The 72089-nt window shown below is 46.1% G+C and overlaps 1 protein-coding gene across 1 annotated transcript; it reads left to right on the top strand.

Moving 5' to 3' along the window:
• The first annotated feature begins 22199 nt into the window (after positions 1 to 22199).
• CDH5 (cadherin 5) lies at positions 22200 to 59740 on the top strand. Its single transcript, XM_036275992.1, has 12 exons — positions 22200 to 22248; positions 37231 to 37450; positions 42454 to 42742; positions 43981 to 44097; positions 44978 to 45142; positions 45864 to 46051; positions 47341 to 47591; positions 51088 to 51230; positions 52749 to 52873; positions 53218 to 53326; positions 55516 to 55761; positions 57623 to 59740. Exons 2-12 carry the CDS (start codon positions 37250 to 37252, stop codon positions 58150 to 58152), a joined length of 2364 nt encoding a protein of 787 aa, XP_036131885.1. The 5' UTR covers positions 22200 to 22248; positions 37231 to 37249; the 3' UTR covers positions 58153 to 59740.
• Positions 59741 to 72089: the final 12349 nt, after the last annotated feature.

Here is a 72089-nt window from a genome sequence, read left to right as displayed (position 1 = left end):
GCACATGTGGGCTGGCACATACTCACACACATACACAGATGAGTGCATTCAAGGATACACCAGCTGGTTAACTCAAAGCATTTCAGGAGGACGGCCAGGAAAGTGTCCCCCACGTTCACGCAGCGCTGCGCCTCGGAATGCGGCGGCCATCCACTTTCACCTGTGATGAATCCCCAAGCCCCAAAGACAAGCACCCGTGACGGCTGCTGAGAACCAGCCTGACCGATGGGCTGAAAGTCAGTCAAGGCAGCGAGCATTGGTGAGGGGCAGGAACCCCCCCGCGGGGAGCCTCGGTGAAAGGGAAACTGACCACAAGCACCAATACAACTGCTGCCACCATTTCTGACTCCCACTGTGTGACCCCACGCAGTAGGGGTGCTCTGCCAACATCCTCTCATTTGAGCCCATCACAGGCTGGGCGGCAAGAAGCATCGGGCTGCATTCTGACATTCCTGGGCCCTCAGCACTTCCGCCTCTGTGAGCACCTCTCTCCAGAAAACAAAACTGAAAATTATATTTATGACGGCATTGGTATAAAGACAAATGTAATCCAGCCTGGATCATGTGCATTTTTTTCTTCTGATTTTTAGAAGCAATTACAACGTCTTGTGGGCCCGTATTCATTTCTTACTGTCGTTCTAACAAGCTACCATAAATGTAGTGCTGTAAACAACACAAATGTATTATTTTACAGTTCTGGAGGTCAGAAGTCCAGAATGGGTCTGACTGAGCTAAAATCAAGGTTTCAGCAGGGCTGCAAGCTTTTTCTGGAGGCTCCAGCAGATCATCTGTGTTTCTCCTCTTCCAGCAGCCCGAATTCCTTGGTTTGTGATCCCTTTCCTCCATCTTCAAAGCCAACACGGCCAATTGAGTCCTCCTCACATCACATCACTCTGACACTCACTCACTGTCTCTTCCTCTTCCACATTTAAGGACCCTTGTCATCACACTGGGCCCACCAGAAGACTCTCTATTGTAAAGTCAGCTGATTAGCACCCTAACTCATCAGCAACCTTAATTCCCCTTTGCCATGTAGTATAACATACTCACAATTTCCAGAGATTAAGATGTAGACATATTTGGGAGGCCATTAATTCTGCCTACAACAGCCTCTAAATTCGTATCTTAGGCCTGCTGTACCAAATGGATACATCAGCCCTGGACATTAGTGTTCCCACATTATAGTTGCGAAAACTGAGGTTCAGAGAGTGCAAACAGTTCGCTGGAGGTCACACAGCATGGTGCTGAGATGTCAGCTCAGTCTTGACTGCCTCTAACGTCGGGGATGGGGAAGGTGGCTGTTGTAAGGTTCCTGGGGAAAGTCTGGCTGGCACAGCAAAGCTACCTGCACCAACTGGTACAGCCCAGGGAAGGGCCTGGGTTTGGTGGGGTGGGCAGATGGCTAGATGGCAGGGGCTGGCCCAGCCCTTCAAAGCGCCCAGTATTCAAGCCAGAAGGCAATGCTGGCAGGCACTGACAATGAAGGGGAGCGGGGCCAGTTCCAGGGGCTCCATGACTGATGGCCCACCAGATGCCTTCCTGCACCAGTGTGCTGATTCTTAATAAAACAGATTCATTTATCTCTGACGTTTATGACCGGAGACAGAAATCATGTTGAGGGGAATGTATTACTTTTCAAATGCACATTTGTTTCCTCCTATCACTGACCAGTAAGCAATTGCAGGTAAGAGTTATTTATCTGAGGTTCCTATTAACTGGTAATTAAGTTGCTAACACACTATGAAAAACGCAATGAGAATGAGCCCATCCTTTTTGAAACAGGCAGGCAGGCTGCAGAATTGGCCAGAGACCTTGCTACACCCCTGCAACATGGGGAGTATGACCCAACGAGCCCAGAGAAGCCAACATTGGGGGGGGGGGTGCAGTATGTCTAGCAAAAGTCAGGGACCTTGAACTCTGAGACTAGGAATTTGGGAAGGTGACGATGGATCACGGCAGCAGTACCCAAGTGTGGCAAGGAAGGGGAAGTGTCCAGGACTTGAAGGTGGGGCTTGAAGGTAGTGCACCCCCAGAATAGTAACACCTGCCATTCCCACAGCGTCTATTGTGTGCTGGGCACTTGGCAGACAGCTCACAGTCTGAGCACCACAGCTGACATGTATTGGCATGCTGACTGTGGGCAGCAGTGTCTTTCTATCTCATAAAGTCCTGCTGGAAGTATCCCCAATTTCCAGGTGAGAAAACCAAGGCACAGAGAGGTTAATTCACCTGCCCCTTATCACACAGCTCTAGAGCTGAGATTCATACTTAGGTGGGTAGGCACCAAGAGAAAGAGGAGCAGACCTCCCCTTGCTCTACCAGGCTGATCTGAACAACCAAGAGTCCCAAGGGGCCCCAGCCACTCCCCCACTTCCCCAAATCTACCACCCACATCAGGCAGCCCTGCCTGGGCCTCTGCTGCTGCCACCCACCCTGCCACTGCCCAGGGTCTCAGGCTGGAAGCAGGGAGGCAGGTGAGGGAGCCAGGAATCACCCCCTCGTTAGCTGCCCACCCTGAACCCTCATAGATAATTCCCCCTGATGTTTACTGCCTTTCCGCTTATTTATTAGTCAGGCTGTCTCAAAATGTATGCCAAATCAATGTCGTAGCAACAGCTCAGCTGTGAAGATTGATTTCTTCTATTTAAGGTGAAACTAGTTTAGTTTGAAAGCCCAAGCAAAATCTCACATTTGCTGAAGTGACGCTGCTTAACCAAGGAAGAATCCAGAAAGCTGGAGCCCTTGGGGTGAGCTGCCAGCCTCAAGGCTCTTGGTTCCCAAGGCAGCGCCCTCAAGCCGAGGAGGTCCAAAGAGCAGAGCGAGTGTCGCTGAGGACAGGCACTCTGCACACACCACCTCCGAAGTGCCGGAAGGGCGTGTCTCCTCCCTCCCCTCCCTAAATGAGGAAACTGAGGCATGGAAATGTGGAGAAACTCATTCACGCCACGTTGCGAACTAGGTTTGTCTACTTCTACATCTATGGAACACTTCCTTGAATCTAGTGACAGTGGGAGTCTTTTTCCCCAAAGTAAATTCACTGAGTTTCTGAAACCACATCGTAAAACGAATTGTCATAAAGCAGGACATGCTCTCCCACAGGAACGATGTAAGATGTTCGGCTTGGGCTCCTGATCAATGACTGGGCATCCTACACTTCATAAAATGACTCACCCTGGGTCATAAATATAAATATACAACAACTATAAATGTCTTAATAATCAGCCAAAACATAAACTCTAAATGGTCATGTAAAATTTGTCATAAGTCCTAGCACTTGGGAATAAATACAGTTCACATATTTGTCACAGAAGAAACCCCAAAGTATTATAAATAATGCATACATTCAGTGCATAAAAAATAGAGTTCTCCCATATCATAAATCTTACTTTAAAGTAATAAGTTGCTACAGCAGAATTATAGAATTTCAGAGGATGGAGGAACCTTAAATATTATTTATCCTAGTCACTGTTTAATGTTGGGATCCTCACCACAACGGCATTTCCATGGTCTTTCAGCCTCCATTTGTACATTCCCAGGGGTGGGGAACTCACTACCTCCATGGCCCCCTGGTCTACTTTAGGTTAGAGTTCCCTGTAGCGGCTCCCCATGCATCCTAAGGTTATTTGAAAGGAATGAGCACAGCACTTACAGGGCAGAGCCAACAGGCCTTGAAAGAGATCCTGTCCTTGATTAGTGCTCTGTCACCTACTAGTTATGTGACCCTAGGCAAGTTCTTTCACCTCTAAAAGCCTCCATTCTCTCATCTGTTGAATGGGCATTCATAATAGTGCCTACCTACCTACAATAGTACATTGTTAGAAGAGCCAAGTAAGGTACCCCTTGTTAGCAAGCATTATTTTTATTAATATTATTATCCAAGCCACGGACCAAGTGTCCTATTTCTCTCATATGTGTCTCCCCTGTCTTTGGGCAGCTGCTACTGAATTTTATTTTTTAACCCCAAGTGAAAGGCCTTCAATTCATCCTTGTAATGCTACATATTGTTATTTTGAAACATTTCTTCCCATGTCAAGGCATCTTTGGATACCAATCCTGTCGCCCAGTGCATTCTCTATCCCATCAGGGTTTCAATAGCCCACTGATTTGATTAGTAGACAATCAATGTCTTCCTCTAAGTTATTGATGGAATTGAGATGGGCCTGGGATAGAGCCCAGTGGCTTACCACTGCAGACCTCCCTCTAAGTCCATGTTTCCCAAACTGTGTTCCATGGAACTTGTGTTTTCCAGGAGATACAAATATGTGTTTGGGAATAAAGGCTGACCTACAACAGGTGCTAAAACAGTATTTTCATGAAAAAGCAAAGACACAGCATGTAATGGTAAGCTTGCAGGCTAGATGGGCCTTCTGATAATTTAAGCCCTAAATCTGTTTTGTCCACTAAGATTTCATTTTTATCAAAGAATTCCAAGCTACATGAAAATATGCTCAACATCACTAATCATTACAGACACGCAACTCAAAACCGCAATGAACTACCACTTCACATCCATCAGGATGGCTACTATAAAAAAAATGTTGGGCCCTGGCTGGTGTGGCTCAATTGGTTGGAAGTTATCCCGTACACCAAAACGTTGCCAGTTCAATTCTCCGGCAGGGCACATGCCCGTGTTGCAGGTTCAATCCCCAGTAGGAGCCGTGTAGGAGGTAACAGATGGATGTTTCTTTTATCTCTACTTCTTTCTTTCTCTCTCTCTCTCCCCCCACACCTCCCTCTCTCTCTAAAATCAATAAACATATTCTTGGGTGAGGATTAAAAAAATATGTCAGTGAGTACACAAAGAAATTGGAAGCTTTGTGCTTCCAATTGTAAAATGGTGCAGCCACTATGAAAAACATTATGGTGGTTCTTCAGAAAATTAAAAATATAATTACTATATCATCCAGAAATTCCATTTCTGAGATACACCCAAAATAATTGAAAGCAGGGACTCAAATAGATATTTGTGCACCCATGTTTACAGCAGCATTATTTACAATAGCCAAAAAGTAGAAGCAATACAAGTGTCCGTGCACTGATGAATGGATAAGCAAATGCAGTATGTACACACAATGTGACATTATTCAGCCTTAAAAAGAAAGGAAATTCTAATGAATGCACAACATGGACGAACTGTGAGGACATTATGCTAAGTGAAATAAGCCAGTCACAAAAGGGTACATATTATAGGATTCCACTTATATGAGGTTCCTAGAGCATTCAAAATCATAGCAACAGAAAATAGAATGGTGGTTGCCAGGGGCTGGGTAAGAGAGAAATAGGGAATTGTTCAATAGATACAGTTTCCATTCTGCAAACTGAAAAAAGCTCTGGAGAGGGATGGTGGTGATGGTTGCACAACCAAGTGAATGCAATTTAATGCCACTGAACTGGACACTTACTACCAGGTTAAGATAATAAATTTTATGTTATGTGTACATCCTATGGGTGCCCTGCTCAGATGCTCTATTTCTTTCAATGCCTCTGGACCTAGTGAGAAGCCCAGCCACACCAGCACATGAGAGGTCCTGACTCACTTCCTAGGGGTTCAGCAGGGTAGGCAGTGACCATCAATCTTGACTCATCTCTGGGGGCTCCTATTCAGCCCCTGTGCACCACCTGCAAGAAGCCACCCCCTCCCACAACCACCTCAGATCTCCCAATTGGGTTACCACATCCTCCCAGCCCTACCTGCCTCCAATGTAGCCCCTCCCAGGGCCAAAAAAAGACCTGCTGGGACTACAGGGGATTGAGCACCGCAAATATTCTATGCTGCTCCCCCTGATGTCTGAGAGCCAGCACCCCCCTGAAGCCTGACTCTCAGTGGCTGTTTGTTGAATAAGTCAATGTCCAAACAGAGGTTTGACAGCCCTTGGGATAGGGTGGAGCTCTAATGCCCAGGTGGAGGGTAATCTCTCTCCATTTCAAATCCCTCTCTGCCTGGAACCAAGCCTCCCTAGGGTTAAGGAAAAAAAATATTTATGACACTTGATAAAGATGGTAAGGCAGACACTATTCAGGATCATCACAATAGGTACAGGGACACTGTAATGGGCTTTTGCAATCAGCGGTCAAGACTGGGTTCAACTCTGAACACTATAGCATGGGCAAGTGGGGATCCACAGCCAAGTAGCAACATGAGTGGGGTCAATTGATGGAAAATTACTAGGAGGAAACATCAGGGATATGGGAGACTCTGGCTCAATCAACCTAACAGGATTCTTGCTGATAAAACCTCACCTGGAGGTGGTGGGGGATGAGAGACCTGAGCAGATTCAAGGATGATCAGATATTGAGGGTGGAAAGTTCTGGTTAACCTGACTTGGCAGGGTTCTTGCTAAAACTGGATTTTACAAGGAAGTGTACAGATAGGCCTAGGAGAAGGTTCTGGAGCCTGACTAAAGCTTAAACTGAAACCCCCACCATTCCACTCTCCTCTTCTCAAAGGATACCTTTTGGGAAAATTGGCCCAAGTCTCCCAAAAACATCTGTCTGATCAACTGTAAACGGTCTTTTCTCTTCCCACAGGACCCCTGAGAACAGTCATTGGAAGTCCTGAAAAGGCTCGTCAGTTCTCCTCAACTGCCACTAGATGGCAACATTATGCATCATTTTCTTTCCAAAGAAAGCTGCTTGGGGGAAAACACAGGTTCTAAATTAATCAAAAAATAATAAAATGGAGGAAGGAAGGTTATGTGGAAGGCAGGGACTTTGAGTTCCAGCTACTCCTCCTTCTATGTGTAACCTCAGACACATCCTTTAATCTCCTAGGGCTTCTGCACCTACAACATGGGGCTAGTGGTGGGACCTCCTCCTAAGGCAGTGATTAATCCCTGGATGTATATTACGCTCTCCCTGGGAGTTTTTAAAAACGGTGTCCCCACTAAGACCAATGAAATCAGAAATCTCTAGGTGTACCTTCCCCCAATCTAGTAACAAACAAAAGCTACCCAGAGGATTGCAGAATGTCGCCTGGGGGGTGGGGGGGCACTGCCCCAAGGCAGTAGTCCTCAAACTTGAGCACCATCAGAATCCCTGGAAGCTCTTGAATAACACTGCTGGGCCCACCCCCAGAGCTTTTCCCTTAGCTGGTCTGGGGTGGGGCCCAAGAACTGGCAGCTGCTGCTGGTCAGGGCCAGTTTGCAAGCCACTGCCATAGAGTAAGAGGAAGTGAATGGCCGCATATAAAGCACTGAGCCCCACATCTGGGACCAAGGAAACCCTCAGTCAATGTCGGTTACTCTTTTCCTTAACCCACACTGTGTTTCCAGACCACATGGGATCATCCTGGCACCCACCTGGGCCCAGCTCTGAAGCTAGACACCCTGCTGTCTACTTGCTGTGTATCCAGGAATGAATCTGAGCCTCGACTTCACATCTATAAAATGGGAGTAAAAACCCCTACCTTGCCAGGATGTGATGAGGGAAGATGATATATGTAAAGTACTTGGTACAGGGTAAATCTCAAGAATTGGTAGCTAATCTTCATGACCTTGGATTAGACAATGATTTCTTAGGTTTGATACCATAAGCACAATAGACAAAAGAAAAACTATATATAAATTAGACTTCATTGAAACTAAATTGAACTTCATTATCTTTCTAAGGGCACCATCAGAAAGTGAAGACAACTCAGAGAATGAGAGAAAACATTTGCAAACCATATATTTGATAAGGGATTTATATCCAGAACATATAAAAACTCTTACAACAAAAGATAAATAACTCAATTAAAAACAGGCAATAATATGAAAAGACATTTTCCCAAAGAAGAGATACAAACAGCCAATAAGCATGGAAAGATACACAATAGCATTAGTCATATGGGAAATGAAAATCAAAACCACAATGAGATACCACTTCATATCCACTAGGATGGTTATAATTAAAAAAAAAAAAAGATATTAACAAGTGCTGGTGAGAATGTAAAGAAAATGGAGTGTTCACATGAAATCGCACAGCTGTTCTGGAAAACAGTTTGACAATTCCTTAAAGATTAAATTTAGAGTTACCATATGACCCAGCAATTCCACTCCTAGATTTATACCCCAGGAGAATTAAAACTAGGTTCACATATAAACTCATACACAAATATTCATAGCAGTCTTATTCATAATAACCCAAACAGAAACACAGATGTCCATCAACTGATGAATGGATAAACAAATGTGGTATATCACACACCAGAATATTATTCAGCCATAAAAAGGAATGAAGTTCTGATACATGCTACCACCTGTATGAACCTTGAAAACATTGTGCTAATTGAAAGAAATCTGTCACAAAAGACCATATATTATATAATTCCTTTTGTATGAAATGTTCAGAATAGGCAAATCCATAAAGATAGGGGGTCAAGGGGTGGAGGGAAGAAAATGGGGAATGACTGCTAATGGGTACTGGGTTTCTTTTGGGGGTGACGCAGATGTTCTGGGATTAATTATGACTGACGTATAACTCTGTGAATACACTTAGAAAAAGCATACTGACTGGTATGCTTTAAAAGGAAAAGCTTTATGATATATGAATTATATCTCTATAAAACTGTAATTTTTAAAAGGAGAATATCTATATTCTTTATTGTTTATCATGGAGAAGATATTTGGATTGGATTTCATGGATTTGGAGGGGCTAGAGGTTCTTGGGGAGGTGGAATTCCAGGCAGTGCAGGTGGCACATGCAAAGGCCCTGTGGCCCAACAGAGCACTGTGCTTTCAGGGATCCCCTAGCACACCGGAAGTGGAGTTACAGGGGGCAGCATGACCTTGAATGCCAGGCTAAAGAGCTTGCACCTTGTCCCAAGGAGTGAAAGGTGGTGGCTATACACAGGAACTGGCACCAAACAGCAGACTGGTGAGAACTGAGGTGGGATGGGATGAAGTTATACATGACCCTCCAAGGTGAGGGAGGACCAGAGTGGATCCCAGAGCTGAAGGCCCTGCAGGTCTGGCATATGGGTCAGAAGGGGAGGTGGCAAGCCATACCCCAGTGATCCTCCCCTCCACATGGCACACCCCGAACTCTGCTATCCTAACCCCAGGTCTCCTTCACTCCAGACAAAGCCCACCATGTGTTTCCTGTGAGTGGCCCCAGGTGGGACTCAGAATAGGGAGGAAACTTGTCCAGAAATACAAATAGGCTCAAGGAAGCTGTTCTAGAGAGGGTCCCTCAGTCTACGAAAAACCTGGGATGGAGACCCGATTCTCAGGCACAAGGGAGTGCAGAAACAACTCACACAGACAAAAGATCCCAGCTTCCTCCTCTTGGCTGGTCCCCACCCCCACCCCCACTGGCTCCCACAGAATTTGCCCCAGTACTGTCTTGCCCATCTTGCCACCAGACTTGTTAGAACTGTATGGAAACGGAGAGTTAACAGGCGCAGAAACACCCCTGTGAGTATGAGCTTTGGCACAGGGGCTGGAAGGACTTCTTTTGGCTGGTTAGAGTCTCTCTTGTTTCCCTCTTAGTTCTCAGTGGCATGGCAGGTGGGTAAGGCCGGAGCTTCCCCAAGTCCTTCGCCAGCCTAAGTGAGCGGTTCCATCCAATCCACCATGGGTTCTTGCTCAGGACCACCTCAGACTCCCTCTCTCTCCTAGCTGAACTGTGCCCAGAACACCTGCCTCAGGCTGCAGGGGCCAGGGCAGAGTGTACTGAGGTGTCTGGAGGTGTCCTAGAGAAGGGATGGACCAGGGCAGACAGGAGGCAAATGTCCCAGACTTGCCAAGTTCTGGTCCTCCTGCCACACTGCCATGCCTCGAGCCAGTGCCAGGGTCGTGTCTGCATGCCCCATGAAGAGGCAGGACCAACCAGCCCCTGACGCATCTTCCTGCCCCACAGATGGTGAAGCCTCTAATCCATTGTTCTCTGGGACACTTTGACAGAGGGCACAAGGAATGTGGGGCCTGGAGACAGGAAGTCCTGGCTTCCGTGGGGGCAGTTCTCTCTGCCAAACTCAGGCCTGTTTTCCAGACAGCCTTGGTCCCATGGTGCTCCTCCTAGTTCTCTGAGCCACTCTGCAGCAAGGCCTTGACCTTTTTGTGCTTCTGCAGGAGGCAAGGGTACAAAAGGCTTGGTCAGTGTAGTAACAGGCAGATGATTGCAGATGCTGGAGGAGGAAGGTGCTGCCCCAAGGCCCGGCCCTCCCTTAGCTGAGCTGTACTCCTCAGCCCACTAAAGCTCTCTAAACACACACACAGTCACATCTATGTGTGTGCCTGATAAGGTGCATGCATGTTTTTTCATGTACACATGTAGCTACATGGCTGCCAAACGAATGGTCATGTGGTACCTGGGTTCACACACTTTACATGTGTACATGTGTGACAATGATATTGCAAAATTGTCATGACTCATGTTTATTGAGCCCCTGTTATATGCCAGGACTGCTCTATGCACTTTTACTTGAATCTTCTCAATTCCTCCATCTAGCAACCCCATGAGAAAGACACGTAATCGCTCCCATTTTACAGAAAGGGAAACTAAGGCACAAAGGCTATGGGGCTTGTCCAGATCAGTAGGACTATAAGTGGAAAGGCAGATGTGCCCAGGACATGTCATGGGACACCCTCTGAAACCTCATGTCTGTCCGCTCCTTGCTACTCCCCTCCACCCCGCTCCCCTCAAGCTCAGTCTCCTAATAGCCTTCCCCGGATGTTGTGAGAGAAAAGTGAGAAACATCTGGGAAAGTGCTCTGCAGACAAGGCATTGTTCTCACTGTCGGGAATTCAGTCCCTGGTCAACCAGTCCTTTCCTGGTCGAGGAGAGGCCTCTGAGCTCCATCCTCCCACCCAGTTCCACTGGCTGCACACTCAATGGCCCTGACTTGTGGTTCGCCAGTCTGTGGCATCTCCCTGGCCTGACCTCAGGCCACCAGCCTGGATGGGGTGATTCTCCTAAAATTCAGAGTTCCTTGGGCCCCTGCTTAAGGTGAGGCACCAGGTGCCCCCTGCCTGAGCTCTCAGTGTGGCATGAGATGTCCTCAGCTACCTGGCTTCATCTTCAGCCAGTCCCTCCCTGGACCTCAGTGCTTCCCACCATGGAATGGCTTCTCCTCCCCAAATAGGCCTCTGCCTATGACTTTGCTCAGCCCAGCCAATCCTACTTTGTGCTTGGTGAGCTCCTGCCCATCCTTTCAGAACAACTTAGGGACTCCGTTATCCAGCAGCTACTCAGGCCACTTCCTATGCGCACACCCAACAAGGGGCACACACCTCAGCCACCAACCTGTCCCCACCCAGTACAGCACACATTAGGCCTCTGTCTCTCCCAACATAATGGGGACACATCAAGGACAAGGACCCAGACTGAATCACCTCTGTATCCTCTATGCCCAGCACAGAGCAATGAAAATTTTGGGCATCATTAAATGAAATTTTTTTCAATATTTATTTATTTATTTTTGTTACAGATGTTTCTCCTTTTTCCTCCCTAAACACCCTCCCCCTATCCCACCCCCCCAACCCCTACCCCCAGCTTTGTTGTCTATGTTCATTGGTTATGCATACATGCATATAAGTTCTTTGGTTCATCTCATCCATCTCCCCACCCCCCTCCCCTGAGGTTTGTCAGTCCAAACCATACTCCTTTATTAAATATAATTTTAAATAATAACTGAGCATAAAACATTGTTAAACAATGACAGGTTGTAGGGAGTAGAATGATATAGAATGAGCACTAAACTGGGAACCATAAGATGAAGGTTAGAATCCTGGCTCTGCTACTCAGGAACTGTGTGACTTTGGGTAAGTTACAGAGCCTCTCTGAGCCTCGGGTCCCTTATCAGGGAACATGAATAGTACTTACAACTGTCCAGGCTATAGTGAGGAATCATTCCATACATGAGAAAATAGGGGAGGGGCTTAATAGTCTATAAAACTAAACAAGTGGGGTGCAGAGTGGAGTCCCAGGGGTCAAAATGCTTTCCAGAATGGGATTTTAGGAAGGCTAGATGGAAGGGTGAGCTGGGCACTAAAGGATTATGAGGGTTTGGGCTTGCAGAGGTAGCCAGGTGGCAAGGGCAGCATGGGTACAGGCTTGGAGGCAGGAAGCTAGGGCACAGAGTGGATCTAGGGTATTATGCAAAGCTCAGCATACTCATTTGAGCCCTGGTTCAAGCTAGGCAGTGCCTCAGTGGACTGATTACTTTATGCTGTAAAAAGGGAAGATCCATAACCCGCCTCTCAAGGTCACAGAGCTCAGTTCATGGAAGTGACTCTAATTAACTCTACCCCAGTCTCAGAGTTTATCAAAGGACAGCCTTTTTCACTTTCCTGGGTCCTCACCTTCAGCCTGGCACAGAGCGGGCCACCCAGCATGGCTAAGAGATTGATTGATTGATTGATTGATTGATTGAGTGCCCCCATGAAGCCTTTGAGAATAGGATCCACTGTTCACTGGAATATACCACACCTTGTGTCTACCTCAACAAGCCAGTGGTTCATCAACTCATTCATTCACTCATTCATGCCTTCATTTATTCAATGACCCCTACTCTGTATCCACCCTAAGCTCAGCTCTGGGCAACCAAAGGTGAGCCCAACCCCATCCTTTCTCTGAGGGTCTCTCTCTGTTTCTGTGGAACCACAGCTGTTCCTCCTTGCTGCTCTTCCTCCCACCTGAGCCCCCATGGCCCACCACACACTGACCCCCATTCTCTTTCCCCTGAAGGTTGTATCCACACCCCTCAGCAAAGCCATGTAATGTCCCCAAATCCTGCTGGGCAATACTGCAGCAAGCCAGCCTCCAAGCCCTGCACACTCAGAGCTCACAGGGCATGCTGCCCTCTCTTCCTGCAGTCAGGAGCCCAGCGGGCAGCTTGTAAGCCCAACACATTCAACTGTTCCCCTCTGCAAGGGCTCTGCATAATGATCTCAGTGAAGGGAGAAGAGCCCCATACCCCCATGCTGTCCCTGCAGAAACCACAGATCTGGCCCACAGTGCACTGACTGCCATTCTAAGGAGCCCAGTTTCAAGTTAACTTTTATGGAGCACTCACCCTGTGCCTGGTGCCCACCAGAAACAGACATAAATATGAAACACAACCCAGGTGTATGGAGCAAAAATGAGTAAAGGGAGGAGGGAGTAGGCAGTAAAGAAGACCTTATAAAATGCATCAAGAACCAAGAAGAAGGTACAGAGCAGAGGGGATGAAATCTGGATAGAGAAGGCTGATGGGGCTCTGCAAACTGATGACAGGGCAGAGATCAAGCAGCCCACTAGGTGGAAGGTCACAGACAAAGGCCCAGAGGCAGTGGCTGTGTAGCTATATGGCATCTGCCTCTGCTGAAGCCAGTGGTATAGCTTCCCTGCCACATCCTTGGGCTTCCCATGCTCACCATGGGGAAGAAAGAACAGGAAATTCCTGTTTTATGAGCTCTATCTGTGTGCCAGACATGTAACCAGAACCTAAATTCAGCTGCCTGCCTCCACAAAAACCAAACCCATGAGACATATGTTGGTGAAAAAGGAAGGAGGTTTATTCAAGTGCCAGTAACCTGAAAAGATGGGGAACTCATCACAAAGCACATCTCAACATCTCAGTGCAGGCAGAGGTTTTTGTAAGGAGGGAGAGGAAAAGCATAACAAAGAAATCAAGAGAGGGGAGTTGAAAAGTTCTCTATTTGCAGGAGATTCCAAGATGGCTACAGAGTAGCTAGAGGCTCCATCTGCTTATTCCCAGGATCAGGCCAGACTAGCGGCTAAGCTGCAGAGCATTCAGCTTGAAAAACCAGCTGAAATGTAGCTGATCTGAAGTGTTATAGGCAGGAAACAAGGAGGAAGGAGGAGATGCAAAGACGGTGAACAATCTCATGCACCTGCACAGCAGGAGGCCAGAGGAAAAGTGTGGTGGGGGGCCCCCACCCCTGGAATCATGGGGTTTAAGTCCCATGCAGGGATCCCCAATCCAAAGCAACAGAGAAGGGAAGGGAAGCCAATGTAGCATCGAACAGTGGAAATCAGTGGGGATTCAGTACACCTGGGAGTCTCAGGTGGCACCAGCCCAGGCAAAGAGCAATTTCTTTGTTACAACACCAGCCTGGGAAGTTCAAAGCAATCTGTGTATGTGGGAGGAGCCATGCAGCAAAGATCAGGGCTGGGGCTGGGGAGTGGGGTGTGACCGGTATACCCAGCATTGAATCCCAAGAGCCCTTTATTCTCTGGAAGAACTTTGGACAGAGAGCCAGAAAGGGGATGGGCAGTGTGACTTGGGAAAGAGGACTGGTCTTGCCTGACTCAAGCATGCCATGCAGTGGCAACTCTCCCCCGGCCTACAGAACAGCTGATATCACTGGATAGATCTTTCAGACAAAAAAATCAACAAGGAAACAATGACCTTAAATAACACACTAGATCATATGAATTTAATTGATATTTACAGAGCATTTCACCCCAAAGCAGCAGAATATACATTCTTCTCATGTACATATAGAACATTTTCAAAAACAGAACACATATTGGGACACAAGGTAAGTCTTAACAAATTCAAGAAGATTGAAATTATATCAAGCATCTTCTTGGATCACAACAGCATAAAACTAGAAATCAACTACAATTAAAACATTCAAAAATATTCAAACACATGGAGGCTAAATAGCATGGTATTAAACAATGATTGTGTTACCAATGAGCTCAAGGAAGAAATCAAAAACTTTCTGGAAACAAATGAAAATGAATATACAACAACTCAAAATTTATGGGACACAGCAAAGGCAGTTCTGAGAGGAAAGTTCATAGCATTACAGGTCTACTTCAAAAAACAAAAATCTCAAATAAACAATCTAACCCTACAACTAAAATAATTAGAAAAAGAACAACAACAAGCCCAGAGTAAGTAGAAGGAAGGAAATAATAAAGATCAGAGCAGAAATAGATGACATAGAAATTTTTTTAAAAAGGGAAAAACAGCCCTGGCCGGTTTGGCTCAGCAGTTAGAGCGTCGGCCTGCAGTCCTGAGAGACCCGGGTTCGGTTCCCGCTAAGGGCGTGTACCTCGGCTGCAGTTTGTCCCCGGCCCTGGTCAGTTGTGCGGGTGGCAGCCACTCAATGTGTTCCTTTCACATCGATGTTTCTCTCTCTCTCTCTCTCTGTTCCTCTCTCTCTCCCTCCCACTCTACCTGAACAAAAAAATGGAAACATGTCCTCGGGTGAGGATTAAAAAAAAGATCAGTGAAACCAAGAGTTGGCTCTTTGCAAAGATCAACAAGGTCAATGAACTTTTAGTCAGACTCATTAAGAAACAAAGAGAAAGGACCCAAATAAATAAAATCAAAAATGAAAGACGCGAAGTAACAACTGGCATCACAGAAATACAAAGGATTATAAGAAAAATACTATGAATAACTATATGCCAGCAAATTGGACAACCTGGAGAAAAATGGACAAATTCCTAGAAACATACAATATTTCAAAACTTCAATCAGGAAGAATCAGAAACCTGGATAGACCAATAACAACTAATGAAATTGAACCAGTAATAAAAATAAAAAATAAAAACTTCCAGCAGACAAAAGTCCTGGACCTATGGCTTCACAGGCAAGTTTTACCAGTAAAAGAAGAATTAACACCAATCTTTCTCAAACTATTGCAAAAAATTCAAGAGGAAGGAAGACTTCCAAGCTCTTTTAATGAGGCTAGCATTAGCCTAATTCCAAAACCTGATAAAAACACTACAAAAAAAGAAAACTATAGGCCAATATCCCTGATGAACATAGATACTAAAATACTCAACAAAATATTAGCAAACTGTATCCAGCAATACATTAAAAAGATTATACACCATGACCAAGTGGGATTTGTTTTAGGGATGCAAGGCTGGTACAATATTTGCAAATCAATAAATGTGATACATCAAATAAACACAATGAAAGATAAAAATCACATGATCATATGAATCAATGCAGAAAAAAGCATTGGACAAAATCCAGCACCCATTTATGATAAAAAAAACTTTCAGCAAAGTGGGTAGAGGGATCATATCTCAACATAATAAAGGCCATATATAACAAACCTACAGCCAACATCATACTCAATGGGCAAAAACTAAAAGTGTTTCCCTTAAAATTGGGAACAAGACAGGGATTATCTGCTTTTACCACTTTTATTCAACATAGTACTGGAAGTCCTGGCCACAGCGATCAGACAAGAAGAAAAAATAAGAAGCATTCATATTGGAAAGGAGGAAGTGAAACTGTCATTATTCACAGATGACATGATATTGTACATAGAAAACTGTAAAGACTCCACCAAAAACTTACTAGATTTAATAACTGAATTTGGCAAAGTAGCAGGACACAAAATTAACATCCAGAAATGGATAGCATTTTTATACATAAAAAATAAACTCTCAGAAAAAGAAACTAAAAAAATCCCATTGCAACAAAAACAACAAAAAGATACCTAGGAATACACTTAACCAAGGAGGTAAAAGACCTGTACTCAGAAAACTATAGAACTTTGAAAAAAGAAAGAGAAGATACAAACAAGTAGAAGCATATACTGTGCTCATAGATAAGAAGAATTAACATCATTGAAATATCCATACTACCTAAAGCAATCTGTAGATTCAATGCAATCCCTATTAGAATACCAGTGGCATATTTCATAGATCTAGAACAAATATTCCAAAAATGTATATGAAACCAAAAAAGACCCCAAATAGTCTCAACAATATTGAGAAAGGAAAACAAAGTAGGAGGGATCACAATACCAGATATCGAGTTATACTACAAAGCCATTGTAATCAATACAGCCTTGTACTGTCACAAGAACAGGCATATAGATCAGTGGAACAGAACAGAGACTCCAGAAGTCAACCCACATCATTATTGTCTATTAATATTTGACAATGGAGGCAAGAGCATACAATGGAGTAAAGACAGTTTATTCAATAAATGGTGTTGGGAAAATTGGACAGCTATGTGCAAAAAAAATGAAACTAGACCATCAACTCACACCACACACAAAAATAAACTCAAAATGGATAAAAGACTTAAATGTAAGTCATGAAATCAAAAAATTCTAAAAAACAGGCAGTAAAATCTCAGACATTCACATAGCAGTATTTTTGAAGATACCTCTCCTAGCACAAGAGAAACAAAGAAAAAATAAACAAATGGGACTACATCAAACTAAAAAGCTTCTTTCTGCACAGCAAAAGAAACCACCAACATAATGAAAAGGAAACACTCTGTATGGAAGAACATATTCGCCAATGATACATCTGATAAGGGATTAATTTCCAAATTATATAAAGAACGTATACAAGTCAATACCAAGAAAACAAACAATCCAACTAAAAACTGGGCAAAGGATCTGAATAGCCACTTTTCCAAAGAGAATATACAGTTGGCCAATAAACATTTTTTAAAATGCTCAAACTCACTAATCATCAGAGAGATGAAAATTAAAACTACAGTGAGGTATCACCTCATAGCTGCCAGAATGGCAACCACCAATAAATCAACAAACAAGTGCTGGTGAGGATGTAGAGAAAAGGGGACCCTAATGTACTGTTGGTGGGAATGCAGACTGGTGCAGCCACTGTGGAAAACAGTATGGAGTTTCCTCAAAAAATTAAAACTGGAACTTCCATTTGACCCAGTGTTCCTACTTCTGGGAATAAATCTTATGAATTCTGAAACACCAATCAGAAAGAATATATGCACCCCCATGTTCATAGCAGCATTATTTACAATAGCTAATATCTAGATACAGCCCAAGTACCCATCAGTAGATGAGTGGATAAAAAAGCTGTGGTACATTTACACAGTGGAATACTATGCAGCTATAAAAAAAAGAAGGATCTCTTACCCTTTGCAAAAGCATGGAGGGACCTGGAGATTATTATGCCAAGGAAAATAAGCCAGTCAGAGAAAGACATACATCACATAGTCTCACTTATATGTGGAATCTAATTAACAAAATAAACTGACGATCAAAATAGGTCCAGAGACATGGATGCATGGAACAGACTGACAGATCTCAGAGGGGAGGGAGGTTGAGGAGATAGTAAGAGAGATTAACCAAAGGACATATATATGTGCATATATGCACAGCACATGGACACAGACAACAGTGTGATGAAGGCCTGGGGTAGGACAGGAGTTGAATTGAGGCGGGGAAGAGGGAGGAATGGGGGACATCTGTAATACTGTCAACAGTAACAAAATTGTTTTAATGCCACCTTTCAAAAAAAAAGAGGGTTCTCTATATCCAAGCTAGTACAGTTCATTCTAATAAGAATCTCAAAACTGTTCAAGTGATGGTCTGATTCTGCGTCATCTGGTTTTACATTTGAAGGTTAGCAGATCTCCTGGAACTGGGATGATGAAAGTCAGGGACTGCCTCTTCTGAAGTTAGTTCCTAGGATTCTTACACAAACATGCTGTTTATCTACAAGCTACATATTAGTCAAAGTCAGCACTTACAGAAACAATGTCAAAAGAATGGTGGGGTGGGTTACAATTCCCCACTGTTACATACACAGGGACAGGAGAGCTTGGTGGGTGAGAAGATGGCCTCTGGAATAGGAGGCCCGGTTCAGAATTTCCGTTCCATTACCTCGAGCTCTGATCGTACGTAGTGAGCACTGAATTTCCAGTCTCTGTTTCCTCATCTGTGCAGTGGGGATGACAATAGTGCCATCCCCCAGAGCTGTCTGGAGACTGAAGGAGGAGTCCTGGCGAGACCTCAGTGCACTGCCAGTACACACAGGCCGCGGTCCTCAACCATGAGTGTGCACACATTGCCTGGGAGCTACAAACACTAGGTCTCAGGGGTCTACTGCCAGCCATCCTGACTCCACAGGCCTGGGGAGGAGCCCAAGAATCTACATTTCAATACACACTCCCCAAGTGATTCTGAGGCAGGTGAAGAAACATCTACTCAATAAATGCTTATTGTGGCTCTGGCTAGGTAGCTCAGTTGGTTAGAGCACCATCCCAATATGCCAAGGTTACCCATTCAATCTTTAGTCAGGGCACATACAAGAAGCAACCAATGGCCCAGCCGGTGTAGCTCAGTGGATTGAGCATTGTCCCTGGACTGAGAAGTCTCAGTTTGATTCCCAGTCAGGGCACATACCCAAGTTATAGGCTCGATCCCCAGTTGGGGGCATGCCGGAAGCAGCCAACTGATGACCTGACCAGTGTTGCTCAGTGGTTAGAGCATCACCCCATGCACTGAAGGATTGCAGGTTCAATTTCTGGTGAAGGGCACATACCTGGGTTGTGGGTTTGATCTGTGGCCCTGGTCGGGGCACATGCAGGAAGCAACCAATCAATGCATCTCTCTCACATTGATGTTTCTCTTTCTCTCTCTCTCTATCTTTTTCTCTCTCCCTTCCCACCCTTAATTCCACTCTCTAAAAATCAATAGAAAAAACATCCTCAGATTAACAACAACAAAAAAGAAGCAACCAATGAATACATAAATAAATGGAACAACAAATCGATGTTTCTCTCTAAAATCAATCAATAAAATTGTAAATAAAATAAATAAATAAATGCTTGTTATTACCATCATTTATTTTTGTTGTCCCACTTGATACTCAGGGCAGTTCTATAAAGTCTGACCTGGTAACCCACTTCACAGGTGCAAAATGAGGCTCAGAGAAGCAGGTCAACGGCTCCAGATCACATAGCAAACAATGGGCCAGGGAGTATCTCAGCTGGGTCTGCCAACCCCCAAGTCCAGGCCTCTCCAAGCAGGATGTGCCAGGGCTCCCTCCCTGAGCAGCTTTTGTCCTGGAAGAGGCTGGGTGGGTATCCCCAGGCCTCCCCACCATCCCCATCGTTGCTTCCTCCTCTAGTGGCTAATCAGGTCTCGCACACCATCCCGTTTCCTTCCCGCCTACCAACTGCCTCCTTTGCTCCTGATGGCACTTCCTGGCCTTATGCCTTCCTATTATCTCCTCTGCCTCCAGAGGGATTGGAGCAGGGGATGGAAAGTAGCAGAAATAGGGCATGAGACCCTCAGGAACACAAGCCTCCCTCCTGAGGACTGGACTACCTCTGCATGAGGACCCTATCCCCACCCCAGGGGCATATGCCTGGACAGCCATCACTTGTTTACAACATGACAGGAGACAGGGGTTTCAGGGCAGAGTCAACTTCCCCACAGACTGGGAACACAAAGGGAATGGGCACATGGTGCCAGGACAGACCCATCACGGTCTGCCACCAGCACCAGGTCAAAGACTCTCAGGACATGATGTCACAATGATCCAATGTGCTGGATCCCATTCAGAGGCCGTCTCCAGACTGTCCCTTTCCAGCAGGTTGCCCTTCTCCCTCCAGCATCACCTGGCTTCCCCAACTGTTGGACATCCCCTCAGCACACAAACATAGCTTTTAAAAAAAAACAACACAGCCCTGGCCAGTTTGGTTCAGTGGTTAGAGCATCGGCCTGCAGTACAGAGAGACCAGGGTTGGGTTCCCGCTAAGAGCATGTACCTCAGTTGCAGTTTGTCCCGGCCCTGGTTGGGTCGTGCGGGTGGCAGCCACTCAATGTGTCCCTTTCACGTCGATGTCTCTCTCTCTCTCTCTCTCTTCCTCTCTCTCCCTCCTGCTTGGTCTGAACAAAAAATGGAAAAATGTCCTCGGGTGAGGATAAAACACACACACACACACACACACACACACACACACACACACACAGAAAACGTCCCATTTCTCTGCTCCCATTCACTGCAAGTCGGGGCACATGTGCCCCCACTCCCTCACCCCCACTGCACTGGCCCCTCTAACCTTCTTGTCTACTCCTTTCCATTTCCCCTGCCCTATCACAGTGATCGATGACCTCCCTCTTCCAAATCCACCCTCACTTTTCCAAAGCTGACCCGGCTGACACACCCTGCTCTTACCTCTGGCTTCCCTCCTTCTCGATGGGCCTCTTCACAAATCTCAGAGGTCCAAGGCCTCCCTCCCTGTAAGCCCGTCCATTCCCATGGCTTCAGGTGCCAGCCATCAGGAAGCTCCCAGCTTCCAAACCTCATCTCCAGGCTACCTGTATCCACACACCTCCAACTGCCAACTTGACATCACCACCTGGGTGTCCAAGGGCTATCCCAAACACAACACGCACAAAACAGAGAAATCTTTATCTCCCCATTTCCCTCAAATATCCCCCAATGCCATGCCCCATCTCCAAAACAGTGTCCACTGATGAACTGAGTGCCTGGGCAAGGCCTCTCCCTTTCTGGTCTCTGTCCAGCTGTGTAACAAAACCATCCACGGAAAAACAGGGGCAACTATTCAAAGGACAGACTCCCGCTGCACACCCTGGGAGATTCCAAACCAGTTGGCCTGGGGTGGGTCCCCGGCATCTGTAGTTTGTAAAAGCTCCTTATACGACTTTTATATGAATCTAAGACACCCAGCCCCTATCCAGCTTCTTGGTTCCAGGGAGCTCTGGTCCTGCCTCAACTTCCCTATCTCACAAGCTGCAGTTTGAATCTTGTTTATCCCAACAGCCCTGTGGGGTTAAGGCTCTGATTATCCCCATTTTACAGATGAGGAAACTGAAGCTCAGCGGGACATGACTGGCCCACGGTCACATCAGAAGTAGAACCAGGGCACTTAACTCTACCTTATATTCCTAAACCCAAACAGCCCCTCAAGCCCAGAATGGCACTCTGAGCTGGAACCCCCTGCCCACCCCTACCGTGGAGAAGCCAATGGGCCCTCCAGATCCAAGAGCTGCCGTCTGTTTCCCTTCTCCCACCCACCCCACCCCCAAGGCCCCTGAAGCCTTTCCAAATCCTGCAAAGTGTGCCTTCCCCCAGTGTGTCAGGAGGTCACCTGGGATTAATCTGGCTCTGGGCCCAGGCTGACCCAGGCTAGAGCTCCAACTCTGCTATGACACAGCTGTCCTGAGCTATAAAATGATACCTACTCTTGGAGTTACAAGAAGGATGATGAGTTTATGGCCCCACATTTGAGGCCTGGAGTTGGGGTGTGAATTGTGTGTCCCAGGCAGGTCCCGGGCTCGACCTCCATGGGGACAGCCTGGCTGGGCCGAGGCTGCCGCCCACTACGGGGCCTGCCTATCTGCAGCCAGCCAGGCCCTCACAAAGAAACAATAACAGGAAACCAGCCGGGGGGAAGTGGACCAGGGCCAGCTGGAAAACCTGAAGGGGCGGCGGCCTCCCAGGCTGCCGGGTGTGGCCTCTTCCATCAGCGGAGCTCCAGAGCCACACAGCACTGGGCCTGGACAGAGGGCTGACGGACACGGAGCCTCAGCCCACAGCACGGTGAGTGAGCGCTCCCCAACCCCAATCCACCCAGACCCATTGCCATGTGTCCAAGACAGGAGGGTTCTTGCCTCTACCCCTTCTGTAGAGTGTTTGCTGTTGGGGTCCAGAGGAAGATCCAGTCCTCGGGACAGACGGTCTTCTCCTGGCACAGAGCAGGGCTGGGAAGTACACAGACGGGTGTCCTCGGGGCTGAGGGAGAGGGTAAGAGCTAGGCTCTCCCACATGTAGACTCTCCCACTCATTTTACTTCCCATTGGTGCTGGGTTCAGAAGGGCAGAATGCTGCCTGAGTTGCCCAGCACACCACAGCCAGAGGACTGGCACCCAACCCTAAGCTCCCCCTTGGTGCCCCTTCCCCCATGGGAGACGATTAACTGGGGCCTGTCATGCCCTCCTTCGAAGACTCTGTGCTGGGACTGGGAGAGGAATGCCAGAAGGGGAGCTCTGAGCCTCAGCCCCTCTGTCAGCCTGCACCCCCATTTTCAGAATAGACAAGTTGAGGCTGAGGAAGCCCCTCCCCTACCTGCCCCACTCAGAGCTGTGGAAGCTAGGGTCAGGAAGGTGGCCCACCCTTTCTCCCTGACACCCAGATACCCATGACCTTCATATTTTAGGGGAGTCTCTCAAAAGGACTTGAAGGCAGTGGTCTAGGTTGAGAGCCCAGCCTGGGGACGGTGGTCCTGGGTGCAGATCCCAGCTCTACCACTCGCCTCCCCCTGTGACTTTGGAAAAATGATTCCACATTATCAAACCTCAGTTTGCTTATGGGAACAATGGAGGCAGAGTCTTTATACAATTCCCTGTGGGAGCTGGGGGCAATGCATAGAAGACTGTTAAACAATGGAGCTCATTATTTAACTACCAACAACCACCCCAGGAGTTACATACAGCCTTCTCTACTTCTCATGAAGGAAACTGAGATTTGGAGAAGTTAAGTAAGAGTTGGGGTGGAGCCCTAGCGGGTTTGATTCAGCAGTTAGAGCCATTGGCCTGTGGTCCAGAGAGACCCGGGTTTGGTTCCCACTAAGGGCATGTACCTCGGTTGCAGTTTGTGCCCGGCCCCGGTTGGGGGTCATGTGGGTGGCAACCACTCGATGTGTCTCTCTCACATGGATGTTTCTCTCTCCCTCTTCCTCTCTCTCTCCCTCCTGCTCTATCTGAAGATAAATGCAAAAATGTTCTCAGGTGAGAATAAAAAAAAAGAGCTGGGGTGGAGAGTTCAAACCAGGATCCTGTACCCAAAAGCCCAAAGCTCAGGCTCTTTCTTCTCCATGTCTCAACTTTCTCAACCATAAAATAAAGGATATGGTCTCTTCATGAGTCACTTTAATACGGAGAAGTACACACCTGCTCCCAGGAGAGCTCAGAGTGTGGCAGCTTCAAGAAATCACAGCTGTGTTTACCTGCTACCCCAGAGCTGACTGTGGTTGTGAATGTCATAAAGGTTTTGGCCCCTGAGTCTGTTGGTCCTCAGCTGGTGAGAGGGAGGAGGCGAAAGCGAGAGGATCTCAACTCAGCTCCAGAGGGCAGCAGGTAATCTCCAGGGGCGAGGAGTCGGGGAGGTATCCACTGGCCTTGAGAGGGTTAAACTACCCACTCTGCATTCAGGACCTGAGTAATTGTGCTGCTGAACAAGGGCCGGACATGGGGGCAGGAAGCTGTAGGGGACCGTGCTTATTTTCGCCCAAAGCTAGATGACTCACAGCTCTGCTGCTGCCTCAGGAACGCAAGGGGGACACAGTGGCCACCAGCTTGTGAAAATTCTTGGGCCCCTTACCCATGTGGACCCATGCCTGCTATATCCCTCAGCAGCACTGAAGCTACTAAAAGAATGCCCATTTCACAGATGGAAACACAGGCTGAGAGAGGCTGAGTTGTCAGTTCAAGGTTACAGTATGAGGTAAAAGCAGGATATGAGTGAGGCCAGCTCCTTCTGACCCCACAGCCCCTACCACACTCCACAGTCAAGCTTGGAGAGGGGAGAAGTCAGGGAGAAAAGCACCTGAGAGTTCAAGCCATAGAAGCAGGTACCAGGATGAGCCAGAAGCCAAATAACCCTAGGGAAGGAATGTTCTAGGAAACAAGTCTTGCCTTGAGGAGTTTGGCTTCTGGCTGGTGATACTGAAAAGCCCATCCTAGCCAGATCCAAGATGATGTTGGGTGGAGAAATCATAGAAGGCTTCCTGGAGGAAAAGCAGGAGCTCCATGGGATACTGGCAAGTCTTGGTCCACAATCTGATCATCAGTCTTATCTCTCTGTGGCAGGGAATGAACCCAAAGGTCCCTAAATTCATTCAGGGACCTCCCGACTGCCCGTGTGAGGCCACACTATAACAGTCAGATCCTGGCAGGTGTACATACTAGGAAGAGAAGGAATCAGGGCCTGTGGGACCAGGCCAGGCAGGCAGTGAATGAGATTTCCTTCTGGAGATGAACAGAGGGGAGTAGGAAGTGGACTCAGGGCAAAACCAGGAAATGAGGTCAGGTGTGAGTCGGTCAATCATGTCCATCACCTCTAGGCTGGAGGGAGTGAGTAGATGAGGGTCAAGATACGGAGCACGTACTGTATGTTGGGCTTCCAAACCATGATTTCATTTAATGCTCCTGACTAGGGAGGCAGTTATTATTGGTAAAGCAACTAGAGCTCAGAAAGGGTAAGGAATGGGCCTAAGGCCACACAGCTCATGAGCGACTGGGCAGGTTCAAACAAGCAAGTGGTGGGGCTCACTCATGCTGTCACCCCCACTGCCTGCCTCGAAGCCTCAAAGTCAAGAAACCCAGAGGAGGCTGGTAAAGTCTCTGTGGAGTGGGTGTTCTCTCCCTGAGGCTTGGAGATGCCCCATTAGGAGACAGGGGCATAGATTGAATGATCCTGGAGCCCAGAGACCCCAGCACAAATTTGTTTCAAATCACAAACGAGTTCTGGTGAATTGGTAGAATCCACTTCCAAGATTGTATTGAGGACTCAAGGGCTGAGTTCAAATTCAGTGGGAATGAACCCTGTGGTTGATTAGTGATGTCTATCAAGGGTATGGGAACCTATGAGTGGCAACCTATGAGCTCTGTTTGCCAGCCTTACTGTAAAAGGTTCCCTGCACAGTGGTAGGTGTGTGTTCATCGGGGACCCATAAGAAGGATAATGTTAACGTCCTCAAAAGATCAAAATCTTAAAGTTGGCATGTCTGACATCATGGGCCGTCAAAGAGGCTATTTGGGGACAGGGAGTAGCTTCTTTGAGTTATACCAATTATTTCACTGCTCTAACCAAACAAGTATTATCTAAAAATAAGCAGATCTGTTTTGAATCCTGTGAGCAAGGAAGGACACAGTAACAAGACCAGAACTGAAGACTGAGGCAGGATGGCAGGCAGCAGTGGGGACACTAACACAGCAAGGAAGGGCCTTCAGGAAGAAGGAATAGCCTATGCAAAAGCCTGCTGGAGAGAGGAAGAGTACTGTGCATTCCAGAAACACCTTGTTCTCCTCATGGAGCAGGGAGGTAGGGAAGAGGGGATCCGGAGGGGTGGGAAGGGGACAAGACATCCTGCTGGGCCTTGAACACTGGCTCAGGAGCTAGATTCATTCTGCAGGGGTTGGTGAGCAGGGAGAGGGGTCAGCAGGAAGAACAGTCAGCATGGGAGCAGTGTGGTCAGTGTGGTCAGCTCAAAGCAGAGTCCGCTCAAAGCAGTGTGGCCAGCAGGGGAGCAGTGTGGTCAGCGTGGTCAGCTCTAAGCAGAGTCAGCTCTAAGCAGTGTGATCAGTGTGGCCAGCAGGGGAGCAGTGTGGTCAGTGTGGTCAGCTCTAAGCAGAGTCAGCTCTAAGCAGAGTCAGCTCTAAGCAGTGTGGTCAGTGTGGCCAGCAGGGGAGCAGTGTGGTCAGCGTGGTCTGCTCTAAGCAGGGCAGAATCTCAAGGGGAGGGGATCAGGTCTGGGACCCACAGGAGCCGGTCTTGGGCTGAACTGAGCTGCAAACCAGGAGAAAGCCCTAGAGGCCAGCTCATAGCTGCCCAGTCCCACCCCCAACACACCCATTCCCGGGGCCTCACCTTTCATCCACCCAGAGTCTGTGGCTACCAACGCCCAATTAGAAATGCTGGGGCTTCAGCAGACAATCGCAGAGTCCCTAAAGGAGTTTGGGGATCCCTGACTCCAACCTCTGCCCTGAACTAAAGTGGTGGGGTGGGAGGGTGGTAGGAAGAGCTGCCCAGGCCACACAGGAAGCAGGGTCTCAGAGAGTCCCCTCCCAAAGATACTCCTCCTGCACACCCTGGGCCCAGCCCCTCATCCCTGATCCAGGGCCTCTGGGCTGGAGTCCAGACTCTACAGGAGGCTGTGCTAGGACGAAGTGTCCAGACCCTCCCCCCAGTCTGGGGCTTTGCCTGGGGCTGGGCTCAGCAGCCAGGCCTTGTCCCAGCTGACACTGAGTGTGCTGGCTGGAAACAGAATGGCTAGGCCCAAAGAGCAGAGACTCTTTAAGGAGTTAGCATGGGCATATTCTCAGGGACAGGGATGTGTACTTGCGTAGGCACATTTGAGGGTGTGGTGTATCCAAGACCGGAGAATGTCATGTGTGTATCCCTGACCTAAAGGCTTCCTCCATCCCACCCCCAAGGGCCCTCAGCCTAGTCAATACCTGCCCAAAACCCAGACTTGACCCCTGAAACCTCAGGCTTGAGCAGAGCCCTGGTCAGGTCAAGGAGCAGAGGTCTGCCGATGGTCAAGGGCCAACCCAGGGGTATCTACCAGGCTGCCCCACTGAGTGGCTCCCAGCTGGGTCCAGGCTTCCTGGAGTTGATTTAGCTACAAACCGAGGAGCTCCAGCCACTCCCCTCCCCTCCCTTTGTGCCCTGCAAACCCCTAGTCTCTCCTTTTAAAGAGCACAGAACTAAGCAGATCTTACAGCCCCTTCAAGGCCAAATGCCAGCAACACGTGGGGGCCACAAAGAGAAAAGGAGCAAAGGGGAGTTGCCTGATGCCCCACAGCAGGACAGAGAGCAGGACTCACTCCTGGACTGAGACCCTCAGACCAACCCAGGCCCTCCTCTCCTTACCCTCTCACAGCATCCTACACCCCTCCAGCAAAGCACACACCACAATCTGAAACTGCATTTTCATCAAATGGCAGCGTCCATCTCCCGCACAGGGATGCAGCCGGTGTTTGCTCCTCATGTGTGGTTCAGTGTCTGCCACATCGCTGGTGCTCAGTAAATGTTTGTTGAGTGACTGTAGCCCCCAGGCTCTAGAGACAGGCGACCTAAATCCAGGAAGAGGAGAGGGAAGGGTAAGTGCAAAGGCCAGAAGGATGTACCCAAGTCTGGTGGGTATGAACATCCTACGTGCTGGAACTACTCTTGGAGGCTCAGCCCCCTTGAGACCCAGGTAACTGGAGAGGAGCGGACAGAGGCACAGGACCCTCACTTGGCTTGGCCTTGAGAGCTGCCACTTAGCCCTCAGGCCCAGCCCAGGCATCTAGGTTTTAATCTCAGTGGTCCCACTCACTGTGGGCATAGAGCCGGACCCGGGGCTCTCCAAAGCCCCAACCTGCCATCCAGCCACTGCCTGGGTCCTCTGAAACTCCTCTCCCCTTCTCCCGGCCTCCATGCCTGTTCCCCAGGGGCCTTGGGCCACACTGTCCTCTCATTTGGGGCCCTCCAGACCTTCCCAGAGTGACAGAAGGCACAGAGGGCCTGCCCTCATCCACAAGTCCATTTGGAGCTGCCCTTGAAAGTCTCTAACAGGGTTCCGAGGATGGGCATTGTCCCACATCCTGAGTGACAGGGACATAGCCAAGGACCTGGCTTCTGCATGCCAAGCACGTACACCTGAGCTGCTGCTCAAACCCTTCCCCCAAGACAGTTGCTGGGCAAGTTCCCAGGGCTGCTCAGCTGGGAATTTCTTGGTGTGGAAATCACTCCCACTATCTGCAGACTCTCTACATCTCTGTCATAACCAATCCACTCAGCAGCAGCCCCTTCTCTCTGAAATGTCGTGAGAGCAACCAGGAGACATGTCTCCTGTTTGTGGCAAGGTAAAGGGCTGAGACAAATCTGACCTCAGCTGTGCTCGGCCGGTACCTCCAGAGGTGCAGCCATGGAAAATCCTGCTCCAGCTGTGGGAACCGTCAATCCTGCCACCTGACCTCCTCTCCCTCCACTGTAGGAGGCAGCACAATCATTGGGAAAACCCTTCCCCTGGGCATCCTTTTTGATAGCCAAATTTCTAACACAAAAGGCAAATGACACAAATAAGCATGGCTTTTCTGATGGAAAAGTCCCTCAGGTCCCATTGAGATTAGTGTAGAAGGAGTCCAGGGTTTAGAAAAAGATCTGGGTGAGGGCTCCAGATCCACTGCTTCCGAGTAATTTGTCTTAAGCCTCAGTTTCCTCCTCTGTGAAATGGGGCTGATAATTCCTACCTCCTGGGGATAGTGTGAAAACTTAATAAGATAGTATCTGTGAAAGCCCAGCAAGAAGAACAGTTCATTACTATTACTGTATAATTGTCATTGAAGGTGGAACTGGGGGGGGGGGGGGTCTTGATAGAAAAAGCACTGTGTGGGGTGAAAGGCAGCCTAAATTCAAATCCTGGCTCTGCCTCCTGCTGCTGTGTGACCCGGGAGGACTCACTCCACCTCTCTGAGCCTCACCTGCAAAATGAGATTACATTGACTACATCACAGTTCAACCCTATGCCACTGAGGAGGTGCTCAGGAATCTCAACCACTCTCCCCTGCCCCAGGCAGGTAAGAGCTGTTTTAGGGTGGCAACAAGGGTCCAGCATGGGGGATGGAGACAGGATTTTGTAAGCCTCATCTCCCAAAGAAGCCCATCTCCAAGGTCCTGCCTGCTCACTAACCACTTACTGACAAGAGAGCTGAGCACACAGACCTCCCCCTGCCCACCCCAGCAAATGGCACACTGGTGATGTAGGATGACTCTGCAGGGCCAGTGCCAGTCCTGGTGCCAAGGGATTTTTCTCCAAGGCTCATATCATGGCTTTTACTGGACATGGGTGGAATCTAAGGGACTTTTCTGCACGTTCAGAGAATACTCTCTACGTGGAACCAGCCAAAGCCCACTGAGGAGTAATGTTCCCTGTGAGCCTCGTGGCCACAGCATGTGACTAGTGGCCTCTGCTTTATTTAAGTCCAGTGTGGTTATTTATTTGTCTGGCTGATGGCTGCTGTCAGCCCTGGAACCACAAGCCCATGCAAGCAGCTCCAGCAAAGAGAAAGCTGTGCTCCTCTTCACTGTGTCAGACAGGGTCCTGGCAGGTGACAGTATTGTCACCAGGGGTTCCAGTTAAGAGACTTTGTGATGAGAATGCTTAGAGCTGGGAGGTCAGCTAAGGAAACAAGGGGGATATTGAGGCATAAGGAGACCACCCAGGGCCAAAGACACAGAGGAAGGAAGGTTGTTTCCAGAGCCCAGGGAGGGACAGAGCCATGAGGGGCTGCCTGTTAGAGGCTGTCACCATGGAGACATGCAGCTACAGCAAAAAACATGAACCAGCACAGAGCCACAGGAAGACTGCCCCTGCTTCTGTCCTCCCATCCTTAGAGCTCCTGCTGGAGCTCCCATTGGCCAATCACCAAAAGCCAGGGCCAGGAGACCCAGGGGTCAGCCCCCTGCACACAGAGCAGAGGCCAGGGGCCCTGTGCAGGCAGTGGGGCCAGCAGGTGGGAGCCCACAAATCCCCCAACCAAGTGACTGTGTGTGAAGGAACAAGAATGGTGAGTACTCAGTGGAGCAGAACCAGAGGGTCAGTGAGGATTCATACATGTAAGGTTTCATTTTTAGCTACTGCTTATTGGCCATGTTGCCAATATTTCCTAATTTGGCCTGAAAACAACCCCAAGAGGTAGGTGCTAGTGTTCCCTCTGCACAGATGATGACATGAGGCCCAGAGAGGTGAAGTGTCGTGTGCATAGTCACGTGGTGACAGAGCAGTGCAGCTGAGGGTCTGTGGTCCAGGGAGCCTGTGGTCACAGTGGTCACCCTGGGCTGTGTGAGCCCAAAGAGGCAGGAGCCGTGTGCGGCGTGTGGCGGGGCCGTGGGAGTCGGAAAGATGTAAGTGGGTGAGACGGGAAGATCTTCTCCAGGAAGGGCAGGAAGCTGTGACTTGAGCTTCTCTGTGGGGCTGGACACCAACCCTGTGACAGCCCCAAGCTGTGCTGCAGTGGATGACACCCAGGGAAGTGCAGGGCTGTGAGGCAAGGACCAAGGACAGTCCCCAGAGAAGGACATTTGGGCTCAACTCTAAAGGATAAGTTCACCAGACAGAGAAAGAGGGAAAACCAGGAGTTGGGCAGCTGGCATGGGCCACTTCTCTCCTCCAGCCACCGCTCTCTTTGCTGTGCCAGTCTCGCAGGTTAAACGCCATCCGCACACAGCAACCCTCTGCCAGCTGCTCCAGTCCTGCTTCTTCTCCCAGATTTCCAGGCTGGTTTCCAGCAGCTGCTGGCCACGGCCACAGAGACGTTTAATAGACCACTCCAACCTGACACAAGTCACACAGACCATTGTGGTTTCCTCCCTCCAAACATGCCTACCCCCGTCTTCCGAATCTCAGTCAAGGCCCTGCTGTGCCCCCACTGCTCAGGCCAAAGACTGGGAGTTTCCTTGTTTTCTTCCCATCTCTTCCCTCCTATAGCCCCTTCAGCAGAAAGTCCTGCTAACCCTACCTCCAATACATATCCAGTGGCTATCCCCTCCTAAACCTGGTCTGGGACATTGACTCTCTCTTGGGTGACAGTGACTGCCTTCCCCTGGCCTCCCCCCCCCCAGCCAGCCCCTTCCCCACAGCCAGCTGCCTCAGTGTCCTACAGCTGCCATGGAAACACCCCCAGACGTGGTGGCTTGAAACAGCACAAATCTGGTTCTTCGCTAACTTAGAGTTCTGGAGATCGGAAGTCTGAAGAGTCTCAGTGGGCTAAAGTCAGGGCTGTGTTCCTCCTGGTGGCTCTGGGGAGAATCCATTTCCTTGTCCTTTCTGGCTTCTAGAGGCTGCCCACACTGCTGGAGGTCCACAACATTTCAAAATGTTTCTGTGGTCACCTCTCCTTCCACCTGACCCCACCCCCCCCATGGGTCTACCCACACAAGCCAGGAAAATCTCTCTATCTCAAGATCCTTAACTTAATCATATCTGCTAAAAAGCCTTTTGTCAAGTATAGATTCCAGGGATGAGGGCGTGGACATCTTTGGTGGGGGGCCATCACTCGGCCTGCCACACTGACCTGGCCACCTCATCTTGCACCCCATTCTCTCCCGCTGTTCATTTCTGTCTAACCCAGGGGACTTCTTTGGCTCTTCAAATACACTAACCACTTTTCTAACACACTTGCTGCTCCTTCTGCCTAGAATTTCCTTTCTTCCCCTGCATTCCTAGGCTGACACTCAGATGTTGGCTCAAGTGTCATCTCTCTGAGAGTCCTTCCCTGGCCTCTCCGTCTCAGCTAGCTGCCCCCTCTGTTACATCCTCCACTGTAATCCCCTGACCACCTCTGATCACTAGCTGATGTTCATCCTCATTTACTTGTCTTCCTGGTGTTCCCACTAAGTGTATACTCCCTGAGGGTGGGGCCTGTCGGTCTTGCTCACTGCTCACCCCATGGGGCCCAGCGTACAACAGGTGCTGAGTACCCATCAAGGTTTGCACTCTGTCCTACTTAGGGGCCTGAAAAGTCTCTCTCCCTGTTTCTCAGTTTCAATTCTGTTTGTTTTACTTTTTCTTTGTTCAGTCACTTCTCATTTGAGGGAGGAAGAAAGAAACAAGACTTGTAGTTCCTTTCTAGGCAAAGAAGGAAATGACCCACCAGGCCTGTGTCCAGAGAGTCTGGTACAGGGGTCATGCCTGCTGCCTCCCCTGAGTCAGGACCAGTCGCCTGGCCAGGACTCCCCACCTCCCCAGGCCTTGTTTCACTGCCTGCCTCTTGCCTGGAATGGCTGCCTTTCCAAATCCAGTCTAAAAGGGCACCAGGTCTCTTCCAACTCAACTGCCTCATTTGTGACTAAGAAACGTGAGATGCAGAGCCAAGAAGGCCTCCCCCTGGGCACATGGCACTTGCATTCTGGGCCCTGCCCTGCTGCCCCAACCCTAGCAGGCCACTTCCTCATAGACCAGTGGCAGGAGCCGTCGGGTGGATTGGGTGCTAAGATCAGCAGTCCAAGAGGCCAGGCTGGCCCAGAGCAGACACCCTCAGCCCTCATGGAGGCCAGCCTGGCGCCAGTGTCTCAGAGGAAATGTTACTAGAGTTTGGAGATCTGGGATATGCAGAGGACAGGGCAGAGGACAGCCATGGCAGAGGTCTCCTATCCAGCACCTCACAAGTCCACATCTCTCCAGGCAGGAGCCCTGGTCCTACTACCACCCACCTGCTTTGTTCCTCTGAACCATACCAAGGGCAGCAGGTCAGTGACAGAGGGACCCAGCAGGGAAGGACTGATAGGGTCAGAGCTGAGAGGGTAACGGCCAAGGTCAGAACCTCCACCTACTGTGGGGCAATGGGAAAATTCCTCTCCCTGGAATTCTTCAAGGGCATGCAATCTGGGCAATGGCAGGGGCATTGCACTTAACAGGCCCCCATGCTTGGTTTCGTGTTCTTTCGTCTTAATATTAAATTCTTAATGACTTTTGAACATAGGACCCCACATTTAAATTTTGCACCGAGCCCTGAAAATAATGAAGCCAGGCTTGTGAGCCTAGACTCTCATCCCACACCCTGCCTCACCTTGCTCACGTGACTGCTCCTAAGCTGACCACCTCCGAGTTCTGGGCTGAGGCTAGGCCCTCTGGGCGAAGACGTGTTTCTTAAAGGCCTTCTAAAATGACATCACAGTAGTGTTGCCATGGGCCCTCAGGCTGGCCAGGGGATGTGTTTTTTAGAGGATCCTTTAAATCCCACATACAAAAGAGAGCAGTAGGTGCTAGTCAAGATAACAGAATAGGCACTAACTGGTTTGGCTCAGCAGTTAGAGCTTCGGCCCTCAGACTGAAGGGTCTGAGGTTCGATTCCTGGTCAAGGGCATGTACCTGAGTTTCAGGTTCAAACCCCCTCCCTGGTCGGGGTCATGCAGGAGGCAACCAATCAATGTGTCTCTCTCACATCGATTTCTCTCTCTCTCTCTCTCTCTCTCTCTCTCTCTGTCTCTCCCCCCCCCCCCCCTACTCTATCTAAAAACCAATGGGAAAATATCCTTGGGTAAGGAGAGTGAGGATTAACAAAAAAAGATAATGGAGTAGGTAAACGTAGTACATGCGTCCTCCCACAACCACATCAAAATTACTGCTAAACTACAGAACAACCACCATTCAGAACCACCTGAAACCTAGCTGAACAGAAGTCCTATAACTAAGAATGTAAAGAATAACTCACGTCAGACTGGTAGAAGGGGCTGGTCCCACACCCACATATGGTGGTTAAAAATCAAGAGGACGTTCCCTGGCTGGTGTGGCTCAGCAGTTAGAGTGTCAGCCAATTCTGGTCAAGGGCACATACCTCGGTTTCAGTTCAATCCCCAACCCTGGGCCCTGGTCCAATCAATGTGTCTCTGTCACATTGATGTTTCTCTCTCTCTTCTTCCCTCCCTCCCTTCCACTCTATCTAAAAATCAATGGAAAAATATCCTCAGGTGAGGATTTAAAAAAATATAAAAAGCAAGAGGATATGTCAGCTACAGAGGAATCTCCCAAGGAGCAAGAGGTCCCAACCTCACACAAGGATACCTAGCCCAGGAAAAGAAGTCCCCATAACTTCTGGCTGGGGAAACCAGCAGGATTGTGGTTGAGGGAGACGGAGGTCTGTTGGAGTCCCAGGCATTCCTCTTTTTTTTAATTGAATGTATTGGGGTGACATTGGTTAATAAAACCATACAGGTTTCAAGTGTACAACTCAATAACACATCATCTGCACACTGCATCATGTGCTCACCACCCAAAGTCAAGTCTCTTTCTATTTCTATTTATCCCCCCTTTGCCCACTTCCACCTCCCCGCAACTCCCTTTTCTCTGGCTATCACTATACTGTGGTCCATGTCTATGTGTCATATTTTTGCTTAATCCTTAACTTTTTTTCACCCGGCCTCCCAATCCTCCTCTCCTTGATTAGATTCCATATATAAGTGAGATCATATGGTATTTGTCTTTCTCTCACTGGTTTATTTCACTTAGGATAATAATCTCCAGGTCTATTCATGGTGTCACAAAAGGTAAGATTTCCTTCTTTTTTATGGCCAAGTAGTATTCCATTGTGTAAACGTGCTACAACTTTTTTATCCACTCATCTACTGATGGGCACTTGGGCTGTTTTCAGATCTTGGCTATTGCAAATAGCTCTGCTATGAACATAGGGATGCATATATTCTTTTGAATTAGTGTTTTGGATTTCTTCAGATATATTCCAAGAAGTGGGATTGCTGGGTTAAAAGGTAGTTCCACTTTTAATTTTTTGAGGAAACTGTACTGTTTTCCACAGTGGCTGCACCAGGCTGCATTCCCACCAACAGTGCACAAGGGTTCCCTCTTCTCCAGATCCGAACTTAGGTGGAATCACTCTGAGCTCCAGTGCTGGGGCAGCAGCTCGAAAGGTGCCAGGAACATATGGGGAGGAACTGAATTGTCTGACTTTGGAGCAGGAGCTGGAGGGGCAGCTTTCTCCCAGACAAAAGTGCTGGCAGAGGCCACTGTTCCTTTGCTGAGCCCTCCCCACACAGACCCAGCGGTGGGCATATCTGAGTCTCCATCAACCTGGCTAAGGCTTTTGGGCCCACCCTGGTGATGCCCTGAGGCCCACCAACCCAACTTCCAGCCACTTCCAGTGTCATTTCCATGCAAACGGCTTGTCTTGGCTCAAACTACAGACTTTCTTAAAATCTCTCAGAGGTTCACAAACCCCAAACAAGCAGCCTCTGGCCTCAGCCAGCCCCACACTTCTTACTTAGTGGCCCCAGGACCATTGCTAGCAGCAGCCAACCTCAGTTCGCAATGTGGCTCTCCCAGGCACTTCCGAGCCCAGCACAAATAGCAGCCAGCTTCAGATTGCTTTGTAGCTCATGTCAGGTAGCACCAGGCAGAGCATAGATAGCAGCTGACCTTGGCCTGCACCTCCCAGGAAGCTCCACAGCCAGCATACCAGGTGGACAGCTTCAGACCACGCCGCAGCACCACTAGCCTCCTCCAGAGCAACACACTCAAGTGGCGGACTCATTGGGGAACAGAGCCTGATGAAAAGATTCCTGCTCTCTTCCATATTCTGTCTACAAGAGACCACTTCAGATCGAAAGACTGAAAGTAAAGGGATGGAAAGAGACATTTCATGAACATAGAAATTAAAAAAAAAAAAAACTAGGGTAGCAATACTCATACCAAACAAAATAGACTTTAAAATAAAGGCTATAACCAGAGACAAAGAAGGACTTGGCTATTCTACTTCTGGATATTTATTCAAAGAAACACAAAACACAAAATCAGAAAGACAGATACATTCATATGTTCCTTGCCACATTTTTTACAACAGCGAAGATATGGAAGCAACCTGAGAGTCCATCAGTAGATGAATGGATAAAGAACTTTGCATAGGTATAATGGAATATGACTCGGCCATAGAAAAGAATGAAATCTTGCATCTGCAACAACATGGATGGGCCTAGAGGGTATTGTGCTGAGTGAAATAAGTCAGACAGAGAAAGACAAATGCTATATGGTTTTACTTATATGTGGAATCTAAAAAACAAAATAAACAAATAAGCAGAACAGAAACAGACTCATAGATATAGAGAATATCTTGACAGTTGCCAGATGAGAGGGGGCTGGTGGGGGGATGATTTAAAAAAAGGGGGAAGGCATAAAGAAGTACAAATTGGGCCCTGGCCAGTTTGGCTCAGCGGTTAGAGCGTCAGCCTGGGGTCCGGAGAGACCCGGGTTCGGTTCCCGCTAAGGGCACGTACTTCGGTTGCAGTTTGTCCCCGGCCCTGGTTGGTCGTGCGGGTGGCAGCCACTCGATGTGTCCCTTCACATCGATGTTTCTCTCTCTCTCTCCCTCCCACTCTATCTGTACAAAAAATGGAAAAATATCCTCGGGTGAGGATAAAAAAAAAAAAAAAAAAAAGAAGTACAAATTGGTAGTTACAGCATAGTCATGGGGATGTAAAGTATAGCATGGGGATGTAAACCCAGGAATATAGTTGATAATATTATCATACTATGTATGGTGTTAGATGGGTACTAGTTATATTGGGGTGATTACTTCATAAGATATATCAATGTCTAATCACTGGGTTGAACACCTGAAACTAATATAATGTATGTCAGCTGTTAATTGAAAACTAAACAAACAAAAAAAAGTAGTAGAGAAAAGCATGAATTTTGGGGGTCAGACAAACTTGGTTCAAATTCTGATTCTGCTGTTCGCTGTCTGAGTGATCTCAGAACTCCATTCCTTAGCTTATCTGTAAAATGAGGATTACAATTATGTCCACCTCAAGGGTTTTGGGGAGGATTAAATGAGATAACACAAAGTGCTTGGAACAATATCAGGCAAATAGTAGGTGCTGGATAAATGTTAGCTGGGTTCCATTGTTAGCCCCACCACTTGCTCCAATGTGAACATAACTTGTTTGCATGTGGTTTTCTTGGGTATAAAATGAGGATGTCTGGGTGCCCACTGCACAGGGCTTTGGGAACCATCATCAGCATAACCCTCTCCTCTAGAAAGCTTTCTCGACAATCCTCCTCTCAGCCTGATTGTTGCTTGCACTTTTTCCACACTAGCACATGTGACACTTAAATAGGAACTCTTTCTGTGTCTGCCTTCCCCTCCCAGGAAACTCTTTGGGCAGGAACAGAGTCTGATTTTGCTGGTATCAGCAGAGGGTGAAGGATGAAGGAGTGAATGATAAGGGGAGTTCAATTATCCCTGGGAGCTGCTCGCTCACCAGGGTAGTGACCAATATGCCCTGATGGTGTCTCCTCTCTTTCCCCAGATCTGTGCCTCCTGGGAAGATGCATTTGCCCCTGATACTGCTGGCCACAGTGGGCACCTGTCTAGGACTGCTGATGGCAGCTGCTGCAAGCACTAACCCTGCCCAACTGGACACTCCTAGCATGCTACCCACCCACCGGCGCCAGAAGAGACATTGGATTTGGAACGAGATGCACATTGATGAAGAGAAAAACACCTCACTGCCCCATCATGTGGGCAAGGTAAGGCTCAGGCCCAGAGCAGGAGAGGCCTCAGCAGTAAATGACCCACAGTAGTGATGGTGGTGGTTGTAGGGGTGGGGATGACAGTTGTGAGGGTAATGGTACTGGGGGTAGAGATGATTGGGGTGGTAGATGCAGTGGTGGTGATGGTCGAGATAATGAAGGAAAAGATGATGTAATAATGGTGATGATGATGCGGATGGTAAAGAGGAAGGTCATGGTGGTGGTAGTGGTGAGGATAATGGTGGTAATTGATAGTGATGGAGAAGAGAAAGGTGGTGGTGATAATGGAGGTGATGATGGTAATTAGGAGTGGAAGTTGGTGGTGGTGGTGGTGGTGGTGGTGGTGGTGGTGGTGGTGGTGATGGTGGTGGTGATGGTGGTGAAGAGGAAGGGGAAGCTGGTGACAGTGGTGGTGGTGATAATGGAGGTGATGATAATGGTGATGGTGGTGATGGGGAAGTGGAAGTTGGTGGTGGTTGTGGTGGTGATAGGGAAGAGGAAAGGGAAGTTGGTGACAGTGGTGGTGGTAGTGATAGTAGAGGTGATGATGATGGTGATGATGGTGATGGGGAAGTGGAAGTTGGTGGTGGTAGTGGTGGTGGTGATGAGGAAGAGGAAGGGGAAGTTGGTGACCGTGGTGGTGGTGGTGATAGTGGAGGTGATTATGATAATGGTGATGATGGTGATGGGGAAGAGAAAGTTAGTGGTGGTGGTAATAATGGTGGTGACAATGAGGAAGGGAAAGTTGGTGATAGTGATAATAGTGGTAATGCTAAGGAAGAAGTTGGTGGTGGTAGTGGTAATAGTGACCATGATTGTGATGGTGGTAGTGGGATGTGGTTGTGGTAGAAATGATGGTGTACACTATGGTTTATTTTCTCCCAGACCTTGGTCTGTGGACCAAATATCACTGGTTGAAGTGCTATCCCGTGCACAGGCTGAGAAGACCAGATCAGGGCTTAGGACAGAAGCAGCAAAGCCTGCCATAAAATTTTCCCATATGAAAGGTCTGGAAAACCTGAGCAGACTTCTATGAAATTGTACTGGTGATAAAGTTAATGGTCCAGGCAATAGTTTGCCAACCCTGGTCTAGGCCTTTGAACTTCCTCAAAAAAAACTTTCTCTCAGACCATCCCTCCCTACTTTCCTGTCACCCTACGGAGTCCCCCAGATTCTAGAACACCCACACAAGGTACTTGACACAAGCCTCCCCTCCAGAGCTCCAATGCCCACTTCCTCCCTCTAAAACTTGTTCACCCCCAGTCACCTTTCCTAGAGCTCAGGGTGATGACTGAACTGTCTGTGCTACACTGCTATTGATGGCAAAACCGACCATTCTAATTCAAAAGAATCACTCTAGTGGTGGAATTTCACACACAGTGACAGGCAGATGGACTAGGTACTTTGAGAGTTTTCAATGAGGAAAAGAATTTCTTTTAAGTGCATCAAATCTCACCATGTCAGTCCTTGGAATTTAATATAGTAGCTACAGAAATAACAGCTTACTGTGCTGATGAAAGGAAGTATGGTACCAGGTTCTGAGGAGACCACGGTGGGCAAAGGTAACATGGTCCCCATTCTTGTGCAGCTTTCAGTCTAAAATAGGGGCTGGCAGAACTGGCCTGCCACCTGGTTTTGTAAATACAGTTTTATTGGAATAGAGTCACACCTATGATTTAGTCATGGTTGCTTTCATGCTACAATGTCATGTTTGTATAGTGTGATGAAGACCATATGAGCTATCAAGTTGAAAATATTTGCTATCTGGCCTTTTCTGGAAACAGTTCACCCACCCTAGTCTAGAAGGATAGCACACATTAGACAAAGAACCCCATGAGCAGCAAAGATGCAGGAGCCCTCTGGTTATAGGGAAAAAGACTGGAGAGGACCCTTTGACGGAAGAGGGTCCAGTCTGATCTTGCATCAGAAATACCACAGCAGCTGGGGGAACCCACTCAAAGCTCCGCCAACAACCAACTGGCTGTGCCCATGGCTCCTTTGGCTCCCAAGAGTTACGGGGCAGTTAAAATCCCTCAGTGTGACTACTCAAGGGGAAAAGACACTTGCCCAGGATACAGCCCTAGGTGAACACAGCGCCAGGAAAGCACAGGGCTCCTGACTCCCAACATGAATATGAATGCCGTGTCATACAGAAAAATTCCATCAGCCCACCCACGTCCTTCATGGCGGGATAATTGTGCCATGAATCAGCCACTGCAGAGAGTGGCTGGTCCCAAGGAAATCTGCAGGGTGAGTCAGAGATTGTCAGCAGAAAGCAGGGAACAGCTGCGTCATGCACAGCCTGACATGGCCACCTTTGAAGGGTTCACCCAAGGGTCTTTGAGCAGCATCAGGCCTGCTGTCATCTGCCATCAGCGTTCACTTGGTACCTGTAATTGGGCTGGGGGGACAGCGTAGCCACATGCAGTCCCCACCCTGGATGGAAACAAGGGTGCATGGGAGGAACAAGGACGGGGCTCCAGGATCACCTCCTAGCTCCCAAAGATGGCATCTAAGGGAAGGTTGAAGCCCCTGTTTCTCAAGGCCAGAGCACAGAGCCTTTGTTTACAGAGCTGGTTGGACAATGGGAGTGAGCCCTGGGCAGACTTCCGAATCCACAAACACGGGTCAGCATGGCATTGGGCACTAAGACAATGTCAAAATATAGTGATAATTAAAAAAAATTTTTTAAATATGTTTTTATTGACTTGAAAGAGACAGAAAGGAAGGAAGAGGGAGAGAGAGAAATGTCGATGAGAGAAACATAGATCAGCTGACTCCTGCATGACCCTACTGAAGATCAAGCCCGCTACTTGGGCATGTGCCCTGACTGGGAATTGAACCCGTGACTTCTCAGTGCATGGGATGACGCTCAATCCACTGAGCCACACCAGTCAGGACTATAGTGATAATTTTTAAAGAGGAAGGCTCTCCATAACCTCAGTCTAATTATGGGGGAAATGTCAGACAAATTCCAACAGAGGGACTCCTACACCAGGACATCTCCAAATAGTCAAGTTCATCAAAAACACTGGAAGTCTGAGAAACCGTCACAGCCCAGAAGATTTTAAAGAGATATGATGACTAGATATAATGTGGTGTCCTGGATGGGATCTGAGAACAGAAAAAGGGCATTAAGTAAAAACTTCAAAAATCTGCATAAACTATGGACATGGGTCAATAATAATCTATCAATATTGGTCCATTAATTATAACAAAGGTACCAGAGTAATAATGTAAGACGTCATTAATAAGAGAAATTGGGAGCAGGAAGTATGAGAACTTTCTGTACCACCTTCTCTACTTTTCTATAAATCTAAAACTGAAAAATAAAGTCTATTTAAGGAAAGTTGGAGGGAAAGAAAACAGAAACTTATATTCAAATAAAATCTTACACAGAATTCTAAGAAAATAGATCAAAGCTGACTCACTCCCCCTCACTATTCCTGTCCATGTGGATCCTAACACACCCACTCAGAACCAAGTTTGGAACTACCATTTTATCCTATCCCTGAGAAACTCACAGGGCCCAAGCCTGTCTCTCAGGCCACAAGTTACAGAACCTAACTGTTCATCAGATGACTCGGCCACTGGGTCTTAGGACTTCCACATGAACCCATGGGCCTGCCCCTGCACACTGCAGCCCTGCTCCAAGAAGCATACCACCTCCAGCTGCTGCCCCGCCTCCCCCTCCCTTGTTCACACCCAAGGAAAATGTCCTCCCTCCCCATCTCTACTTCCTCACCTTGCAGACTCTTCTCTATGCTCTGTTATCTGGCTTCTCACCCACCCACCCCCTTGATGCTGCTCCCACCAAGAAGTCCAATGACTGCATGCTGCTAAACCTTGGAGACATCCGCGAGGCCTCATGGGATTTGACCACACCCTTCCTGACACTTCCTTTTCTGTACACCTGAAACTCTTTCTTGGCCAACAGACATGAAAAGATGTTCAACATCACTAAGCATCAGGAAAATGCTAATTAAAACTACAATGAACCATCACTTCACACCTGCCAGAAAGACTGTTATAAAAAAGACAACAAATAACAAGTGTTGGGGAAGATGTGGAAAAAAGGGAACCCTCGTGTACTGCTGTTGGTAGGAATACAAATTGGTGCAGCCACTATGGAAAAGAGCAAGGGGGTTGGGGGTCCTCAAAAATTAAAACTATAACTACCACATGACTCTGCAATTTCATTTCTGGGTATTTATCCAAAGAAAACAGAAGCACTAACTTGAAAATACTTATGCACCCCTATGTTCATGCAGCATTATTTATAATAGCCATATGTAGAAGCAACCTAGGTATCCATCAATAGATGAATGAATAAAGATGTGGTACATGTATGCAATGGAATATTATTCAGCAATAAAAAAGAATAGAATATTGCCATTTGCAATAACGTGGATGGACTTAGAGGCTATTATGCTAAGTGAAATAAGTCAGAGAAAGACAAATATGTTATTTCACTTACATGTGTAATCTTAAAAAAAAAAAAAAAAAACAAGAAAAAAAATCATAAATACAGAGAACAAATTGATGGTTGCCAGAGGGGAGGGCAGTGGGAGGAATGAATGAAAAGGATGAAGAGGAATAAGAGCTACAAACCTCCAGTTATAAATAAATAATTAAGTCATGCAGATATAATGTACAGCATAAGGAAAATAGTCAATATTATCATAACTCTGCACCGTGACAGATGGTTACTAGCCTTACCGTGGTGATCACATCATAAGAAATACAAATGTCGAATCATTGTGTTGTACACCTGAAACTAATATTGTAAGTCAACTACACTTTAATTTTTAAAAAGTGCAGTGTCACATTTAGGATCCCTGGCCAGCACCACACACACATACGTGAAGAAGCATGCATGTGTGTACGTACATGTACTTGCACACATGTATGTACGTACACACATGCACTTGCAAACTCACACGTACTCACACACAGCCAACACTGCCCTTTCCCAGCTGAGAGCACCTCTTCTTTCCTAGATCAGATCAAGTGCAAACAACAAGAAAGCCAAGTACCTGATCAGAGGAGACTCTGCCAACAAGGTCTTCCGGGTCAATGAGGACACGGGGGACGTGTATGCCTTTGAGAGGCTAGACAGGGAGAAGATCTCTGAGTACCACCTCACTGCCCTCATAGTGGACAGGGACAACGGAAAGGACCTGGAGTCTCCTTCCAGTTTCACCATCAGTGTTCACGATGTGAATGACAACTGGCCTGTGTTCACTCACCAGTTTTTCAATGCATCTGTGTCCGAGATGTCGACTGCAGGTACGTGCTCAGTCTGTCCCTCTCTCCTCTTGTCCCTCTCTCCTCTTTCCCCCTCATCCCTAGCCTGAAGGCACCTCTCCATCAGCTACTTCACTTCCTGATCCCAGGATTCAGTGGATTCAGGGCAGTGATTTTAATGACCCTAGTCATAAACTGAGCCCTGAACTTGACCATAGACTAAACCCTGACCCTAGTCATAGACTGAGCCCGATCCTGATCATAGACTGAGCCTTTGCCATCAGACACATGCACTTCTGATTACTTTTTTTTTTTTTAATCCTCAATGGAGGACATTTTTGCATTTATCTTCAGATAGAGCAGGAGGGAGAGAGGGGGGAAGAGAGAAAAAGAAACATCGATGTGAGAGACACACATCAAGTGGTTGCCACCCACAAGACCCCAACCGGGGAGGGGAAAAACTGCAGCCGAGGTAGGTGCCCTTAGCGGGAACTGAACCCGGAACTCTCCAATCTGTGGGCCGACACTCTAACCGCTGAGCCAAACCGGCCAGGGCCTGGTTACTCTTTAGAACAAGCCCCACCACTGCTCTGACTCTCAGGTCTGACACAAGAGCATAGCCTTTGCACATGAATAATGCCAAACTGCCACCATGGTAAAATGAGACATCTCTGGAATCTATGCAGGAGCAGGGCAGGAGGTGGGGGGGACTAGAGCCCTTACCCCAAGGTGTGTCCCTAAGTCTGGACCACAGGCCTCCAGCGGTTACTCTTCATTCATTCCTTAGCTTTACCCCAAGCCTCCAGGAGGTACCAGAAAAGGATTCCTTTCTCTACCCATTAGTTCAGGGGCCCTGGACAAGGCCCTGGGATCAGACCTTCCTGTTAAGTATGGGGATCCTGGTGTTTTAGGGAAAAAGACCTGTGACATCCACCCCTTTGGGGGCACTTTCCCAGCCCCTTGCTTCTACCCTTCCAGGGGAGGAAAGATGCAGCTCGTCACTCTCCTAGGTTTCTCCTCAGGACCCCAACCATGCACCCCTCCCTCATTTCCCCCATAAATGTAAACCACCTGTTCTCTCTGCCCCCTTCAAGGCTGACCAGGCTAGGCCTCCACCCCCACCAGCCCCATGCAGGCTCCACAGGAAACAAAACAGCCTTTTCTCCCTCGGGCCCTGGGGGAGGTGGGTCAGGGACCCTGAGTTCCATCTGCCCTTATCTGGGAACCGGGTGGGGGGCTGGCAGTCATAAGACTGCAACCCCTGGACTCTCTCTCCACAGGGACCTCAGTCATCCAACTGACAGCAGTGGACGCAGATGACCCCACGGTGGCAGACCACGCCTCTGTCTTGTACCAAATCCTGAAAGGAGATGAACACTTTGGCATTTATAATTCTGGTCTGTGTGACTAACCATCCTGTGGCTTGGAAGGGGGACAGATATTGCAGGTGCAGGTGCCAAGGGAAGCCCAGTCTGACAGGTGTCACCAACCACTGAGCCACACTCTGCTATGAAGGTGGTCGGTATCACACATTAAGACAAGGTGGCTGGTGAGGGCAGAAGGAAGCAGACAGGTTCCCAAGACATGGTCTACAGCCTAGGGAACAAAATCAGGACCCAAGCAGTGACACAGCTGGCAAGAGTGAAAGCTGGATAGCACTCTGGGTGCAGATTCAGACAGACTGGCTTCCTAACCCAGCTCTCCACTCAGCCTCGCTAAAGACCTTAGGCAAGTCAGCTAGCCTCTGCAAGCCTTCGTTCCTTCATCCAAACATGGGAATGTTATATTCACTTTGCATGGTAGCTGTGAAGTCTGAATTAGATATTGCATAGAGAGCACTTGGCCCATTGTAATTACCCACTCAGTGTGACTTTAAAAACTGTAAGGACTGAGTCTTAGGAGCAAGACAGAAGTCCAGTTGACCAGGCCTGGAGGGATGGCAGATACACAGCTTCAGACACCACTCACCCTGCGAGGCACCAAGGCAGGCGTCACTGATCCTTCACAGCCCTCTCTCCATGCTGAGCCCAGAGGTAGCCTCGTGCTCTTCTTAACACCATGCTCCAGGCAGCTAAGACTCATATTAGACCAAATTGTTTGGGCAGCTTTGGCCTCGAAGTGCAGAGCGTGAAAGCAGGGGGTGGTTGACCTGTGTCCCTCAGCCTGGCTGCATGCTTGAATCACCTGGGGTCAGGTGATCTCAGGAGAAGGCTTGGACAACAGTCTTTTCCACAAGCTCCCCAGGTAACATGGCTCCTGCTGGGACACATTTTGCAGGACTCATTTTCACAAAAACCAACAACTTGGACCGAGAGACACAAGCCAAGTACGAGATCGTGGTGGAAGCACGAGATGCCCAGGGCCTCCGGGGGGACTCAGGCACAACCACCGTGCTGGTCACTCTGCAGGACATCAATGACAACTTCCCCATCTTCACCCAGAGTAAGCCCTTCCCCTGGGACTCTCAGGCTCTAAGGAAAGAGCTGGGAGTTCCTCTACCTCTCTCCCCACCCCAGAGTGAGCCTAAGTCCCAGGGAAGTCATTCTGGTGAAGGGAGAGGCCCTGCTCTCCAACCCTGTACACATTCCCAAGTCTGTCCTACTGCCTCCTGACACAGGACCCTGACCTCACTCACAGACTGATTCTCCCCAAAAATGTCTGACAAGAGCTTGTCACATGTCCTGGGTGGGGCTAGGGAGGAAGTCAGATGGCTCTTCACTTGAACTGTCTGATGCTGAAGCATAATTCAGAGGCTCAGCCACCTCAAGGACAGGCCAGTTTTCCTGAAGTGGCCTCGTGTGTACAGCATAAGCTCCCTGAAGGCAGTACTTATCTCCTTGTCTCTCTTGTCAACGGATAACTCCCCTAGAAAAGTACGTAGCACACAGTGGGTGCTCAATAACTAGATGGAAGGATGGATGGAAGGAAGGAAGGAAGGAAGGAAGGAAGGAAGGAAGGAAGGAAGGAAGGAAGGAAGGAGCGAGCAGAACCATTTTGCCTTGGGACTCAAAATTTCAATGGCATCATTATTATTATCATTTATTATTTTTATTGTTTTCCCATGCCCATTTCCTATATCAGAATATATTAGGGTAGCAGGAGGGATAATCAACTTGTCTATCTTATTAACCCAATGCCCTCTGGGGTACCCTGTTTGCACCAGCCCAGTACATATTTACGGTGCCTGAAGACATCCATGTGGGCAGCCCCCTGGGCTCTCTGTTTGTTGAGGACCCAGATGAACCCCAGAACCGGATGACCAAGTACAGCATCGTGCAGGGAGAGTACAGAGACAGCTTCACCATCGAGACGGACCCCACCCACAATGAGGGCATCATCAAGCCCATGAAGGTTTGCAGGCCTGGGGCAATGGGGACAGATGTGGGGTTGGGGGCTCCCGGCATCCTCAGAACTCACCCAGGATTGGCTACCAGGTCAGAATCCATCAGAGGTGCACATGTGGGTCAGCTTGGAGCTGGCCATGTGCTCATGGAAACTGGGACAGGGGAGCCAGGATGAGTGCCTTAGGCTGATGTACCCCCAAAGCAGACTGTGAAGCAATGATTTGGTGTAAATAGCTTATTTGGGAAATGATCCAGGAAGCCCCAGGAGCAGTTACATGTGAAAAAAAGGAAGATGATGTGGGGCTCCTTTGTGAGCAGATTTTCACCATGGGCAGTGGGGGCCTAGTCCCACTGGGGGCGGCTGCCTCAGAAGGGCAGCAGCTGAGTGTGGGAGCTGTGGTGTAGAGTGAGGGCTGCCCCTAGGCACATTCTCTCCCTGGTACTTTCCAGCTGCCCTGGACACCGGCCTGTAGAGCGCCATGGGTCACAGGTGCTTGTAGCAGAAAGCCATCAGCCACAGGAAACAGTGCATGCTGTGGGGGTGTCAGTGGTCACTGGCAGTGGCTGCTGACAGTGGTCAGAGCAACTGAATCTGGAAGTGGAGGGAAGGTCCTGCCGGGGCACAAAGTGCCTTCAGAATGCCCACACAGAGGACTGGCAGCCCTGGGCCAGGGAGCATCCACCACAGATGGGACATTCTAGAACCCTCTGCCCGAGCCGGACCTCCAGCGGACCTCTTCTGAGACTGTCTCTAGCCCAGCCCTGCACTGAGGACTGGAGATACCCATGGGGGTCAGTCAGCCTTCATGGTACCAAAGCTCTCAGCAAACAGGGAAGACATAAAAAGGCAAAAAGGGTAGGGGGTATAAGTGCTACAGTGACCTGTACAGGGACAGTTTTCTGTGTCAGGAGGGATAGGTTCTGAGAGAAGGTGGGTTCTGGGACGTGAGGAGGAGAGTACTAAGCAGACAAGGGTAGGAGAAGATTCTTGAGCAAACACATAAGAAAAGACTCATCCTTAAGGAGCTGTGGCTAGAACCACTAGTCTTCGATCCCCTTGAAAGCAGGACGGGAGCTGATCCCTGTGTGTCCCCAATACTTGATACACGAGCCAAGCATAGAGCCAGGCTGAGGGTACAGCAATGGGGGACAGCTGAAGATAGCTAGGCCCAGCCATTCTCCTGATGATCTGTTAAGTAGGTACCATTCCAGAACTACTTTGCAGGATTGCTGTGAAGATCACATGCCACATGCTTGACTCTGAACAGGCTCTCACCATACTTTTCCCTCCCACAGCCCCTGGACTATGAACACATCCAGCAATACAGCTTCACCATCGAGGCCACAGACCCCACCATCAACCTCCGCTACTCAAGCAGCACCTTCTCCAGAAACAAGGCCCGCGTCACCATCAATGTCACAGATGTGGATGAGCCCCCTATCTTCCAGAAGCCCTTCTACCACTTCCAGCTGCAGGAGAACCTGAAGAAACCTCTGATCGGCTCAGTACTGGCTGTGGACCCCGACGCCGCTCGGAGGACCATTGGGTAAGGAGGGTGTGAGGTGTGGCTATCATGACAATCCTGGCCTTGAGGTTCTTCTGCCTGCTGGACTGAAACCCAGACTCAAAGGAGAAACCTGATTTTCCCGGCACATGTGTGAGAAGTGGCAGGAACAGGACTAGCACTAAGCTCTTCCACTAACCCACATGGCCATCTGGGATCTTGTCCCACCTAGCACAACCCTGGCCATCAGAGTTGCTCAACCTTGAAGGGTCTGCTCTTTGGATCCTGGCTCCCACAGGCCCCATCTAGGGAGATCTGACTATCTAGAGGGCAACAAACTAGATAATGTATATAAATCCTCTCCATGTTTTATTAAATTTGTCTTCCCAAAACCAAGAGAAAACGTGTCCATTTCACAGAGAAGTAACACAAAGATTGATAAAAGAAACACCAGTCACCCCACGCTCCCAGAAAACTCCTGTTCACCAAACTCATGCCTGATGTTGTCCTACCACACCTTTCTTCACAACCACACAAACAGCAAGATACATTAATGGCAGATTTGTTGTTTACTTGTCTGGTTTGGTTTGGTTTTCTATTGTTTTTAATTTGGGGGTGAGGATCATACCATGCCCATTTCATCACTACTTGTTCTTCCATCTCAATGAGACTCCTCTCTTCTACCCTGTGGGACAAAAGATTTACTTCTAACTCATACTTCTATCAGCCACTTAACATTAGATAGTATGAATTTAATCCAATCTCTTTTTACTCCAGAGGGGTAGCCAACTGTGCCAGCACCATTTAAGTAACTCATTGTTTTCTCACCTTCTTTACATACTAAGTTCCTGTATATACCCAAATCTATTTCTGAATCATCTATTCTAGCTCTTCTGTGGCAAAGCCACCCAGTTTCACCGTAACAGCTTTACACTGAAAATTATACACATAAGGCAAGTCCCTCCCTTGCTGTTTTTTTACTTTACATAATTTTTATGCACTCTAAAACATTCTTTCCTTTTATGAACTTTAAAATTATTTATCCAGTTTATAAATAACATTAGAATTCTAATGACAATCATGTTTACATATCAAGTTGGGGGATAGTTAATGTTTCTATGCTATCAAGTCGTCTTCTTAAGGACAAATTATGTCCCTGCATTCTGGCTACATCTCTTAAGTTCTGGGGCTACTGTTTTCATGGTCATTCTATTCTAAATAGTCTATAATGATCATTTTTGTTTCTTCATTGATCCACGTGTTTGTTTAGGATTGATTTTTTTCTTTTTACTTAGAAGAGGTAGGGTATTTTATATTTTTTCTTTAACTTGTTTTGTGATATAATACAATTGTATTTGTGTTCATTTATTTCCTTGAATGGTGAAGCTTTTGCTTTATGTATTTTATTATTTTTGTTGTTGTTAATCCTCACCCAGGGATATTTTTCCATTGAGTTTTAGATAGAGTAGATGGGAGGGAGAGAGAGAAACATCAATGTGAGAGAGACACATCGATTGGTTGCCTCCAACACATGCCCTGACCAAGGTCAGGGATCGAACCTGCAACCCAGGTACATGTCCTTGACCAGGAATCGAACCCAAGACCCTTCAGTCCATGGGCTGATGCTCTAACCTCTGAGCCAAACCAGCCAGGGCACTTTATGTATTTGAATGTTTCTATTCTATCAACAACGGTTTATAACTATTTCATCTTCATTACACCTTTTATCCTATGACATTACCCAGTCTGTTCCATTTGAACATTCTGCCTTCAGTACCATGTTGCCTGATGTTAAGTTTGCCAGTACTATTTTCATGTTATTTGTGTTTGCCTGATATGAATTTTCCAAACTTTACTTTGAACTTTTCTAGGTCATTTGGCTTTAAGTTGTCTTTCAAAAATACAATGTAGTTGGCTTTGCTTTTTCATCTAAACTGCAGTGCTTTGTGTTTAACATATTTACATTTTTCATCAGAAATGATATGTTTAATTTTACTTCTTTTATCTTGTTTTGCATTTACCATTTCTCAAACTTAATGGGTTTTTTATTTTTCTCCATCTATTTTTTTCTCCTAGATATTTGGGTATAGTACATTCATTTTCACTTTTATCAGTGAGATTTACTTCCATCTATAAAATTATAAATGTTTTCCTGGACCTATATTTTCTAGTTTAAAACCTCTCTTTCTCTCTCTCTCTCTCTCTTTCTCTCTCATACACACACCACTGCTTTCCTATATATAATAATAAATCAGTAGTTTCATATTAATTCCTCCCAAAGTTTTTGCTTTATATTAAGACGTTTCTCACTTAGATGAAGTTTTTTTTTTTCTTTTTATCCACCCGAGGACATTTTTCCATTTTTTTGTTCAGACAGAGTGGGAGGGAAAGAGAGGAAGAGAGAGAGAAACATCGATGTGAAAGGGACACATCGAGTGGCTGCCACCCGCACGACCAGCCAGGGCCGGGGACAAACTGCAACCGAGGTACATGCCCTTAGCGGGAACTGAACCCGGGTCTCTCGGGACCGCAAGCTGATGCTCTAACCGCTGAGCCAAACTGGCCAGGGCTAGATGAAGTTTTGAAAAAACAAATTTTCAGGACCCATCTTTGTGGATAATAGATATACTTCCTGATTTCTTGCATAGTTACAAATACCATAGTTCTTTTGCCTTCTTATGTTCATAACACCTGGATGTGCTCATATAATACTCAGATTATAGACACATCACTCCAAAACTACTATCAATGTGTTCTAGCATTTAATTTTATGGGGACTTTCTGGGGTGAATCTGGTTTCTCTTTATAAAAATACATTTTTTTTCTGTCTGGACTCTTTTCAGTTTCTTCATATAGACTTTAAATTCAAAATTGTTGTCAAAATATACCTAAATATTGATGTCTTTTTAAAATTATGCCTAATATCAATGATCTCTTTTAATCTGTAGACTCAGGCCTTTCTTCAGATCAGGAGAGTTCTTATTATTATATCTTTTGTTATTTCTTCTGTTCCATTTGCTCTGGAATTTTCTTCAGTAGTAGCTAATATATATATTTGGAATATATATATATATATAATTATATTTTTCCTCTCTCTTTTCATCTCTTCATACCTTTGTTTTATATTTCTGAAAGAATTGTTCACATTTTTACTTCACAAATTAAATTTTCTTTCACTCACTTCTCGTCTCTTACAGCTCCTTTTTTATTTCTTCCTGGGTCTTGCCCAACTATCTCCATTTATCACAAAAAACAATCCCAATTGTTGTGTAGTTGATTATAGCGCCACCTGTCTCAGCTCTGAGAGTGCTATTGACAGAGTCTCAGGCACCACCCTCTCCAGAGATGGCAGCATTGCTAAGATCAAGAGGATCATCTCACTTCTCTGAACCCCTCTGGGTGGTAGGGTGCAATGGGAAGTGAGAAGAGGATGGAGGAGGATGCAAGGGACAGATCCAGAAGGGCCTTGCCTATCAAACTAGGAATTTGAACTCAGCAGAGAACAATAGAAAGCAATGAATCTCTCTCCCCCGGGCAGATACTTCATCCGCAGAACCAGCGACAAGGGCAAGTTCTTCCAAGTAAATAAGCATGGGAATATTTACAATGAGAAAGCACTGGACAGAGAAATCTACCCCTGGTATAACCTGACTGTGGAGGCCAAAGAACTAGATTCTAGAGGTGAGTAGCCCCATCTGCCAGGGTATCTGGGCTTTTCTCCTTTCCTTCATTCATTCAAAACTGGCACAATCTGTCATTGTGGGTCTCTGGAGGTATTATAAGCTCCTACTGAAATACCACTTGACTGGGATGCTATAGAGCCTTCATTCCCAAGTGTGGATGGACCAGCAATGTCCATATCCCCTGAGATCTTGTTATAAGGCCAAGTGCCAAGCCCAAGTCTCAGACTGAATCAGAATATCATGCCCAGTACAGTTGAAGAAGCACTGTTAATAAAAAGGCTGTCCCTGTAACAAGAATCACTAGGGCACCTCTTCACACAGAGCTTTTCAGACTCTCCCCTGAAGGTTCAGGTCCAGTGAGCCAAAAATAGGGCCAAGGAATATGCATTGAACAAGTGCCACATGATTCTTATTATCATGGACTTTGGAAAAGGCTGTCTTGTGGACTCTTTATGTTCCAGTTAGTGGGCTGAATTCAAAATGTGCAGCAGCCTCTAACTCTAAGATTGTTAGGTTCTCCAGAAATTAGTGTAAAATGCCAAAGGGAAAGGCAAGTGTTGGAGTTTTATACCCTTTGCCTACATGAGAAATCACAACTGGCCTGCAGAAGAAGGATTAACATTCCCACCTTACCCAGGGGACCACCACCCAGAGAGGAGGAGAGGATTCAACTTGGCCAAGGCCCCCCTAGGACTACCCGGGAAGGCCCCTGTCTCCTGCTGGGTGTCCCAGACTCCCACATCCCCAATATGAAAGCCAAGCCAACTCTGATGGACTCCTGCATTTTTCAGATGGATTTTTGCCTCTTCCTTCCCTACCTAATAATATTCATACTATTTTTAAATTTTAAAAGTAATTATTTGTTGTTTATTTTAAAATATGGAAAATGCATACTAGGAGAAGAGTATACCATACAGAGACAACAATTGCTGGTACTTCATTGTACCTTCTGTGGTCCTTTTTCTACATATATTTTTATAGAAGGAAGTTCATAATATTTGTATGAAATCATATCCTGCATTTTTACTTAACCTTATTCCAGAACCATTTTCTCATGGTTCTAAAATGTTTTTTAAATTACATTTTTTAAATAAGCATTATAAATGGTCACATATTCCATTCTTTTACAGTGGTATAATGTATTAACCCAATCTCACTTAAGCTATTTACCTTTTAAATCATTTTGTAATTCATTAATTTAATAAATTTTACTTGTTTAATTTAATTACTTAACTAAATCATTAGATTTTTTAATGATTACTTAATTCAATTTAATTAAAACCTTTTAAAATTCACTTAGGTTACCTTTTTATTCTTACAAGTAATTCTTTAGTAAGCATCCTTGTGCCTGAAGCTTGACCTCCTCCCTCTTCCACTCATTTCATCCAGAATACCATCCCTGGCCTCTCTTCCAAAAGTCCATAGCCCCCTCTTCCTGTAAACAGGGCCCCCTCCAGGAATCCCCATGTACACATCAGCTGAGCCCACTGCAGTGACAAGTCCTTTCCCCCTGCAGGAAACCCCACGGGCAAAGAATCCATTGTATGGGTCCACATCGAAGTTTTGGATGAGAACGACAACGCCCCAGAGTTTGCTGAGCCCTACAATCCCAAAGTGTGTGAGAATGCTGACCAGGGCATGGTGAGTCTGGCTCAGGTGGGAGGAAGGTGGTGCCCACCTGGGACAGGCTTCAGAGCCACACCTCCCATCCACAGTCAGTTGCTTAATGTAACCCACACAACAGTCTTGAGGAAAGGTGACACTATCCCTGCTTTATAGCTGGAGAAACTAAGGCTCAGAGAAAATTTGTGCAGAACAGATTGGTGGGGAGGGGGCTGGTACAAAGAGTATCTTTGTGGAGATCATTTAGGTTAGTGTTTCAGGTGAGAGGCAGTCATGGTCAGGTCTAAACCCAAAGTCTCCATCACTGAACCTCAGGCAACCCCAACACCATCACTGACCATCCTTCCTCTTCCACACTCCAGCTGGTGGTGCAAATCTCAGCAACAGACAAGGACATAACACCAAGAAACGTGAAGTTCAAATTCTCCCTGAGCAATGAGGACAGCAACTTCACCCTCACAGATAATCATGGTATGTACACATGAAAGTAGTTAGTCTGGCTCTTAGGAGGGTCAGGGGTGGGGTTATTTGAGTCTTGAAGCATCAGGGTCAAGGACCAAGCCAACAAACTTGAGGCAAGCCTCACTGGGGTTTTCATGTGATGACAAATTTTGTACAATTTCTGCCACATACCTTATTGGTCTGTACAATGGTCAGAGGTGCCCTGGCCAAACTGTCAAGTCCACGTGGCCTGCCATTCCCCATAACAAGCTAGGCATGTAGACTATATACAGGGAAATGTGAAATTTGAAATGCCAAGGATATAGAAAACTTGGTCTTAATTCAATTATGATGACTACTTACCACCCGGGGCTTGGGACAGGATCTGGTCCACCAGTCACAACCCAGAGAGTCCTGTGATGTCAGTAGTAGCCAATCAGAGCTTCTGATGAGTAAGGCTCAGGAGAGTGATCATGCTGAGCTGACTGAATTCCAACCAACAGTAGACAGGTTTCTATAGCTTCTTCAGCTTCTTCAGAAAAATAGGGGAAATTAATCCCCCTTAAATCTAAATAGAGCAATCCTTCACCCAGCACGGGGTGGAATCCCTGAGCATCCCTGACTGGCAAAACAATGGTTGATTAGAATCCTTGTACAGTAACAGCCATTGCAAGGTCAGGATGAGGAAGTTTGGGAAGTGGGGTCTCTGAGAGTTGGGGTAGACCCAGGGGTCAGCCACAGCCTCCTGTGGAATGGGGAAGGTGGCCATGATGTGTTGACAGTCAATGATAGACCATTCAACATTCAGCTGCCTTTAGTAGTAAATAATCTGGCAAAAATAACCATCATCCTGTCCCCAAGGCCCAACTCAATCCCACATCAGAGGGGGTCTGCAATGGGTAGAGAGCTTAAGTGCTTCCCCAAAGACACACCAAATGAAGCTAGGAGGCAAGTTTGTTGGTCCTGGATTCATTTAGAGTGTGAATTATAGTATTAAAAAAGTATAGTGAGGAATCTCTCATTTCTTCCATAGTGTCAATGGCTATATTGTTTACTCTCAATTTTAATAGACAAAGCTACTTAATAATGAAATGTAACTGGCTTTCATTTGAAATCTAAAAGAGCGGCCTCCTTTGCTTTTGGCTGGCTGAGTGAACCAATCCTACATAGCTGATCAAATATCCCTCCAAATCTTGAAGAAGGGAGTCCCTGGACCCTCCTGACTGTCAGTGCCATGACCTTCCAGGGATCCTACAAAAGGCAGATTGTCTGGCCTCTGCCCTAAGCCACTGAGTCAGAAATGTAGAAGAAGGACAGGGAGGAAAGGAAAGAAGGTAGCTAGAAGGGGGGAGGTTTGAAAGTCAGCAGGTTTAAAAAGCTCCCTGAGGAGTTCTCCTGTACCACTGATTGGAGCTGGGAGGGACAGCCAATACTTGTGTCAAAGCACAGTCCCAATTCCAGCCTGCCCCAGATATTCTCAATTCTGTATGTAATCTTTCTCTCAGCACCCTGGGAACATAAGCATTGTTTTTACTTTCTTACCAATTTGCAGGGATAACAGAAAAAGCCTCAGAAGTTAGCCTGATCTAAAAGACTTTTTAAAACTTTATTTTAGCCCTGGATGGTTGCTCAGTGGTTAGAGCATCGGTCCGTGGACCAGAGAGTTCTGGGTTCGGTTCCCACCAAGGGCACGTACCTCGGTTGCAGTTTGTCCCCGGACTCTCTCTCTCTTCCTCCCTCTCTCCTTCCCGCTCCATCTGAAGATAAATGCAAAAAAGATTTTAAAAAAATTTTTTATCCTCAGGTGAGGATAAAAAAATAAAATAAAACTTTATTTTACCCCTTATTACTTGTCAAAGCTTAAAATAATACATTCATTAATTGAGCTGAAAGAGAGTTGCCTGTTATAAGAATGAAGTCAGGGAGGAAGGGGTCATTTCTATCCACAGAAACGGAAGGCTAGAGTTTTACATTCTAGCCAAGCCGTTCTTAAAAGGTAAGTCAAAGGAGCAGCCCAGAATATTCCCTCTCTGGGGGAACAGACCTGTGTTCAAATGGCTGAAACATAAGGCAGGGGATGCACAGAGGCACCGCAGGAATCACATGGGTCGGCACAATCGAGGAGGACTCTGTAGAGGAGGCAGTCTGCACTGTCAGTGTGATAAGGGGATGGGGACTCCAGGCAGTACAACCTGACTCTGAGGCCCTGGTGCTTCCAGATAACACAGCCAACATCAGAGTCAAGTACGGGCAGTTTGACCGTGAGCGTACCAAGGTCCACCACCTGCCTGTGCTCATCTCGGACAACGGGAGGCCGAGCCTCACAGGCACTAGCACGCTGGCCGTGATGGTGTGCAAGTGCAACGAGCGTGGCGAATTCACCTTCTGTGAGGAGGTAGCCCCCCAGGTGGGCGTCAGCATTCAGGCGCTGGTAGCCATCTTTCTCTGCATTCTCACCATCACAGGTCAGTGCCCAGGAGGGCGGGGAGGGGACACTGAGTGGTTGCACCAGAGGAGTGCACCAGGGATCCAGGTCCAGTTTTGCCTCCAACCCACAGTATAGCCCTGGACCAGGACCCCACTCTGGGCACCAGGACTGCCAACTTTACCTCCCTGGGTACCCCAACTTTAAAATTCTTTCCATATGACATTCAACTTATTTATTTTGAACACTTATGTGTGTCAGGCATCATTCTAGGCATTTAGTTACATAAAACCTATTTTGAAAACAGAATCCAATTCACCTTTCAAAAAGAAATGCGAGGTTTAAAAACTTCTAGTTTTGATTGTCTCCAGGAGCTTTCTTTTTTTATATAATATTCCTCCTGCCTTGATATCTCTTTTTTCAAGTTAGGAGCATTTTAGGCCTTGCCTTACTTTGGGTTCCCAAGAAGTAGACCCTGAGACAAGGATTGGGGTACAAGTGTTTTATTTGGAAGGTTTTCCCAGGAAGCCCAGAAGGAAGAGGGGGTGTGAGACAGGAAAAGGAGGTGGACAATAAAGGGTGCATTTTCATGCAAGTTACCACTGAGGGTGACTGGAGCTTCCTCCCACTGGGGACTGGGAGGCAGTGTAGCGCTCATAGTTGGTGTTATCCACCAACTCCCATCACCTGGTGGTTGGGGGCTCCTCCAAGAGGCATAAATATTCCCACAGGTCACCTGCCATGGGTGGGGCAGAAGCCAGTCCTCCAGAGGACACCCTCAGGTAGTTAGACATCAGCCTATGCACTACAGTGATAGGACAACATTATCTTCCTGCCAGCAGTTCTCCTTAGAGGGCCCGAGTGTGTTCCTCTTCTGGGGGCTTCCGGGGCAGAGTGTCCAGATCCAGATTCCCCTTTGAGTAATAATTATTAATAATAATGATAATGGCATTGCCACCTCACATAGAACTGCACTGACCTTATAACCACCTTACCAGATATAAAAAGAGCCGTCATCATTTCCATTTTAGAGACAAGGAAGCTGAGGATCAGAGAGGGTGCCCCAACTTTATTTATGTACATAATGGCTTATTAAGTAACTCAAGTCTAGAAGGATAGAGCCTAGGGGGTGATCTGGCCTTAATTTTAGCAGCTCTCTGCACCACATGGTCCACCCCTCCTCAGGGGTTGGAGACTCTCACACAGCACACCCCTCAGAGCCTTGAGCAGGTCAACATCTATACCACTGCCTAACCATGAGACTCTGGGCGAGTCACTCGGCCTCCCTGAGCTCCCTGAATACCTACCTTGCGTGAGAGAACATGAAAATGTGCCAATATCATGCCAGTACATATACAGTAGGTGCTCAAGAGTGGTGCTGCTCCTGCAGTGAGTGCCAGGTCTGCCAGCACCAACATCACCCACTATCATCACCATAGTAGTCAGTGAAGCCAAGGCTCAGAATCTTGGCACTCCAAATCCCAACTCCACCCCTTTCCCTATTTCTGCCCTGAACTCTGGCATTTTGGCCTTCAAAAGTGGCAGAGGATTTGCCACAGTGGCCTGAGAAGGGAGGAAATGAGGATGTAAGCAGATGAGGGTGAAACTGAAGGAGAGAGGCCCACTATGTACCTCTCCCTCCCACCCCTACCAGAGGTGGCAACAGCCAGTCAGGACCACATGGGGGCAGGGTGGGGCAGAGACTCTGTCCCAGCGAAGTGGGGAGGTGGACCCAGAGGTGTCTGCACCAAAGCAAACCTGTATCGGGCTGGGGTGTCACTGGGAAATTGGAGGAATCCCCAGGGAGGAGAGGTAGGCGCAGGTGAGACCCCAGGGGTCAGGGCCAGCCAGCAGCTGAGCCATGTCTAACTCCCTCCAACCAATTGCTCGCTCACTGGCAGTGATCACCCTCCTCATCTTCCTGCGGCGGCGGCTCCGAAAGCAAGCGCGTGCCCATGGCAAAAGCGTGACGGAGATCCACGAGCAGCTGGTCACCTATGATGAGGAGGGCGGCGGCGAGATGGACACCACCAGCTACGACGTTTCGGTGCTCAACTCTGTGCGCCATGGCGGGGCCAAACCTCCGCGGCTGGGGCGGGACGTACTGCCATCGCCATCTGTGTATAAGCAGGTGCAGAAGCCACCGAGGCACATGCCCCCCACCAAGCACAGGGAGCTCGGGGGAGACATGGCCACTGTGATTGAGGTGAAAAAGGACGAGGCAGACCACGACAGCAGCAGCCTGCCCTTCGACACACTGCACTTGTTCGACTACGAGGGCTCCGAGTCCATCGCAGAGTCCCTCAGCTCCCTGGGCACCAACTCGTCTGATTCAGACGTCGATTACGACTTCCTCAACGACTGGGGGCCCAGGTTCAAGATGCTGGCTGAGCTGTACAGCATGGACTCCCGGGAGGAGCTGCTGTATTAGGGGCCGGGTGCCTGTGGGCCTGGGGACCCAAACCCTTGCAGCTCCAGCCAGCTGGGCACCAGGCCCTGAGCCCTGGAATTACAGCACTGACACCCCAGCCCAGCAGCCCTTCCTTGTGCGTCCCAGAGACCTCACCACCTTGGGCAGCAAACTCCAGATCCCTGAAATGTCTGGGAACATATTTCAATGATGGCTACCCCAACAATGCTGGAAAATCCGAGCTAGTGGTCTGTCTGGGCTTGGATGTCCACATAACCCTGTCACCAGGGACCACAGGTCCAACTCAAAGAATTTTTCTCTGGCTCCTCAAAAAGCTTATGTTTAACTACCAGAAAGAAGTCTTCCCCTGAGGTCCTTAAATCCCCTGGTGAGGCTGGTAAGGCCCTGGTGTCTGTCTGCCTGGAGGCAAAAGGCAGGACAATATAACCTGTGGGTGACACTCCCTACAGCCCAGTCCAAAGGGAGACTGGGACCATCCATCACACCTGCCCTGCTTCAACTTCCTCACACCTTCCCAAGTGCCCTATCACTCCTAGGCCCCCCTCCAGACCTGTCAAGATGGAGGGAGGGGCCCCTGGCAGCTACCAACCTTGGGTCCTCAAGTGACCTCACCTGCCTGCCACACCATACTCCGTACTGTACTGTACTGTACTGAGCCCTGAAAATTCAACCTGAGTCAGGGAAATGGCTTACTGAACTTTGAAGCAACTGTGAATGCATCCTGGAGGGACACTGAAGACCCCATGTGAGAGACCATAGGTGAGGGCCCCCTCCACACCCATACCCTCTGGAGAGGGCCTAGAGTCAAGGTGACCCCAATTTGAGACTCATAGACACTCCTCTAGTTTTTCCTAGGAACTGGGACCAGATGTTCCCAGAGCAGAACACCTCTTCCCATCTCTGCCTTGCCTGGCTGTTCATTCATGCTCTCTCTTTTCTTTCTCTCTCTCTCTCCTCATCTCTTGACTCAGAGGCACTCAAGATATGACCCACAGCAACCAGCAACTCTGGCCAATGTCCAAACCCAAATACAACTGCACGATGGAACCAAGCAATTTGCCTTTACACCTCATTGTTGCCACATCTCAGGGAACCCCAGCAGGGCTCCATCCTTCAGCACTCTGCAGAATACAAGGCCCCTGCCCTACCCAAGCCCTGTGGTCCTCTGTGTATCTCCCACTTTCAGCCATATATGGAACATTCCACTGCAAACACACCTGGGAGAAATAGCATCTCTCAAAGGGAGGAGCAGGGATAGAGGCAAACCCTCCAACTCATCCTTGGTCATGACTAAGGTTCCCACTCTAGGCAAAGCCCCTAACACATCAGGGGATTGTAGATAACACTGACTTTATTTTTAACCAATAACTAGTTTTTTATACTTTTTTTTTTACTAATAATACTTACATATTTCTAGGTCCCACAAAGATATAAAATAAGATTCTTTTGCATAATAAGGTTGATATTTAGGTTAACAATGTTAATTCAGATGTTTTAGTTGAATAAACAAACTCCTGTAACCTTCTATTTCCTATTATTGTCATAATTGCTCAAGAGATATTGACTATATATTGACCACACTGGTGCATGAGCCGTACTGTATTTTTTATATATACCTAAATAAAGATCTTGAAATTCTTCCATTTCTAGAGCTGAGAGAATATATGTGAAACACACACACACACTACTACCAAGAAACAAGGGATTTCAGAAACACTCACCACAGAGAAGGGACCACAGCAGACAATAACAAGGAACACCTAATCCAGATCCCTCTCCTCCCAGAACCCATACCATCACCTAGTCTCTGTACATGCCCCCAATCCCACCCTACACACCAGGCAAGGACCTCTGGAAGCTGAAACTGCAATAAATGAAGAACCAGGGAGGTGAGATATATCAGCAATAAGGGAAGAAATCAATTTCCAATTAGTTGGTTGACAACAGGGGACAGCTGGCACTTTATTGAGATGTGTGAACCCCAACATTGGAATCCTGGCTGGGAAATCTCACAATCAAAACAAGAAGCAGATACCTCCATGTCAGACTCAGGTGTTGAATTGGGTATTGGGTGATAAAGCCCTCTTCAGCATGGCCCCTGCTCCATGACCCCTGCCAGCAGGGTTTCCAGAGCACTGTGTCCCCCGGGAATATTTTACAAACTGTGCTCTATACAAACACTACTTTATTTTTAAATTTATCTTTATTGTTGAAAGTATTACAGATGTCCCCCCATTTTCCCCCATTGACCCTCTCACCCCCGCCCCCGCTTCCCCAGCCCAGGCCATAAATTATGCATATATGCATATAAATTCGTTGGTTAATCTCTTCCCACCTTCCCCTTCCCTCTGAGATTCATTGGTCTGTTCCCTGCTTCCATATCGCTGAATCTATTTTGTTCATCAGTTTATTCTGTTTATTATGTTTCACAAATAAGTGAGATCATATGGTGCTTGTCTTTCTCTAACTGGTTCGTTTCGCTTAGCATAATACTCTCTAGTTCCCTCCATGTCATATCGTCTCAAAGGGTAAGAGATCCTTCTTTTATATAGCTGCATAGTATTACATTGTGTAAATGTACCACAGCTTTTTTATCTACTTATCTACTGTGGGACATTTAGGCTGTTTCCAGATCTAAGCTCTTGTAAAAGTGCTGCTATGAACATAGGGATGCATATATTCCTTCTGATTGGTTTTTCAGGCTTCTTAGGATATATTTCTAGAAGTGGGATCATAAACACTACTTTCTGAAGCTCTCAGGGATCAAATTATCCCAATTCCAATTTTTGCTCTAATTTCCCTTATAGTTTCTTTTTTGATACATTGGTTATTTAGGAATGTGTTGTTTAATTTCCACATATCTGAATTTTCCAAATTTCATTCTATTACTGATTTTTCATTCCATTCCATGATGGTAAGAAAACATAGTTTTTTACAATTTCAGTCCTTATAAATTAATTGAAACTTGTTTTATGCCCTCACATGTTTTATCCTGGAGAACATTCCATGTGTGAGAGGAATGTGTATACTGCTGTTGTTGGATGGAGTGCGCTATAGATGTCTATCGGGACTTGGTTTAAAGTGTCATTCAGGTCTTTTATTTCCTTGTTGATCTTTTTGTTTAGTTCGTCTATCCATTATTAGAAGTGGGTTGCTGAAATCAACTATTATCCTTGAATTGTCCATTTTCCCTTCAATTCTATCAGTTTTTGCTTTGTATATTTTTGGTCTCTGTTGTTAGGGGCACATAAGTTTATGATTGTATCTTCTTGACAGATTGACCCTTTTAGCATTATAAAATGTATCTCTTGCATCTAGGAACAATTTTTATCTTAAAATATATTTTTTCTGATATTAGAATAGGCACTCCAGCTCTTTTTGGTTATTGTTTACATGGTATGTCTTTTTCCATCTTTACTTTCAACTTATATGTGTCTTTTAATACAAAGTATGTCTTCTGTGGACAAAATAATAGTTGGATCATGGCAGTTTATCCAGCCTACTAATTGCTGTTTTTTTATTGGAGGATTCAATCCTTTTCTCTTTAACGTAATTACCAATAAGGTAGGATTTATGTCTGCCATTTTACTATTTGTTTTCTATGTCTTATGGATTTTGTCCCTCTAGTTCCCCAATACTGCTTTTCTATGTTAGATATTGTGTAGTATAGCATTTTAATTATCTTGTCAAATATTTTACTCTATTTTTAAGTTATTTTTAGTGGTTCCCCTGAGGACTATATTTAAAATTTTAACTTATAGCAATATAGTTACAACTTGCACCAACTTAATACAAAATTTTGCTCCTATATAGCTCTACTACCATCCACACCTTTGTAGTACCATTGTCATAAATATTTTTTACATTGCATGCCCATAAATATATATTTATAATTATTACCTTATACAGTTGTCTTTTAAATCCTATAGAAGGGAAGAGTTACAAACAAGAAAATATCTATTTAAACTGTATTTTATATCTACTTATACAACTACCTTTCCTGCTGATCCATATTTATTTTTGTTTGTTTGTTTTGTTTTGTTTTTTCCTTTTTTTATTTTTTATTTTATTTTTGTTACATATGTTTCTCCTTTCTTACCCCATTGACACCCTCCTCTCCATCCCCTCCACCCCGTCCCCGGCTTTGTTGTCCATGTCTATTGGTTATACGTACATGCATATAAGTTCTGTGGTTTATCTCTTCTTTCCCTCCACCACTCCCTCTTCTGAGGGTTGTCAGTCTGTACCCTACTTCCATGTCTGTGGGTCTACCCTATTCCTCGACTGTTATGTTCATTATATTCCACAAACAAGTAAAATCATGTGGTATTTGTCTTTTTCAGCTTGGCTTGTTTCACTTAGGATAATACTTTCCAGGTCCCTCCATGTCATCTCAAAAGATAAGAGATCTTTCTTTCTTACAACTGCGTAGTACTCCACTGTGTATATGTACCACTGCTTTTTTATCCATTCTTCTACTGATGGACACTTGGGCTGTTTCCAGATTTTAGCTATTACAGATAGTGCTGCTATAAACATTGGGGTACATATATTCTTTCTGATTGGTGTTTCAGGCTTCTTAGGGTATATTCCTAGAAGCAGGATCACTGGGTCAAATGGAAGTTCAATTTTTAATTTTTTGAGATAACACCATAGTGGCTGCACCAGTCTGCATTCCCACCAGCAGTGTACTAGAGTCCGCTTTTCTCCACACCCTCGCCAACACTTGTTGATGATTTGTTGATGGCAGCCATTCTGACAGGTGTGAGGTGATACCTCATTGTTGTTTTAATTTGCATCTCTCTAATGATTAGTGATGTTGAGCATTTCTTCATATGCCTCTTGGCCATTTGTATGTCCTGTTTGAAGAGGTGTCTATTCAGCTCCTCTGCCCATTTTTTAATTAGGTTCTTTGTCTTCCTTTTGTTGAGTTGTATGAGTACTCTATATATTTTGGAAATTAACCCCTTATCTGATATATCATTGGCAATGATGTTCTCCCATATAGTGGGTTGCCTTTCCATTTTGATGGTTGTTTCTTTTGCTGTGCAGAAGCTTTTTAGTTTGATGTAGTCCCATGTATTCATTTTTTCCTTTGTTTCTGTTGCCTTAGGTGACATATCAGTGAAAGTTCTGCTGCGTATGATGTCCGAAATTTTGTTGCCTACATTTTCTTCTAGAATTTTTATGGATTCACAGGTCACATTTAGGTCCTTTCTCCATTTTGAGTTTATTTTGGTGTATGGTGTAAGTTGATGGTCTAGTTTCATTTTTTTGCATGTAGCTGTCCAATTTTCCAAACACCATTTATTAAAGAAGCTGTCTTTACTCCATTGTATGCTCTTGCCTCCTTTGTCAAATACTAATTGAGTATAATGTCTTGGATCCATTTCTGGGTCCTCTGTTCTGTTCCACTGGTCTATATGCCTGTTCTTGTGCCAGTACCAGGCTGTTTTAATTATGGTAGTTTTGTAGTATAACCTGATATCTGGTAATGTGATCCCACCTACTTTGTGTTTCTTCTGCAAGATTGCTGTGGCTATTCGGGGTCTTTTTCGGTTCCATGTGAACTTTTGAAGTATTTGTTCTAGTTCTGTAAAGTATGTCGTTGGTATTTTGATGGAGATTGCATTGAATCTACAGATTGCTTTGGGTAGTATGGACATTTTAATTATGTTAATTCTTCCAATCCATGAACAAGGTATATGCTTCCACATTTTTATATCTTCCTCTGTTTCTTTTTTCAATGTCCTGTAGTTTTCTGCAAATAGGTCCTTTACTTCTTTGGTTAAGTTTATTTCTAGGCATCTTAATTTTTTTTTGCCACAGTGGTAAATGAGATTGTTTTTTCAGTTTCTCTTTCTGTGAGTTTATCAATGGTGTATGAGAATGCCGTCAATTTCTTGACATTTATTTTGTATCCTGCTACTTTGCCAAATTCATTTATTAAGACTAGTAGATTTTTTATGGAGTCTTTAGGGTTTTCTATGTATAATATCATGTCATCTGCAAATAATGACAGTTTCACTTCCTCCTTTCCAATTTGGATCTCTTTTATTTTTTCTTCATGTCTGATTGCTGTGGCTGAGACTTCCAGTTCTATGTTAAATAAGAGTGGTGAAAGTGGGCATCCCTGTCTTGTTCCTGTTCTTAAGGGAAATGCTTTTACTTTCTGCCCTTTGAGTATGATGTTGGCTGTAGGTCTTTTATATATGGCCTTTATTATGTCAAGATATGATCCCTCTATTCCAAGATTGCTGAGCATTTTTATCACAAATGGTTACTGGATTTTGTCGAAGGCTTTTTCAGCATCTATTGATATTATCATGTGGTTTTATTCTTCATTTTATTTATGTGGTGTATCACATTTATTGATTTGCAAATATTGTACCAGCCTTGTATCCCTGGGATGAATCCCACTTGGTCATGGTGAATAATTTTTTTGATGTATTGCTGGATCTTATTTGCTAGTATTTTGTTCAAGATTTTGGCATCTATGTTCATCAGGGATATTGGCCTGTAGTTTTCTTTCTTTGTAGTGTCTATTTCTGGTTTTGGAATTAGAATTATGCTGGCCTCATAAAACAAGTTTGGAAGTCTTCCTTCTTCATTTTTTTTTTGTTGTTGTTTGGTACGTGCCCCTAGCGGAAACTGAACCTGGGGCTCTCTGGTCCGCAGGCCAATGCTCCAACCGCTGAGCCAACTGGCCAGGGCGTCTTCCTTCTTCTTGAATTTTTAAAAATATTTTGAGGAGAATGTGTGTTAGTTCTTTTTCATATATTCAGTAAAACTCCCCCATGAAGCCATCCAGGCTTGGGCGTTTGTTTGCTGGGAGAGTCTTGATTACCTCTTCAATTTCCTTAGTGTTCAATTTCCTTACTGGTCTGTTCAAGTTTTCTATCTCTTCCCAGTCCAGTTTTGGGAGACTATGTGTTTCTAGAAATTTGTCCATTTCACTTAGATTGTCGAATTTGTTGCCGTATAATTGTTCATAGTAGTTGTTAATGATCTTTTGTATTTCTGTGGTGTCAGTTGTTACTTCTCTTTCATTTCTGATTTTGTGTATTTGGGTTCTCTCTGTTTCTTGGTGAGTCTATCTAAGGATCCATCCATCTTGTTATCTTTCTTTTTTCCTAACATTTCACTTTTTTAAAATTTATTTATTTATTTATTTATTTATTTATTCCAAACCTTTATTTTTGGATGTAAAATGTATTACAGATGTTCCACATTTTTCCCCCATTGACCCCCTACTCCCCACTCCCGCCCCCCTCCCACCTTTTCCCACACTATTGTCTGTGTCCATTGGTTATGCATATAAGTTCTTTGGTTTATTTCTTCCCACCCCCCCAGCCCCTTTCCCTTTGAGGTTTGTCAGTCTAGCAATGAATTTGTGCTTCTTAATCCCTTCACCTTTTTCACCCATTCCCCCAAACCCCCTCCCAACTGGCAACCAACAAAATGTTCTCTGTATCTATGAGAATGTTTCTGTTCTACCTGTTCATTTTGTTTGTAGATTCCATTGTTAATAGATATGTATTCATTGCCATTTTGTTTGTTCATACATTTTATCTTTTTCTTGAAAAAGACCCTTCATCATTTCATATAATAACGGTTTGGTAGTGATGAACTCCTTTAACTTTTTCTTATCTGGGAAAGTTTTTATATGTCCATCGATTCTAAATGACAGCTTTGCAGGATAGAGTAATTTTGATTGTAGGTTCTTGGTTTTCATCACTCTGAATATTTCTTGCCACTCCCTTCTGGCCTGCAAAGTTTCTTTTGAGAAATCAGCTGACAGCCTAATGGGTACTCCCTTGTAGGTAACTAGGTGCCTTTCTCTTGCTGCTTTTAATATTCTCTCTTTGTCTTGAACCTTTTGCATTTTGATGATGATGTGTCTTGGTGTGGGCCTCTTAGGGTTCATCTTGTTTGGGACTCTCTGTGCTTCCTGGACTTGTATGTCTGTTTCCTTCACCAAGTTAGGGAAGTTTTCTGCCATTATTGTTTCAAACAGGTTTTCGATTTCTTGTTCTGTCTCTTCTCCTTCGGGCACCCCCAAGATGCGAATGTTGGCACGCTTGAAGTTGTCCCAGAGGCTCCTTACACTATCCTCATTTTTTTGGATTCTTTTTTCTTTTTGCTGTTCTGACTGGGGATTTTTTGCTTCCTTATATTCCAAATCGATGGTTTGCTCCTTGGATTTACATACTCTATTATTGAAGCTGTATAAATTATTTTTTATTTCAGTTAATGCCTCCTTTAATTCTAACTGTGTATCTATGATTTCTAACTGGTCCTTTTTTATGCTTTTGAGGCCCTCCCTAAGTTCACTGAGGTTCTCACTAAGTTCATTGAGCATCCTTATAAGCAGTATTTTGAACTCAGTATCTGTTAGGTTGCTTATCTCCATTTCACTTAGTTCTTTTATTGGGGTTTTGTTCTGCTCTTTCATTTGGGACCTGTTTCTTTGTCTCCTCATTTTGGCTGCCTCCCTGTGTTTGTTTCTGTGTATTACTTAATGAGAGGTATGGGGCTCACTGAGACCCGATGCTGCTCGTTTGAAAGAATTTAGGAAAAACCTGAAGCAGGATCCAAGACTGGCCAATCCTATGGTTAAGCAAGTGGCAACAGCTTGGGTGGGCTTGAAAGTTGTGTGGGGCGGGGCGGGGCCTCAGGGAGTCAGCAGGGCGGGGCTACCAGTGTGAGCCAGGTTGCTGGAGTCCCAGATATGGCTTCTGTCTGCCGCCCCCCGGGAAGGGCTCACCAAAGGAACAAAGGCCTCTTACAGCACATTTGTCCCCGAAGAAGCCCCCTCTCCAGCCCTCACTACAGTGCCAAATAGCTCAGTTCTTCCCTGTATGTCTCTGGTGCCCCTCGAGCTGCCTCCCCTCCAAGCTTAGGGGGAGAGAGTCCGATAAGTCCCTGCGCGGGCCCTTTAGGGCGCTGCCTGGGGCTCCAGCCAAGTCAGCTTCCCTGAGCTTCAGTTTCCACTGGTTTTTCCAGCCAGAAGTTATGGGGACTTCTCTTCCTGGCACTGGAACCCTGAGTGGGGCACCTGGTGTGGGACGGGGACCCCTCAGTCCTCAGGAAGGACCTTCCCAGCCACGGGAGCCTCCTGATTTTTATCCACCACGCTTGGGTGTGGGACCAACCCGTCTCGCCGCCGCGCCGCCTGTCCTACTGGTCTGGATGTAGCTGCTTTTTTTCTTTTTTAATTCCGTAGTTGTACGACTTCCATTCAGCTTGATTTCAGGCGGTTTTGAATGATGGTTGTTCTGTAGTTTAGTTGTAACTTTGATGTGGTTGTGGGAGGACGCGATACCGCGTTTACCTACGCCGCCATCTTGACCGGAAGTCTATTTATTTATTTTTGATATCTCATTTATCTTTTTGAAAAACCAGCTCTTTGTTTCATTAATCCTTTGTTGTTTGTTGTTGTCGTCGTCGTTGTTGTTGTTGTTTTTGGTCTCTATGTCATTTATTTCTGCTCTGATCTTTAATATTTCCTTCCTTCTACTTGCTCTGGGGTTTTCTTATTGTTTGCTTTCTAATGCTTTAAGTTGTGAGGTTAGATAGTCTATTAGAAATCTTTCTTGTTTCTTGAGGTATGCCTGTAGTGCTATGAACTTCCCTCTCAGAACTGCTTTTGCTACATCCCATAAATTTTGTGTTGTTGTGTGTTCATTTTCATTGGTTTCCAGGAAGTTTTTAGTATGTTCCTTGATCTCCTCAGTAACCCATTCATTGTTTAATAGCATGCTATTTAGCCTCCATGTGTTCAAATGTCTTTGCATGTTCTTGCTGCAGTTAATTTCTAGTTTCATGCCATTGTGATCTGATAAGATGCTTGATATGATTTCAATCTTCTTGAACGTGTAGAGATTTAGTTTGTGTCCTATCATGTGGTCTATCTTTGAGAATGTCCCATGTGCACTTGAGAAGAATGTGAATTCTGTAGTTTTGGGGTGTAATTCTCTGTAGATATCTATTAAATCCATTTGGTCTAGTGCTTCATTTAGAGTCTCTGTTTCCTTGCTAATTTTTTTCTAGAGGATCTATCCAGTGGTGTCAACGGAGTGTTGTAGTCCCCTGCTATAATTGTATTGCTATCAATTTCTCCTTTGAAGTTCTCCAGAAGATTTTTAATATATTTTGGTGCTCCTATATTGGCTGCATATATGTTTATCAAGGTTATATCTTCCTGTTGGATAGATCCTTTCAATATTATGTAGTGGCCTTTTTTGTCTCTAGTTATGGCCTTATTTGATATCTATTTTATCAGATATGAGTATTGCTACCCCAGCTTATTTTTCCTTTTTGTTTACTTGAAAGATTTTTTTCCATCCTTTCACTTTCAACCTATGTGAGTCTTTTGTTGTGAGGTGGGTCTCTTATAAACAACATATATATGACTCATGCTTTCTTATCCAGTCAGCTATTCTGTGTCTTTTTATCGGAACATTCAGTCCATTTACATTTAAGGTGATTATTGATATGTACTTATTTATTGCCATTTTTGTTTACTGTGGTTCTATTTTTCTTCATATTTCTTCTACTAATTACAGCAATCCTTTTAGCATATCTTGCAGTGCTGGTTTGGTGTTAATATATTCCCTTAGCCTTTTTGTGTCTGGGAAGCTCTTTATTTGACTTTCTATTTTGAATGATAGCCTTGCTGGGTAGAGTAGTCTTGGATTCAGATTCTTGTTTTTCATGACTTTGATTACTTCATGCCATTCTCTTCTGGCCTGTAGTGTTTCTGTTGAGAAGTCAGCTGAGAGCCTTAAAGGGTTTCCTTTGTAGATAACCTGTTGCTTATCTCTTGCTGCCTTTAGGATTCTCTCTTTGTCTTTAATTTTTGGCATTTTAATTACTATGTGTTTGCTGTGGGCCTGTTTGGGTTCTTCTTACTTGGGGCTCTCTGTACTTCTTGAATTTGAATGCCTTCTTCCTTCACCATGTTAGAAAAGTTTTCTGTCATTATTTCTTCAAATATATTCTCTAAGCCTTGCCCATTTTCTTCTCCTTCAGGGACTCCTATGATGCAAATATTATTACATTTCCAGTTGTCCCACAGTTCTCTTAAGCTGTCTTCCTGTTTAATTGTTTTTTCCTTTTGGTTTTTTGACTGGTTGATTTTTTTTCTACCCTGTCTTCAAATTCACTGATCCGGTCCTCAGTTTCCTCTACTCTACTTTTTAAACCTTCCAATGTGTTCTTTATTTCTGATATGCCATGCTTGATTTCTTCTTGGTCGTTTTTAATTTCCAATTGGTTGATTTTCAACATTTCTATGTCCTTATTCATGCTGTTGAGCTTCCTCAAGATCATGACTCTGGCTCTGGCCCTGACCAGTTTGGCTCAGCAGTCAGAGCATCGGCCAGAGAGACCCAGGTTTGGTTTCCACTGAGGGCACATGCCTCAGTTGCAGTTTTTCCCTGGCCCTGGTTGGGTTGTGCCGGTGGCAGCTGCTTGATGTGTCCCTTTCATGTTGATGTTTCTCTCTTCCCTCTCTTTCTCTCTTTCTCTCCCACTCTATATGAACAAAAAAATGTCCTTGGGTGAGGACAAAAATAAAATTAAAAAAGATCATGGCTCTGAATTCTAGCTCTGTTAACTTGCTTAACTGCTCCACATTTATCTCATCTTTGGTAGAGGTCTCTTGTTTTTTCATTTGGCTTTTATTTCTTTGTTTCACCATTTTGGCTATCACAGTGGGCTTTGGAGCCTGCCAAATTTTCCCTGTGGGTGTTGGTGTTCTGCTGTTTGTGGCTCTCTCTTCTGTGTTTGGATGAGTGAGGGAGGACCCATGTTCAACACCACTGTCAAGTCTTACTTTCCTGGTTAGAGTTGCTAGCCCAGGAATGGTACAGTTATCCTCTAGCTTTTTGCCTGAAGGCTATCAGTAGTGGTTACTTGAAGAGCCTTGGGTTCTTTGCTGAATGAAAACCTCCCTCAGGTGCTCAGTGTAAGGGATTTCCCGAGGGTGGGGCTGATGCTGGTTGTTAGTGAGCCTCAATTTTTATTTCAATGTCCCACCTGGGTGGCGTTGAATCTCCGAGGGAGGGGCCGCCGCCTCTCCCTATATCCCTGGGAAGGAGTAAGATGGCCACCATCCTGCATGGCTGCAACTCACAAAAGCTCTGATCCCCCTCCAAATCTTGAGTGTCCCCACACAGTACCAGTCCAGTCCACCCTCCCTCTGCCAGAGCCCAAGGTGAGTGGCTGTGGCTATTCTAGCATCTGTCTTGGCTCTGGGCTATGGAGCCGCTTGGGAGTTTAACCCGAGGGCACTTCTCACAGCTAAGGCTGCTGCTGTCTGTGGGCTCCCAGCCCCTCTCTCGTGCCTCAGCAATCCTACCAGGATCAAGTCAGTGTCTCTGGTTATATGATCCTTGCAGGCTGCTTTTCTGTTGCTTTTTCCCCACGATTTGTCTTTATTTTGGTTGTAATTACAGTTTGGTTCTGGGAGGCGGTCTGTGTAGCTTCCATTCACTCCACCACCATTTTGGAATCTCCTGATCTATATTTCTTTTGGGAATTGAAGTTACTGTCTAATGTCTTTTCATTTCAGCCTGAAGGACTCTCTTTAGTATTTTTGTAAGGAAGATCTGCTAGTGAGAAAGTCTCACCATTTTGTTTATCTGGAAATGTCTATTTCTCCTTATTTCTGAAGGATAGTTTTGCCAGATATAAACTTCTTGATTTATGGATGTTTTCTTATAGCAGTTTGAAAGTCAACCCACTGTTTTCTGGCTTCCCTGGCCTCTGAGAAGAAATGGCTGTTAATCTTATTGAGAAAACTTAGATGTGATAAGTTGTTTATCTCTTGCTGCTTTCAATATTCTCTCTGTTTTTGATTTGCAATAGTTTAAATGTGATGTGTCAAGGATAAATCTAAGATAAATTCTTATTTTACTTAGAGTTCATTGAACTTCTCAAATGTGTGGGTTAATATTTTTATCACACTTGGGTCATTTGGGGTCATTATTTCTTCAAATAGTCTTCCTGCCTCTTTCTCTTCCTCTCTCTCCTATCCTTAAATTATACATATATTAGAAGGCCTGCTGATGTCCAATTGGTATCTGAGGTGCTATATATTTTCTTCACTTTTTTTCTTACTGTTCCTCAGGTTAGATAATCTCAAGTTAACTATCCTTAAGTTTGCTAATCCTTTTTTGGGGGGGGAGGGCTCTTTCACATCTGCTCTTAAGCTCTTCTAATGAATTTTTTATTTCACTCATTGTACTTTCAACTCCAGAATTCTATTTGGTTCTTTTCAAATAATTTATACCTCTTTGTTGATACTTCCTACTTGGTCAGACACCATTCTCATACTTTTATTTAGTTTTTTAGACATGGTTTTCTTTAGTTCTTTAAACATATTTTAAATATGTTTAAAGTATTTGTCTAGTAAGTCCAACATCTGGATTCCCCCTCCCCCTGCTGTGAAGGGGCCATACTTTCTTGTTTCTTTGCATGCTTCATAATTTTTGTAGAAGACTAAATATTTTAAATAACATAATGTGACAACTGTGAAAAACAGATCCTTGTGCCCCAGGAATTATTGTCATTACTGGTTTTTGTTGCCCCTGCACTTTGTTTAGTGGCTTTCCTAAACTAATACCATAAAGTTTGTAATTTTGTTGTGTGTGACCACTAAGTCTCTGCATGGCAATGGTCAGCTAATGATTGGCAGAGATTCCCTTAGATGCCTGGAACAAATAAGTCTATTAGCATTTACTGAAGGGTTTCGTGTGTGTGTGTTGGGGAAGTTCTTCAGTGCTCAGGCAGCAGGCAGTTTACAACTCTACCTTAGCCTTCACTTTCTGACTGCACAGAGCCTCAAGGTCAGCCAGCACTGAGAACTTAGAACTTTCCCAGGTCTTTCCTGGGCATGTGCACAGCTTTACATATGTGAATGGCCTTTTAGA

Source organism: Molossus molossus, unplaced genomic scaffold, assembly GCF_014108415.1.
Source record: "Molossus molossus isolate mMolMol1 unplaced genomic scaffold, mMolMol1.p scaffold_m16_p_21, whole genome shotgun sequence".
Taxonomy (NCBI): Eukaryota; Metazoa; Chordata; class Mammalia; order Chiroptera; family Molossidae; genus Molossus; species Molossus molossus.
Note: the sequence above shows the minus strand (reverse complement) of the source record. Positions and strands in the feature narration are given on the sequence as shown.

What these genes read in the sequence shown, in the direction of transcription:
- CDH5 (XM_036275992.1), top strand. Translation starts at nt 37,250, where the DNA reads ATGCATTTGCCCCTGATACTGCTGGCCACAGTGGGCACCTGTCTAGGA. An exon ending in TGCCCCATCATGTGGGCAAG is followed by an intron (nt 37,451 to 42,453) that starts GTAAGGCTCAGG and finishes CTTCTTTCCTAG; the next exon opens with ATCAGATCAAGTGCAAACAA. An exon ending in CTGCATTCTCACCATCACAG is followed by an intron (nt 55,762 to 57,622) that starts GTCAGTGCCCAG and finishes GCTCACTGGCAG; the next exon opens with TGATCACCCTCCTCATCTTC.